General features: G+C 50.8%; 1 protein-coding gene across 1 annotated transcript; it reads left to right on the forward strand.

The window, feature by feature from the left end:
• Positions 1-30,930: 30,930 nt before the first annotated feature.
• Positions 30,931-45,409, forward strand: hspa13 (heat shock protein 70 family, member 13). Its single transcript, XM_070893247.1, has 5 exons — positions 30,931-31,033; positions 37,536-37,876; positions 40,729-40,942; positions 41,563-41,730; positions 43,929-45,409. Exons 1-5 carry the CDS (start codon positions 31,009-31,011, stop codon positions 44,516-44,518), a joined length of 1,338 nt encoding a protein of 445 aa, XP_070749348.1. The 5' UTR covers positions 30,931-31,008; the 3' UTR covers positions 44,519-45,409.
• Positions 45,410-72,089: the final 26,680 nt, after the last annotated feature.

Genomic DNA, 72,089 nt, shown 5'->3' on the forward strand with positions numbered 1-72,089 from the left:
ACCAGTTCCCACTGTCACAGGACAGGTGAGTGGAGAGCTCCAGTTCCCACTGTCGCAGGACAGAGAGTGGAGAGCACAAGTTCAAACTGTCACAGGAGAGAGAGTGGAGAGCACCAGATCCAACTGTCACAGGAAGGGAGAGTGGAGAGCATCAGTTCCCACTGTCACAGGACAGAGAGAGGAGAGCACCAGTTCCCACTGTCACAGGACAGAGATTGGAGAGCACCAGTTCCCACTGTCACAGGACAGAGAATGGAGAGCACCAGTTCCCACTGTCACAGGACAGAGAGTGAAGAGCACCAGTTCCAAGTGTCACAGGACAGAGAGTGGAGAACACCAGTTCCCACTGTCACAGGACAGGGAGTGGAGAGCACCAATTCCAACTGTCACAGGACAGAGAGTGGAGAGCACCAGTTCCCACTGTCACAGCACAGAGAGTGGAGAGCACCAGTTCCCACTGTCACAGGACGGGAGAGTGGAGAGCACCAGTTCCCACTGTCACAGGACAGAGAGTGGATAGCACCAGTTCCCACTGTCACAGGACGGGAGAGTGGAGAGCACCAGTTCCCACTGTCACAGGACAGAGAGTGGAGAGCACCAGTACCAACTGTCACAAGACGGGAGAGTGGATAACACCAGTTCCCACTGTCACAGGACAGAGAGTGGAGAGCACCAGTTCCCACTGTCACAGGACAGAGAGTGGAGAGCACCAATTCCAACTGTCACAGGACAGAGAGTGGAGAGCACCAGTTCCCACTGTCACAGGACAGAGAGTGGAGAGCACCAGTTCCCACTGTCACAGGACAGAGATGGGAGAGCACCAGTTCCCACTGTCACAGGACGGGACAGTGGAGAGCACCAGTTCCCACTGTCATAGGACGGGAGAGTGGAGAGCACCAGTTCCCACTGTCACAGGACAGAGAGTGGAGAGCACCAGTTCCCACTGTCACAGGACGGGAGAGTGGAGAGCACCAGTTCCCACTGTCACAGGACAGAGAGTGGAGAGCACCAGGTCCAACTGTCACAGTACGGGAGAGTGGAGAGCACCAGTTCCCACTGTCAGAGGACAGAGAGTGGAGAGCACCAGTTCCCACTGTCACAGGACAGAGAGTGGAGAGCACCAGTTCCCACTGTCACAGGACAGAGAGCGGAGGGCACCAGTTCCAACTGTCACAGCACAGAGAGTGGAGAGCAGCAGTTCCCACTGTCACAGGATGGGAGAGTGGAGAGCACCAGTTCCTACTGTCACAGGACAGAGAGTGGAGAGCACCAGGTCCAACTGTCACAGTACGGGAGAGTGGAGAGCACCAGTTCCCACTGTCAGAGGACAGAGAGTGGAGAGCACCAGTTCCCACTGTCACAGGACAGAGAGTGGAGAGCACCAGTTCCCACTGTCACAGGACAGAGAGCGGAGGGCACCAGTTCCAACTGTCACAGCACAGAGAGTGGAGAGCAGCAGTTCCCACTGTCACAGGATGGGAGAGTGGAGAGCACCAGTTCCTACTGTCACAGGACAGAGAGTGGAGAGCACCAGTTCCCACTGTCAAAGGACGGGAGAGTGGTGAGCACCAGTTCAAACTGTCACAGGAGAGAGAGTGGAGAACACCAGTTCAAACTGTCACAGGACAGAGAGTGGAGAGCACCAGTTTCCACTGTCACAGGATGGGAGATTGGAGAGCACCAGTTCCCACTGTCACAGGACGGGAGAGTGGAGAGCACCAGTTCCCACTCTCACAGGACAGAGAGTGGAGAGCACCAGTTCTAACTGTCACAGGAGAGAGACTGGAGAGCACCAGTTCAAACTGTCACAGGACAGAGAGTGGAGAGCACCAGTTCCCACTGTCACAGGATGGGAGAGTGGAGAGCACCAGTTCCCACTGTCACAGGACAGAGACTGGAGAGCGCCAGTTCCCACTGTCACAGGACAGAGAGTGGAGAGCACCAGTTCCCACTGTTACAGGACAGAGTGTGGAGAGCACCAGTTCCCACTGTCACAGGACAGAGAGTGGAGAGCACCAGTTCCCACTGTCACAGGACAGAAGAGTTGAGAGCACCAGTTCCAACTGTCACAGGACGGGAGAGTGGAGAGCACCAGTTCCCATTCTCACAGGACAGAGAGTGGAGAGCACCAGTTCCAACTGTCACAGGACAGAGAGTGGAGAGCACCAGTTCCCACTGTCACGGGATGGGAGAGTGGAGAGCACCAGTTCCCACTGTCACAGGACGGGAGAGTGGAGAGCACCAGTTCCCATTCTCACAGGACAGAGAGTGGAGAGCACCAGTTCCCACTGTCACAGGACCAAGAGTCGAGAGCACCAGTTCCCACTGTCACAGGACAGAGAGTGGAGAGCACCAATTCCAACTGTCACAGGACAGAGAGTGGAGAGCACCAGTTCCCACTGTCACAGCACAGAGAGTGGAGAGCACCAGTTCCCACTGTCACAGGACGGGAGAGTGGGGAGCACCAGTTCCCACTGTCACAGGACAGAGAGTGGATAGCACCAGTTCAAACTGTCACAGGACGGGAGAGGGAGAGCAGCAGTTCCCACTGTCACAGGAGAGAGAGTGGAGAGCACCAGTTCAAACTGTCACAGGACAGAGAGGGGAGAGCACCAGTTCCCACTGTCACAGGACAGAGAGTGAAGAGCACCAGTTCCAAGTGTCACAGGACAGAGAGTGGAGAACACCAGTTCCCACTGTCACAGGACAGGGAGTGGAGAGCACCAATTCCAACTGTCACAGGACAGAGAGTGGAGAGCACCAGTTCCCACTGTCACAGCACAGAGAGTGGAGAGCACCAGTTCCCACTGTCACAGGACGGGAGAGTGGAGAGCACCAGTTCCCACTGTCACAGGACAGAGAGTGGATAGCACCAGTTCCCACTGTCACAGGACGGGAGAGTGGAGAGCACCAGTTCCCACTGTCACAGGACAGAGAGTGGAGAGCACCAGTACCAACTGTCACAGGACGGGAGAGTGGATAACACCAGTTCCCACTGTCACAGGACAGAGAGTGGAGAGCACCAGTTCCCACTGTCACAGGACAGAGAGTGGAGAGCACCAATTCCAACTGTCACAGGACAGAGAGTGGAGAGCACCAGTTCCCACTGTCACAGGACAGAGAGTGGAGAGCACCAGTTCCCACTGTCACAGGACAGAGATGGGAGAGCACCAGTTCCCACTGTCACAGGACGGGACAGTGGAGAGCACCAGTTCCCACTGTCATAGGACGGGAGAGTGGAGAGCACCAGTTCCCACTGTCACAGGACAGAGAGTGGAGAGCACCAGTTCCCACTGTCACAGGACGGGAGAGTGGAGAGCACCAGTTCCCACTGTCACAGGACAGAGAGTGGAGAGCACCAGGTCCAACTGTCACAGTACGGGAGAGTGGAGAGCACCAGTTCCCACTGTCAGAGGACAGAGAGTGGAGAGCACCAGTTCCCACTGTCACAGGACAGAGAGTGGAGAGCACCAGTTCCCACTGTCACAGGACAGAGAGCGGAGGGCACCAGTTCCAACTGTCACAGCACAGAGAGTGGAGAGCAGCAGTTCCCACTGTCACAGGATGGGAGAGTGGAGAGCACCAGTTCCTACTGTCACAGGACAGAGAGTGGAGAGCACCAGGTCCAACTGTCACAGTACGGGAGAGTGGAGAGCACCAGTTCCCACTGTCAGAGGACAGAGAGTGGAGAGCACCAGTTCCCACTGTCACAGGACAGAGAGTGGAGAGCACCAGTTCCCACTGTCACAGGACAGAGAGCGGAGGGCACCAGTTCCAACTGTCACAGCACAGAGAGTGGAGAGCAGCAGTTCCCACTGTCACAGGATGGGAGAGTGGAGAGCACCAGTTCCTACTGTCACAGGACAGAGAGTGGAGAGCACCAGTTCCCACTGTCACAGGACCGAGAGTGGAGAGCACCGGTTCCCACTGTCACAGGATGGGAGAATGGAGAGCACCAGTTCCCACTGTCACAGGACTGGAGAGTGGAGAGCACCAGTTCCCACTGTCACAGGACAGAGAGTGGAGAACACCATTTCCCACTCTCACAGGACAGAGAGTGGAGAGCACCAGTTCCTACTTTCACAGGACAGAGAGTGGAGAGCACCAGTTCAAACTGTCACAGGACAGAGAGTGGAGAGCACCAGTTCCCACTGTCAAAGGACGGGAGAGTGGTGAGCACCAGTTCAAACTGTCACAGGAGAGAGAGTGGAGAACACCAGTTCAAACTGTCACAGGACAGAGAGTGGAGAGCACCAGTTTCCACTGTCACAGGATGGGAGATTGGAGAGCACCAGTTCCCACTGTCACAGGACGGGAGAGTGGAGAGCACCAGTTCCCACTCTCACAGGACAGAGAGTGGAGAGCACCAGTTCTAACTGTCACAGGAGAGAGACTGGAGAGCACCAGTTCAAACTGTCACAGGACAGAGAGTGGAGAGCACCAGTTCCCACTGTCACAGGACGGGAGAGTGGAGAGCACCAGTTCCCACTGTCACAGGACAGAGACTGGAGAGCGCCAGTTCCCACTGTCACAGGACAGAGAGTGGAGAGCACCAGTTCCCACTGTTACAGGACAGAGTGTGGAGAGCACCAGTTCCCACTGTCACAGGACAGAGAGTGGAGAGCACCAGTTCCCACTGTCACAGGACAGAAGAGTTGAGAGCACCAGTTCCAACTGTCACAGGACGGGAGAGTGGAGAGCACCAGTTCCCATTCTCACAGGACAGAGAGTGGAGAGCACCAGTTCCAACTGTCACAGGACAGAGAGTGGAGAGCACCAGTTCCCACTGTCACGGGATGGGAGAGTGGAGAGCACCAGTTCCCACTGTCACAGGACGGGAGAGTGGAGAGCAACAGTTCCCATTCTCACAGGACAGAGAGTGGAGAGCACCAGTTCCCACTGTCACAGGACCAAGAGTCGAGAGCACCAGTTCCCACTGTCACAGGACAGAGAGTGGAGAACACCAGTTCCCACAGTCACAGGACAGAGAGTGGAGAGCACCAGTTCCCACTGTCACAGGACGGGAGAGTGGAGAGCACCAGTTCCCACTGTCACAGGACGGGAGAGTGGAGATCACCAGTTCCCACTGTCAGAGGACGGGAGAGTGGAGAGCACCAGTTCCCTCTGTCACAGGACGGGAGAGTGGAGAGCACCAGTTCTCACTGTCACAGGACGGGAGAGTGGAGAGCACCAGTTCCCACTGTCACAGGACGGGAGAGTGGAGAGCACCAGTTCCCACTGTCACAGGAGGGGAGAGTGGAGAGCACCAGTTCCCACTGTCAGAGGACAGAGAGTAGCGAGCACCACTTCCCACTGTCACAGGACAGAGAGTGAAGAGCACCAGTTCAAACTGTCACAGGACAGAATGGAGAGCATCAGTTCAAACTGTCACAGGACAGAGAGTGGAGGGCACCAGTTCCCACTGTCACAGGATGGGAGAGTGCAGAGCACCAGTCCCACTGTCACAGGACAGAGAGTGGAGAGCACCAGTTCCCACTGTCACAGGACAGAGAGTGAAGAGCACCAGTTCCCACTGTCACAGGACAGAGAGTGGAGAGCATCAGTTCTCACTGTTACAGGACAGAGAGTGGAGAGCACCAGTTCCCACTGTCACAGAACGGGAGAGTGGAGAGCACCAGTTCCCACTGTCACAGGATGGGAGAGTGGAGAGCACCAATTCCCACTGTCACAGGACGGGAGAGTGGAGAGCACCAGTTTCCACTGTCACAGGACAGGAGAATGGAGAGCACCAGTTCCTACTGTCACAGGACAGAGAGTGGAGAGCACCTGTTCCCACTGTCACAGGACAGAGAGTGGAGAGCACCAGTTCAAACGGTCACAGGACGGAAGAGTGGAGAGCACCAGTTCAAACTGTCACAGGACACAGAGTGGAGAACACTAGTTCCCACTGTCACAGGACAGAGAGTGGAGAGCACCAGTTCCCACTGTCACAGGACGGGAGAGGGAGAGCACCAGTTCAAACTGTCACAGGAGAGTGAGTAGAGAGCACCAGTTCCCACTGTCAGAGGACAGAGACAGGAGAGCACCAGTTCCAACTGTCACAGGATGGGAGTGTGGAGAACACCAGTTCCCTCTGTCACAGGACAGAGAGTGGAGAGCACCAGTTCCCACTGTCACAGGACAGTGAGTGGAGATCACCAGTTCCAACTGTCACAGGACAGAGAGTGGAGAGCACCAGTTCCCACTGTCACAGGACAGAGAGTGGAGAGCACCAGTTCCCACTGTCACAGGACGGGAGAGTGGAGAGCACCAGTTCACACTGTCGCAGGAGAGAGAGTGGAGAGCACCAGTTCAAACTGTCACAGGAGAGAGAGTGGAGAGCACCAATTCCCACTGTCACAGGACGGGAGATTGGAGAGCACCAGTTTCCACTATCACAGGACGGGAGTGTGGAGAGCACCAGTTCCCACTGTCACAGGACAGAGAGTGGAGAGCACCAGTTCCCACTGTCACAGGACGGGAGAGTGGAGAGCACCAGTTCCCACTGTCACAGGACAGTGAGTGGAGAGCACCAGTTCCCACTGTCACAGGACAGAGAGTAGAGAGCACCAGTTCCCACTGTCACAGGACAGAGAGTGGAGAGCACCAGTTCCCACTGTCACAGGACAGGAGAGTGGAGAGCACCAGTTCCAATTGTCACAGGACAGAGAGTGGAGAGCACCAGTTCCCACTGTCACAGGACAGAGAGTGGAGAGCACCAGTTGCCACTGTCACAGGACAGAGAGTGGAGAGCACCAGTTCCCACTGTCACAGGACGGGAGAGTGGAGAGCACCAGTTCCCACTGTCACAGGACGGGAGAGTGGAGATCACCAGTTCCCACTGTCAGAGGACGGGAGAGTGGAGAGCACCAGTTCCCTCTGTCACAGGACGGGAGAGTGGAGAGCACCAGTTCTCACTGTCACAGGACGGGAGAGTGGAGAGCACCAGTTCCCACTGTCACAGGACGGGAGAGTGGAGAGCACCAGTTCCCACTGTCACAGGAGGGGAGAGTGGAGAGCACCAGTTCCCACTGTCAGAGGACAGAGAGTAGCGAGCACCACTTCCCACTGTCACAGGACAGAGAGTGAAGAGCACCAGTTCAAACTGTCACAGGACAGAATGGAGAGCATCAGTTCAAACTGTCACAGGACAGAGAGTGGAGGGCACCAGTTCCCACTGTCACAGGATGGGAGAGTGCAGAGCACCAGTCCCACTGTCACAGGACAGAGAGTGAAGAGCACCAGTTCCCACTGTCACAGGACAGAGAGTGGAGAGCATCAGTTCTCACTGTTACAGGACAGAGAGTGGAGAGCACCAGTTCCCACTGTCACAGGACGGGAGAGTGGAGAGCACCAGTTCACACTGTCGCAGGAGAGAGAGTGGAGAGCACCAGTTCAAACTGTCACAGGAGAGAGAGTGGAGAGCACCAATTCCCACTGTCACAGGACGGGAGATTGGAGAGCACCAGTTCCCACTATCACAGGACGGGAGTGTGGAGAGCACCAGTTCCCACTGTCACAGGACAGAGAGTGGAGAGCACCAGTTCCCACTGTCACAGGACGGGAGAGTGGAGAGCACCAGTTCCCACTGTCACAGGACAGTGAGTGGAGAGCACCAGTTCCCACTGTCACAGGACAGAGAGTAGAGAGCACCAGTTCCCACTGTCACAGGACAGAGAGTGGAGAGCACCAGTTCCCACTGTCACAGGACAGGAGAGTGGAGAGCACCAGTTCCAATTGTCACAGGACAGAGAGTGGAGAGCACCAGTTCCCACTGTCACAGGACAGAGAGTGGAGAGCACCAGTTGCCACTGTCACAGGACAGAGAGTGGAGAGCACCAGTTCCCACTGTCACAGGACGGGAGAGTGGAGAGCACCAGTTCCCACTGTCACAGGACGGGAGAGTGGAGAGCACCAGTTCCCACTGTCACAGGAGGGGAGAGTGGAGAGCACCAGTTCCCACTGTCAGAGGACAGAGAGTAGCGAGCACCACTTCCCACTGTCACAGGACAGAGAGTGAAGAGCACCAGTTCAAACTGTCACAGGACAGAATGGAGAGCATCAGTTCAAACTGTCACAGGACAGAGAGTGGAGGGCACCAGTTCCCACTGTCACAGGATGGGAGAGTGCAGAGCACCAGTCCCACTGTCACAGGACAGAGAGTGAAGAGCACCAGTTCCCACTGTCACAGGACAGAGAGTGGAGAGCATCAGTTCTCACTGTTACAGGACAGAGAGTGGAGAGCACCAGTTCCCACTGTCACAGAACGGGAGAGTGGAGAGCACCAGTTCCCACTGTCACAGGATGGGAGAGTGGAGAGCACCAATTCCCACTGTCACAGGACGGGAGAGTGGAGAGCACCAGTTTCCACTGTCACAGGACAGGAGAATGGGGAGCACTAGTTCCTACTGTCACAGGACAGAGAGTGGAGAGCACCTGTTCCCACTGTCACAGGACAGAGAGTGGAGAGCACCAGTTCAAACGGTCACAGGACGGAAGAGTGGAGAGCACCAGTTCAAACTGTCACAGGACACAGAGTGGAGAACACTAGTTCCCACTGTCACAGGACAGAGAGTGGAGAGCACCAGTTCCCACTGTCACAGGACGGGAGAGGGAGAGCACCAGTTCAAACTGTCACAGGAGAGTGAGTAGAGAGCACCAGTTCCCACTGTCAGAGGACAGAGACAGGAGAGCACCAGTTCCAACTGTCACGGGATGGGAGTGTGGAGAACACCAGTTCCCTCTGTCACAGGACAGAGAGTGGAGAGCACCAGTTCCCACTGTCACAGGACAGAGATTGGAGAGCAGCAGTTCCCACTGTCACTGGACGGGAGAGTGGAGAGCACCAGTTCCCACTGTTGCAGGAGAGAGAGTGGAGAGCACCAGTTCCCACTGTCACAGGACCGAGAGTGGAGAGCAGCGGTTCCCACTGTCACAGGATGGGAGAATGGAGAGCACCAGTTCCCACTGTCACAGGACTGGAGAGTGGAGAGCACCAGTTCCCACTGTCACAGGACAGAGAGTGGAGAACACCATTTCCCACTCTCACAGGACAGAGAGTGGAGAGCACCAGTTCCTACTTTCACAGGACAGAGAGTGGAGAGCACCAGTTCAAACTGTCACAGGACAGAGAGTGGAGAGCACCAGTTCCCACTGTCAAAGGACGGGAGAGTGGTGAGCACCAGTTCAAACTGTCACAGGAGAGAGAGTGGAGAACACCAGTTCAAACTGTCACAGGACAGAGAGTGGAGAGCACCAGTTTCCACTGTCACAGGATGGGAGATTGGAGAGCACCAGTTCCCACTGTCACAGGACGGGAGAGTGGAGAGCACCAGTTCCCACTCTTACAGGACAGAGAGTGGAGAGCACCAGTTCTAACTGTCACAGGAGAGAGACTGGAGAGCACCAGTTCAAACTGTCACAGGACAGAGAGTGGAGAGCACCAGTTCCCACTGTCACAGGACGGGAGAGTGGAGAGCACCAGTTCCCACTGCCACAGGACAGAGACTGGAGAGCGCCAGTTCCCACTGTCACAGGACAGAGAGTGGAGAGCACCAGTTCCCACTGTTACAGGACAGAGTGTGGAGAGCACCAGTTCCCACTGTCACAGGACAGAGAGTGGAGAGCACCAGTTCCCACTGTCACAGGACAGAAGAGTTGAGAGCACCAGTTCCAACTGTCACAGGACGGGAGAGTGGAGAGCACCAGTTCCCATTCTCACAGGACAGAGAGTGGAGAGCACCAGTTCCAACTGTCACAGGACAGAGAGTGGAGAGCACCAGTTCCCACTGTCACGGGATGGGAGAGTGGAGAGCACCAGTTCCCACTGTCACAGGACGGGAGAGTGGAGAGCACCAGTTCCCATTCTCACAGGACAGAGAGTGGAGAGCACCAGTTCCCACTGTCACAGGACCAAGAGTCGAGAGCACCAGTTCCCACTGTCACAGGACAGAGAGTGGAGAACACCAGTTCCCACAGTCACAGGACAGAGAGTGGAGAGCACCAGTTCCCACTGTCACAGGACGGGAGAGTGGAGAGCACCAGTTCCCACTGTCACAGGACGGGAGAGTGGAGATCACCAGTTCCCACTGTCAGAGGACGGGAGAGTGGAGAGCACCAGTTCCCTCTGTCACAGGACGGGAGAGTGGAGAGCACCAGTTCTCACTGTCACAGGACGGGAGAGTGGAGAGCACCAGTTCCCACTGTCACAGGACGGGAGAGTGGAGAGCACCAGTTCCCACTGTCACAGGAGGGGAGAGTGGAGAGCAGCAGTTCCCACTGTCAGAGGACAGAGAGTAGCGAGCACCACTTCCCACTGTCAGAGGACAGAGAGTGAAGAGCACCAGTTCAAACTGTCACAGGACAGAATGGAGAGCATCAGTTCAAACTGTCACAGGACAGAGAGTGGAGGGCACCAGTTCCCACTGTCACAGGATGGGAGAGTGCAGAGCACCAGTCCCACTGTCACAGGACAGAGAGTGGAGAGCACCAGTTCCCACTGTCACAGGACAGAGAGTGAAGAGCACCAGTTCCCACTGTCACAGGACAGAGAGTGGAGAGCATCAGTTCTCACTGTTACAGGCAGAGAGTGGAGAGCACCAGTTCCCACTGTCACAGAACGGGAGAGTGGAGAGCACCAGTTCCCACTGTCACAGGATGGGAGAGTGGAGAGCACCAATTCCCACTGTCACAGGACGGGAGAGTGGAGAGCACCAGTTTCCACTGTCACAGGACAGGAGAATGGAGAGCACCAGTTCCTACTGTCACAGGACAGAGAGTGGAGAGCACCTGTTCCCACTGTCACAGGACAGAGAGTGGAGAGCACCAGTTCAAACGGTCACAGGACGGAAGAGTGGAGAGCACCAGTTCAAACTGTCACAGGACACAGAGTGGAGAACACTAGTTCCCACTGTCACAGGACAGAGAGTGGAGAGCACCAGTTCCCACTGTCACAGGACGGGAGAGGGAGAGCACCAGTTCAAACTGTCACAGGAGAGTGAGTAGAGAGCACCAGTTCCCACTGTCAGAGGACAGAGACAGGAGAGCACCAGTTCCAACTGTCACAGGATGGGAGTGTGGAGAACACCAGTTCCCTCTGTCACAGGACAGAGAGTGGAGAGCACCAGTTCCCACTGTCACAGGACAGTGAGTGGAGATCACCAGTTCCAACTGTCACAGGACAGAGAGTGGAGAGCACCAGTTCCCACTGTCACAGGACAGAGAGTGGAGAGCACCAGTTCCCACTGTCACAGGACGGGACAGTGGAGAGCACCAGTTCACACTGTCGCAGGAGAGAGAGTGGAGAGCACCAGTTCAAACTGTCACAGGAGAGAGAGTGGAGAGCACCAATTCCCACTGTCACAGGACGGGAGATTGGAGAGCACCAGTTCCCACTATCACAGGACGGGAGTGTGGAGAGCACCAGTTCCCACTGTCACAGGACAGAGAGTGGAGAGCACCAGTTCCCACTGTCACAGGACGGGAGAGTGGAGAGCACCAGTTCCCACTGTCACAGGACAGTGAGTGGAGAGCACCAGTTCCCACTGTCACAGGACAGAGAGTAGAGAGCACCAGTTCCCACTGTCACAGGACAGAGAGTGGAGAGCACCAGTTCCCACTGTCACAGGACAGGAGAGTGGAGAGCACCAGTTCCAATTGTCACAGGACAGAGAGTGGAGAGCACCAGTCCCCACTGTCACAGGACAGAGAGTGGAGAGCACCAGTTGCCACTGTCACAGGACAGGAGAGTGGAGAGCACCAGTTCTCACTGTCACAGGACGGGAGAGTGGAGAGCACCAGTTCCCACTGTCACAGGACGGGAGAGTGGAGAGCACCAGTTCCCACTGTCACAGGAGGGGAGAGTGGAGAGCACCAGTTCCCACTGTCAGAGGACAGAGAGTAGCGAGCACCACTTCCCACTGTCACAGGACAGAGAGTGAAGAGCACCAGTTCAAACTGTCACAGGACAGAATGGAGAGCATCAGTTCAAACTGTCACAGGACAGAGAGTGGAGGGCACCAGTTCCCACTGTCACAGGATGGGAGAGTGCAGAGCACCAGTCCCACTGTCACAGGACAGAGAGTGGAGAGCACCAGTTCCCACTGTCACAGGACAGAGAGTGAAGAGCACCAGTTCCCACTGTCACAGGACAGAGAGTGGAGAGCATCAGTTCTCACTGTTACAGGACAGAGAGTGGAGAGCACCAGTTCCCACTGTCACAGAACGGGAGAGTGGAGAGCACCAGTTCCCACTGTCACAGGATGGGAGAGTGGAGAGCACCAATTCCCACTGTCACAGGACGGGAGAGTGGAGAGCACCAGTTTCCACTGTCACAGGACAGGAGAATGGGGAGCACTAGTTCCTACTGTCACAGGACAGAGAGTGGAGAGCACCTGTTCCCACTGTCACAGGACAGAGAGTGGAGAGCACCAGTTCAAACGGTCACAGGACGGAAGAGTGGAGAGCACCAGTTCAAACTGTCACAGGACACAGAGTGGAGAACACTAGTTCCCACTGTCACAGGACAGAGAGTGGAGAGCACCAGTTCCCACTGTCACAGGACGGGAGAGGGAGAGCACCAGTTCAAACTGTCACAGGAGAGTGAGTAGAGAGCACCAGTTCCCACTGTCAGAGGACAGAGACAGGAGAGCACCAGTTCCAACTGTCACGGGATGGGAGTGTGGAGAACACCAGTTCCCTCTGTCACAGGACAGAGAGTGGAGAGCACCAGTTCCCACTGTCACAGGACAGAGATTGGAGAGCAGCAGTTCCCACTGTCACTGGACGGGAGAGTGGAGAGCACCAGTTCCCACTGTTGCAGGAGAGAGAGTGGAGAGCACCAGTTCCCACTGTCACAGGACCGAGAGTGGAGAGCAGCGGTTCCCACTGTCACAGGATGGGAGAATGGAGAGCACCAGTTCCCACTGTCACAGGACTGGAGAGTGGAGAGCACCAGTTCCCACTGTCACAGGACAGAGAGTGGAGAACACCATTTCCCACTCTCACAGGACAGAGAGTGGAGAGCACCAGTTCCTACTTTCACAGGACAGAGAGTGGAGAGCACCAGTTCAAACTGTCACAGGACAGAGAGTGGAGAGCACCAGTTCCCACTGTCAAAGGACGGGAGAGTGGTGAGCACCAGTTCAAACTGTCACAGGAGAGAGAGTGGAGAACACCAGTTCAAACTGTCACAGGACAGAGAGTGGAGAGCACCAGTTTCCACTGTCACAGGATGGGAGATTGGAGAGCACCAGTTCCCACTGTCACAGGACGGGAGAGTGGAGAGCACCAGTTCCCACTCTCACAGGACAGAGAGTGGAGAGCACCAGTTCTAACTGTCACAGGAGAGAGACTGGAGAGCACCAGTTCAAACTGTCACAGGACAGAGAGTGGAGAGCACCAGTTCCCACTGTCACAGGACGGGAGAGTGGAGAGCACCAGTTCCCACTGTCACAGGACAGAGACTGGAGAGCGCCAGTTCCCACTGTCACAGGACAGAGAGTGGAGAGCACCAGTTCCCACTGTTACAGGACAGAGTGTGGAGAGCACCAGTTCCCACTGTCACAGGACAGAGAGTGGAGAGCACCAGTTCCCACTGTCACAGGACAGAAGAGTTGAGAGCACCAGTTCCAACTGTCACAGGACGGGAGAGTGGAGAGCACCAGTTCCCATTCTCACAGGACAGAGAGTGGAGAGCACCAGTTCCAACTGTCACAGGACAGAGAGTGGAGAGCACCAGTTCCCACTGTCACGGGATGGGAGAGTGGAGAGCACCAGTTCCCACTGTCACAGGACGGGAGAGTGGAGAGCACCAGTTCCCATTCTCACAGGACAGAGAGTGGAGAGCACCAGTTCCCACTGTCACAGGACCAAGAGTCGAGAGCACCAGTTCCCACTGTCACAGGACAGAGAGTGGAGAACACCAGTTCCCACAGTCACAGGACAGAGAGTGGAGAGCACCAGTTCCCACTGTCACAGGACGGGAGAGTGGAGAGCACCAGTTCCCACTGTCACAGGACGGGAGAGTGGAGATCACCAGTTCCCACTGTCAGAGGACGGGAGAGTGGAGAGCACCAGTTCCCTCTGTCACAGGACGGGAGAGTGGAGAGCACCAGTTCTCACTGTCACAGGACGGGAGAGTGGAGAGCACCAGTTCCCACTGTCACAGGACGGGAGAGTGGAGAGCACCAGTTCCCACTGTCACAGGAGGGGAGAGTGGAGAGCAGCAGTTCCCACTGTCAGAGGACAGAGAGTAGCGAGCACCACTTCCCACTGTCAGAGGACAGAGAGTGAAGAGCACCAGTTCAAACTGTCACAGGACAGAATGGAGAGCATCAGTTCAAACTGTCACAGGACAGAGAGTGGAGGGCACCAGTTCCCACTGTCACAGGATGGGAGAGTGCAGAGCACCAGTCCCACTGTCACAGGACAGAGAGTGGAGAGCACCAGTTCCCACTGTCACAGGACAGAGAGTGAAGAGCACCAGTTCCCACTGTCACAGGACAGAGAGTGGAGAGCATCAGTTCTCACTGTTACAGGCAGAGAGTGGAGAGCACCAGTTCCCACTGTCACAGAACGGGAGAGTGGAGAGCACCAGTTCCCACTGTCACAGGATGGGAGAGTGGAGAGCACCAATTCCCACTGTCACAGGACGGGAGAGTGGAGAGCACCAGTTTCCACTGTCACAGGACAGGAGAATGGAGAGCACCAGTTCCTACTGTCACAGGACAGAGAGTGGAGAGCACCTGTTCCCACTGTCACAGGACAGAGAGTGGAGAGCACCAGTTCAAACGGTCACAGGACGGAAGAGTGGAGAGCACCAGTTCAAACTGTCACAGGACACAGAGTGGAGAACACTAGTTCCCACTGTCACAGGACAGAGAGTGGAGAGCACCAGTTCCCACTGTCACAGGACGGGAGAGGGAGAGCACCAGTTCAAACTGTCACAGGAGAGTGAGTAGAGAGCACCAGTTCCCACTGTCAGAGGACAGAGACAGGAGAGCACCAGTTCCAACTGTCACAGGATGGGAGTGTGGAGAACACCAGTTCCCTCTGTCACAGGACAGAGAGTGGAGAGCACCAGTTCCCACTGTCACAGGACAGTGAGTGGAGATCACCAGTTCCAACTGTCACAGGACAGAGAGTGGAGAGCACCAGTTCCCACTGTCACAGGACAGAGAGTGGAGAGCACCAGTTCCCACTGTCACAGGACGGGACAGTGGAGAGCACCAGTTCACACTGTCGCAGGAGAGAGAGTGGAGAGCACCAGTTCAAACTGTCACAGGAGAGAGAGTGGAGAGCACCAATTCCCACTGTCACAGGACGGGAGATTGGAGAGCACCAGTTCCCACTATCACAGGACGGGAGTGTGGAGAGCACCAGTTCCCACTGTCACAGGACAGAGAGTGGAGAGCACCAGTTCCCACTGTCACAGGACGGGAGAGTGGAGAGCACCAGTTCCCACTGTCACAGGACAGTGAGTGGAGAGCACCAGTTCCCACTGTCACAGGACAGAGAGTAGAGAGCACCAGTTCCCACTGTCACAGGACAGAGAGTGGAGAGCACCAGTTCCCACTGTCACAGGACAGGAGAGTGGAGAGCACCAGTTCCAATTGTCACAGGACAGAGAGTGGAGAGCACCAGTTCCCACTGTCACAGGACAGAGAGTGGAGAGCACCAGTTGCCACTGTCACAGGACGGGAGAGTGGAGAGCACCAGTTCTCACTGTCACAGGACGGGAGAGTGGAGAGCACCAGTTCCCACTGTCACAGGACGGGAGAGTGGAGAGCACCAGTTCCCACTGTCACAGGAGGGGAGAGTGGAGAGCACCAGTTCCCACTGTCAGAGGACAGAGAGTAGCGAGCACCACTTTCCACTGTCACAGGACAGAGAGTGAAGAGCACCAGTTCAAACTGTCACAGGACAGAATGGAGAGCATCAGTTCAAACTGTCACAGGACAGAGAGTGGAGGGCACCAGTTCCCACTGTCACAGGATGGGAGAGTGCAGAGCACCAGTCCCACTGTCACAGGACAGAGAGTGGAGAGCACCAGTTCCCACTGTCACAGGACAGAGAGTGAAGAGCACCAGTTCCCACTGTCACAGGACAGAGAGTGGAGAGCATCAGTTCTCACTGTTACAGGACAGAGAGTGGAGAGCACCAGTTCCCACTGTCACAGAACGGGAGAGTGGAGAGCACCAGTTCCCACTGTCACAGGATGGGAGAGTGGAGAGCACCAATTCCCACTGTCACAGGACGGGAGAGTGGAGAGCACCAGTTTCCACTGTCACAGGACAGGAGAATGGAGAGCACCAGTTCCTACTGTCACAGGACAGAGAGTGGAGAGCACCTGTTCCCACCGTCACAGGACAGAGAGTGGAGAGCACCAGTTCAAACGGTCACAGGACGGAAGAGTGGAGAGCACCAGTTCAAACTGTCACAGGACACAGAGTGGAGAACACTAGTTCCCACTGTCACAGGACAGAGAGTGGAGAGCACCAGTTCCCACTGTCACAGGACGGGAGAGGGAGAGCACCAGTTCAAACTGTCACAGGAGAGTGAGTAGAGAGCACCAGTTCCCACTGTCAGAGGACAGAGACAGGAGAGCACCAGTTCCAACTGTCACAGGATGGGAGTGTGGAGAACACCAGTTCCCTCTGTCACAGGACAGAGAGTGGAGAGCACCAGTTCCCACTGTCACAGGACAGAGAGTGGAGAGCACCAGTTCCCACTGTCACTGGACGGGAGAGTGGAGAGCACCAGTTCCCACTGTTGCAGGAGAGAGAGTGGAGAGCACCAGTTCAAACTTTCACAGGACGGGAGAGGGAGAGCACCAGTTCAAACTGTCACAGGAGAGAGAGTGGAGAGCACCAGTTCCCACTGTCACAGGACAGAGAGTGGAGAGCACCAGTTCCCACTGTCACAGGACAGAGAGTGGAGAGCAGCAGTTCCCACTGTCACAGGACAGAGAGTGGAGAGCACCAGTTCCCACTATCACAGGACAGAGAGTGGAGAGCACCAGTTCCCACTGTCACAGGACAGAGAGTGGAGGGCACCAGTTCCAACTGTCACAGGGCAGAGAGTGGAGAGCACCAGTTCCCACTGTCACAGGATGGGAGAGTGGAGAGCACCAGTTCCCACTGTCACAGGACAGGAGAGTGGAGAGCACCAGTTCCAACTGTCACAGGACGGGACAGTGGAGAGCACCAATTCCCACTGTCACAGGACGGGAGAGTGGAGAGCACCAGTTCCCACTGTCTCAGGACAGAGAGTGGAGAGCACCAGTTCCCACTGTCACAGGACGGGAGAGTGGAGAGCACCAGTTCCCACTGTCACAGGACGGGAGAGGTAGAGCACCAGTTCCAGCTGTCACAGGACAAAGAGTGGAGAGCACCAGTTCCCATTGTCACAGGACGGGAGAGTGGAGAGCACCAGTTCCCACTGTCACAGGACGGGAGAGTGGAGAGCACTAGTTCCCACTGTCACAGGACGGGAGATTGGAGAGCACCAGTTCCCACTGTCACAGGACAGGGAGTGGAGAGCACCAGTTCCAGCTGTCACAGGACGGGACAGTGGAGAGCACCAGTTCCCACTGTCACAGGACAGAGAGTGGAGAGCACCAGTTCCCCCTGTCACAGGATAGAGAGTGGAGAGCACCAGTTCCAGCTGTCACAGGACCGGAGAGTGGAGAGCACCAGTTCCCACTGTCACAGGACGGAGAGTGGAGAGCACCAGTTCCCACTGTCACAGGACAGAGAGTGGAGAGCACCAGTTCCCACTGTCACAGGACCGAGAGTGGAGAGCACCAGTTCCCACTGTCACAGGATGGGAGAGTGGAGAGCACCAGTTCCCACTGTCACAGGACCGAGAGTGGAGAGCACCAGTTCCCACTGTCACAGGACGGGAGAGTGGAGAGCACCAGTTCCCAGTCACAGGACGGTAGAGTGGAGAGCACCAGTTCCCACTGTCACAGGACGGGAGAGTGGAGAAACCCAGGGCGGGGGACAGGAGTGTCCACATTGCAGCGATGGTCTGGGGGGGCGAAGTGTGTTGGAGGGGCGGGCCTGGGGGCTCTGTGCCTCGGTGCGGGGAGTGTTCGGAGTGGGGTGGGGGGGTTGACTGCGCGGATGGCGGTTGGTGGACGTGGTGTGGTTGGTGTCGCGGGGGCGTGGCTCCGGGGTGGCCGGGGCTGGGGGCTCGACATCCGGGCGTGTTCGGCATTTGGGAAGTATTCTGACGGGACGGGACGGGTTGGGTGCGGTGGGAGTGTTCCCGGTGTTGGGTGGGTCCGGAGCTGGGGGGTGGCACGGTCTTGGGATGGGGGGTGGGCTGTTTGGGGTTGGGATTGGGAGAGACTTCTTTACTCGGGGAGCTGTTGGCCTGTGGGCATCCCTGCCGCGGAGAGTTGTTGATGGCAGTTCATTGGATGTTTTCGGGAGGGAGTTGGATGTGGTCCTTGCAGCTGGGGGGGTGGGTGATCAGCCATGATCTTGTTGAATGGTGGTGCAGGCTCGAAGGGCTGAATGGCCTACTCCGGCACCTATTTTCTATGTTTCTATGTTTCTAAATGGAAATGGCAGATAAAGCTGCCATCTGAAAAAACAAAGGCAGAGATTATCATCTGAAATTGTTGAACTTGATGTTGGGTCTGAAAGGATGAAAAGTCCCTATTTTTCTACATTACAACAGTGACTACACTACAAAAGTAATTCATTGGCTGTAAAGCACTTTGAGATGTCCGGTGATCGTGAAAGGGGCTCTATAAATGCAAGTCTTTCTTTAATTGAAAGATGAGGTGCTGTTCCTTGAGCTTACTTTGAGCTTCTATGGAATAGTGTAAGAGGCTGAGGACGGAGAGATCAGAGTGGGAGTGGAGCGGAGCATTAAAGCTACAGGCAGAAATATGTCAACACTGGCATATACCTCATAACATTATCATAGGCAGTCCCTCGAAATTGAGGAAGACTTGCTTCCACTCTAAAAGTGAGTCCTTACGTGGCTGAACAGTCCAATACGGGAATTACATTCTCTGTTTCAGGTGGGACAAATAGTCATTGAAGGAAAGGGTGGGTGGGATGGTTTGCCGCACGCTCCTTCCGCTGCCTGCACTTGATTTCTGCATGCTCTCGGCGACGAGACTCGAGGTGCTCAGTGCCCTCTCAGATGCTCTTTCTCCACTTAGGACGGTCTTTGGCCAGGGACTCCCAGGTGTCGGTGGGGATGTTACACTTTATCAAGGAAGCTTTAAGGGTGTCCTTAAAACATTTCCTCTGCCCACCTGGGGCTGGCTTGCCATGTAGGAGTCTCGAGTAGAATGCTTGCTTTGGCAGTCTTGTGTCAGGCATGCGAACAATGTGGCCCGCCCAATGGAGCTGGTCGAGTGTGGTCAGTGCTTCGATGCTGGGGATGTTGGCCTGATCAAGGACACTGACGTTGGTGCATCTGTCCTCCCAGGGGATTTGCGGGATCTTGCGGAGATAATGCTGCTGGTATTTCTCCAGCGATTTGAGCTGTCTACTGTTGTGTATCTGTAAAGCATGCACTCCCATAATCCACCACCAGGGAGCGCATCCCGTGATGTCCCAAGGGATCCCAGCATCCCTTGGGACCACTGTCTATAAGCCGGCCCCTAAGGCCTGTTCCTCATTCTGGAGTGTCTTAATAAAGACTGAGATCACTGTTACTTTAACCTCCCTGTGTGCAGTCTGATCTGTGTTAGGAACACTATAACTGGTGACGAGAATACGATTCCAACGCAAAGATGCAGCAAACTGTGGGCATCCTGGAGAAGTTCTCGGAGGGTGAGGACTGGGAAGCCTATGTCGAACGACGAGACCAGTACTTTGTAGCCAACGAGCTGGACGGAGAAGGAAGCGCTGCAAAAAGGAGAGCGGTCCTCCTCACGGTCTGCGGGGCACCGACCTACAGCCTCATGAAGAATCTTCTGGCTCCGGTGAAACCCACAGATAAGTCGTATGAGGAGCTGTGTACACTGGTTCGGGAGCATCTTAACCCGAGGGAGAGCGTGCTGATGGCGAGGTATCGGTTTTACACGTGCCAGCGATCTGAAGGTCAGGAAGTGGCGAGCTACATCATCAAGCTAAGGTGACTTGCAGGACAATGTGAGTTTGATGGCTACCTGGAGCAGATGCTCAGAGACTTTTTTGTACTGGGCATTGGCCACGAGACCATCCTACGAAAACTTTTGACTGTAGAGATACCGACCTTCAGTAAGGGCATTGCGATAGCACAGATGTTTATGTCCACCAGTGATAAATTCAAACAAATCTCTCAGCATACAACTGCTAGCAATGTTCATAAAATAACTGGAACTGTGTTTGTGAGCAGAAATGTACAGGGCAGAAACCACGAGTCTGCAACTGCCAGCAGGCCTCAGGTGACCCAGATGACTCAGATTCCGCAAAAAAGGATGAATGCAAGGCAATTCACACCTTGTTGGCGTTGTGGAGGCTTCCATTCAGCCTATTCATGCCGCTTCAAAGGGTTTGTTTGAAAGAGCTGTGAAACAATGGGGTACCTCCAATGAGCTTGTAGACGAGCTGCAAGCTCCGCAAAACCTGCTAACCACCACGTGGCAGAGGAAGATCGGTCCATGGTGGATCAAAGCAATTTTGAACCTCAGAGAGAGGAAGTACACGGGGTGCACACATTTTCGACAAAATGTCCACCTATAATGCTAAATGTAAAATTGAATGGCTTACCCGTAGTCATGGAACTGGACACTGGCGCTAGCCAATCCATCATGAGTAAAAAGATGTTTGAGAGACTGTGGTGCAACAAGGCACTCAGACCAGGCCCGGGCCTCATCCACATGAAACTGAGAATGTATAGCAAAGAGCTCATCACTGTTCTGGGCAGTGCCATAGTCAAGGTCATCTATGAGGGCACGGTGCATGAACTGCCACTCTGGATTGTCCTGGGCGATGGCCCCACACTGCTTGAAAGGAGCTGGCTGGGCAAAATCCCCTGGAACTGGGATGACATCCAAGCGCTATCACACGTCGATGAGGCCTCATGTACCCAGGTTCTTAACAAATTTCCTTCCCTTTTTGAGCCAGGCATTGGAAACTTTTCCGGGGTGAAGGCGCGGATCCACTTGGTCCAGAGGCACGACCCATTCACCACAAGGCGCGAGCGGTACCTCACATGATGAAGGAGAGAGTGGAAATCGAGCTGGACAGGCTGCAACGTGAGGGCATCATCTCCCCAGTGAAATTCAGCGAGTGGGCCAGCCCGATTGTTCCAGTACTCAAAAGTGATGGCACGGTCAGGATTTGCGGCGATTATAAAGTAACTATTAATCGTTTCTCGTTACAGGACCAATACCCGCTACCTAAGGCAGACGAGCTATTTGCGACGCTGACAGGAGGCAAGACGTTCACCAAGCTCGACCTGACTTCGGCCTACATGACACAGGAGCTGGAGGAGTTTTCGAAGGGCCTCACCTGCATCAACACGCACAAGAGACTGTTCATCTACAACAGATGCCCATTTGGAATTCGGTCGGCTGCAGCGATCTTTCAGAGAAACATGGAGAGCCTACTCAAGTCGGTACCATGCACGGTGGTTTTTCAGGACGACATATTGGTCACGGGTCAGGACACCGCCGAGCACCTACAAAACCTGGAGGAGGTCCTCCAGCGACTGGATCGTGTAGGGCTGCGGCTGAAGAGGTCGAAATGCGTCTTTATGGCAACAGAAGTGGAGTTTTTGGGGAGAAAGATCATGGCGGACGGCATTCGGCCTACAGACGCCAAGACAGAGGCTATCAGGAACGCGCCCAGGCCACAGAACGTCACGGAGCTGCGGTCATTCCTGGGACTCCTCAACTATTTTGGTAACTCCTACCGGGGTTAAGCACCCTCTTAGAGCCCCTACATGTGTTATTGCGTAAAGATGAGAATTGGGTATGGGGAAAAAAACAAGTAATTGCTTTTGAGAAAGCCAGAAACATTTTATGCTCCAACAAGCTGCTTATATTGTACAATCCGTGTAAAAGACTTGTGCTAGCATGTGATGCGTTGTCGTATGGAGTCGGGTGTGTATTACAACAAGCTAACGTTGTGGGGAAGTTTCAACCTGTCACCTATGCCTCCCGGAGCTTGTCTAAGGCCGAGAGGGCCGACAGCATGATTGAGAAAGAGGCATTAGCGTGTGTGTTCGGGGTAAAGAAAATGCATCAGTACCTGTTTGGCCTCAAATTTGAGCTGGAAACCGATCACAAGCCCCTCATATCCCTGTTCGCTGAAAACAAAGGGATAAATACTAATGCCTCAGCCTGCATACAAAGGTGGACTCTTGCGCTATCAGCGTATAAGTATACCATCCGCCACAGGCCAGGCACCGAGAACTGTGCGGATGCTCTCAGTCAGCTACCATTGCCCACCACGGGGGTGGAAATGGCGCAGCCTGCAAACTTGTTGATGGTGGCGCAGCACACAGATTTGTTGATGGTCATGGAATCGTTTGAAAATGATCAATCACCTGTCATAGCCCGCCAGATTAGGACTTGGACCAGCCAAGATCCTCTGCTGTCCCTAGTAAAAAACTGTGTACTGCATGGGAGCTGGGCCAGCATCCCCGTTGAAATGCAAGAGTCAATCAATCCGTTCATTCAGGAAGACTGCCTGTTGTGGGGTAACCACATAGTGCTACCCAAAAAGGGCAGGGAGACGTTCATCTCGGATGTCCACAGCACACACCCGGGTATAGGAATGATGAAAGTGATTGCCAGATCCCACGTGTGGTGGGCCGGTATCGACTCTGACTTAGAGTCCTGTGTACGGCAATGCAGCATATGTGCTCAGTTAAGCAATGCACCCAGAGAGGCACCACTAAGTTTGTGGTCCTAGCCCTCCAGACCATGGTCGAGGATCCATGTCGACTATGTGGGCCCGTTTCTCAGTAAAATGTTCCTGGTGGTGGTGGATGCATTTTCAAAATGGATTGAATGTGAAATAATGTCGGGAAGCACCGCCACCGCCACCATTGAAAGCCTGAGGGCCATGTTTGCCACCCACGGCCTGCCTGACATACTGGTCAGTGACAACGGGCCATGTTTCACCAGTGTCGAATTTAAAGAGTTCATGACCAGCAATGGGATCAAACATGTCACCTCGGCCCCGCTTAAACCAGCCTCCAATGGGCAGGCAGAGCGGGCAGTACAAACCATCAAACGAGCCACAGAAGGCTCACTCTAAACCCATCTGTCCCGAGTACTGCTCAGCTACCGCATGAGACCCCACTTGCTCACAGGGTTGCTCCCGGCTGAGCTACTCATGAAAAGGTCACTTAAAACCAGACTCTCGCTGGTCCACCCCAACCTGCATGATCAGGTAGAGAGCAGGCGGCAGCAACAAAATGTAAACGATGGTCGCGCCACTGTGTCACGGGAAAGTGATCTGAATGACCCTGTGTCTGTGCTAAACTATGGACATGGTCCCAAGTGGATCGCGGGCACAGTGATAGCTAAAGAAGGGAATAGGGTGTTTGTAGTCAAATTAGACAATGGACAAATTTGCAGAAAGTACCTGGACCAAACGAGGCTGCGGTTCACAGACTGCCCTGAACAACCCACAGCAGATACCACCTTTATCGAGCCCACAACACACACCCAAAGGATCAACGACACCACGTCGGACCAGGAAATCGAACCCATCACACCCAACAGCCCAGCAAGGCCAGGCTCACCCAGCAGCCCTGCAGGGCCAACAACACGCCAGCCCAGCGAGGACACAGTCAACACGCCAGAACAGACATTTGTACCGAGGCGGTCCACCAGGGAAAGAAAGGATCCTGACCGCCTCACCTTGTAAATAGTTTTCACTTTGACTTTGGGTGGGGGAGTAATGTTGTGTATCTGTTGTTGTGTCCTTACATGCTACTGTAAATCAACACAAGGCATATTCTGCAGACAAGGTCACTCTGTGAGCCTACACTTTTATTCACAGAACCAAGGAATGATGACCCTGCGTGGGACCTCCCTTTATATACCTGGATGACCAGGTGAGGAGTGTCTCCCACAAGTTCACCCGCTGCAGTCAAGGTGTGCATTTCTTAGGTGTATACAGTATGCAGTGTTGTTACATGGAGGTTACAGTTACAAGAAGATTACATACATGACATCACCTCCCCCCCAACATCTTTGGGTCAAAGATTGAGTCTTTCAGGCGGTCGACGCTCTCTCGTGGAGCGCCGCATTTGGGGCTCTGGTTGTTGAGCCTTGGCATGCGTCTTTGTCCCCTGTGGTGATTCCGGCTTGTCCAGGCTGGCCGCAGGGACTGTGCATGCTGCTGAATGTTCTTGTTGCTCATTCACTGGCGGTGGTGTGGGCACCATCTCATGCTCTTCCTCAGGTTCCTCAGTGTCCACGCTGAACCTTTTTTTGACTTGGTCCAGATGCTTGCGGCATATCTGTCCATTGTTAAGTCTGATCACTATGATCCTATTGCCCTCTTTACCAATTACAGTATCCTCGAGCCACTTGGGCCCCAAAGCGTGATTAAGGACAAATACAGGGTCATCGATTTCTATACATCTCCCCTTTGAGTTACGGTCATGGCACTCATTTTGGGACTGGCGCTTGCCCTCAACAATGTCTGACAGGACTGGATGAATGAGGGACAGCCGAGTTTTTAGTGTACGTTTCATGAGTAGTTCCGTTGGCGGGACTCCCGTGAGCGAATGCGGTCGGGACCTGTAGGCCAGCAGGAGGCGCGATAGGTGGCATTGAAGGGAGGGTCCTTGAATCCGGAGCATGCCTTGTTTTATGATTTGGACTGCACGTTCCGCCTGGCCATTGGAAGCCGGCTTGAACGGTGCTGTCCTGACATGTTTGATGCCATTACCCGACATGAACTCCCGAAATTCATAACTATTGAAGCACAGGTCGTTGTCGCTAACCAGGATGTCTGGCAAGCCGTGGGTCGCAAAGACCGCAAGCAGACTCTCCACAGTGGTGGATGTCGGGCATGAATTCAATATGATGCACTCGATCCATTTCGAGTACGCATCAACAACAATGAGGAACATTTTCCCCATGAACAGGCCCGCGTAGTCTACGTGAATACGTGACCATGGCTTGGTGGGTCAGGGCCACGGGCTGAGAGGGGCCTCCTGGGGGTATTGCCCAGCTGGGCACACGTCGTGCACCTGCGAACACAATGTTCCAGGTCTGAGTCAATTCTCGGCCATCATACATGTGATCTTCATTAACACAATGCCTGGGTGCTCGCTGTGGAGTTCATTGATGAATGCTTCCCTTCCCTTCTGGGGCATGACTATCCGGCTGCCCCATAGTAGGCAGTCGGCTTGGATGGAGAGTTCATCTATCCGTCTGTGAAACGGTCTGACCTCTTCAGGGCATGCTCCGTGTGCGGGCGCCCAATCCCCAGTCAGGACACATTTCTTAATCGAGGATAGGAGGGGATCTCTGTTGGTCCAGGTTTTGATCTGGTGGGCTGTGATGGGGGAGACTGCACTGTCAAAGGCATCAACAGACATGACCATCTCAGTGCTTTGCTCCACTGCCACCTCAGTGGTGGCCAGTGGAAGCCTGCTGAGCGTGTCAGCACAATTTTTGGTGCCTGACCGGTGCCGTATGGTGTCGTCATACGCAGCCAGCATGAGAGCCCATCGCTGTATGCGAGCTGACGCATTGGAATTGACAGCTTTGCTGTCGGACAACAGGGATGTTAACGGCTTGTGGTCCGTTTCTAACTCGAACCTTCTGCCAAAAAGGTACTGGGGCATCTTTTTCACCCCGTAGACACAAGTGAGTGCTTCCTTTTCAACCATCCCATATCCCCGTTCTGCTTGGGAGAGCGACCTGGAGGCATAAGCCACAGTTTGGAGTTGGCCCTCATCATTATTCTGCTACAACATACACCCAACCCCATAGGATGATGCATCACATGTCAAAACCAATTTCGTACAGGGGTTGTACAGGGTCAACAGCTTGTTAGAACAAAGCAGGTTCCGCGACCGATTGAAAGCCCGTTCCTGACAGTCCCCCCAAAACCAATTGCAACCCTTATGCAGGAGCACGTGTAGCGGCTCCAACAACGTGCTTACGTTTAGCAGAAAGTTCCCGAAATAGTCCCAGAAATGAACGCAACTCCGATGTGTTGCCAGGCCTGGGCACGCGACGGATCGCCTACGTTTTGGATTCGGTGGGCCGGATCCCGTCTGCGGCAACCCTCCTGCCCAAAAACTCGACCTCTGGGGCCAAAAACACACACTTGGACTTCTTTAGTCCCAGGCCTACCCGGTCCAGTCGGCGTAGCACCTCCTCCAGGTTGTGGAGGCGTTCCTTGGTGTCTCGACCCGTGATAAGGATGTCGTTCTGAAGTACGATTGTTCCAGGGATGGATTTGAGCAGGCTATCCATGTTCCTTTGAAAGCTAGCGGCTGCTGAACGAATGCCAAACGGACACCTGTTGTAGACAAATAGCCCCTTGTGCGTGGTGATGGTGGTCAGTAGCTTGGATTCTTCAGCCAGTTCTTGGGTCACGTAGGCCGAAGTGAGATCCAACTTGGTGAACAGCTTGCCGCCTGCCAGCGTGGCAAAACAATCCTCTGCTCTCGGAAGCGGGTATTGGTCCTGAAGGGACACTCGGTTGATGGTGGCCTTGTAGTCGCCACAGATCCTGACCGAGCCATCCGTTTTTAGAACAGGGACGATGGGGCTTGCCCAGTCGCTGAATTCAATGGGCGAAATTATGCCCTCTCTTAGCAACCTGTCCAACTCACTCTCAATTTTCTCCCGCATCACATACGGCACAGCTCTGGCTTTATGGTGCACTGGTGTGGCGTCCGGGGTGATGCGTATCCTTACTTTGGTGCCTCTGAAAGTCCCGACACCAGGTTGAAATAGTGACTCAAATTTTTGTCGGACCTGTGAGCATGAACTTTGCTCCACAGATGAAATGGCGTGCACATCCCCCATTTCCAGTTCATCTTGGCTAGCCAGTTCCTCTGCAAAAGCGCGGAACCATTTCCTGGGACAATCCAGAGTGGCAGCCGGTTCTCTGATCCATTATGTGTGACCACCAACATTGCATTGCCTAGCACTGGGATGATCTCTTTGGTGTACGTCCATAATTACGTGTCAATGATTTATAGTTTGGGTCTGCTAGCTCTGAGTGGCCATAGTTTCTCGAATTGTTGGACACTCATAAGTGACTGGCTGGCTCCTGTGTCCTGCTCCATGCGTACCGGGATACCGTTTAACAGTACTCTCATCATCATAGGTGGCGTTTTTGTGTATGAGCTGTAAATGTTTGCCACCTGAACCCGCTGAACTTCAGCGTCCATTGCTGTGTCCCAACCATAACCCTGCCTTGCAGACCCCTCTTGTGGTTCATCCACTTCGTAAACCAGCCTCACTGCGGGCTTCCTGCACATCCTGGCTAAATGTCCACTCAAGTTACAATTTCTGCAGATAAATTGTTGAAACCGGCAGCATGTCTGCCCCCACACCTCCAGCATGAGCTGAGATTGTTGTGAACAAAAGAGCTGTTACCAGGCATTCCTCTCTGATTGTCTCTTTGATTACTCTTGAGCACTCTGTTATTGGGTGTCAATGGCCCCATCCCGGGACGTATTGTCCCTTGTGATGGTGTAAATGTCCGTTCAACCTGCCATTGTCTCTGTTGAGGACCCACCCTAGAGTCTGTTACTTCCTGATTGGTGTCGAATTGCCCTTGCCTGCCTGCGGGGTTCTGAGTCGCGTTTACCATGTTAACTCCCTGCTCCATCGCCACGTTGGGAGCAGGGCGGCTCGCGTATATGATCTTGGTTTCCCCCTCCCCCGCCATGAAGGTTTGAGCCATCAACGCCGCTGCTTCCAAGGTCAAGTCCTTGGTCTCAATTAGCTTCCTGAAAATCCCGGCATGACCAATGCCCTCAATGAAGAAATCTCGTAACATCTACCTCCTGCAGGCGTCTGTGAACTTACAGAGGTTGTCCAAGCGCCGAAGGTCCGCAACAAAGTCCGGTATGCTCTGCCCTTCCCAACGTCGGTGCGTAGAGAATCGTTGTCGGGCCATGTGCATACTGCTCGCCGGTTTGAGGTGCTCACTGATCAGTTTGCTGAGCTCCTCAAAGGTCTTGTCTGCTGGCTTCTTGGGTGTAAGCAGGTCTTTCATCAGCACATACGTCTTAGGTCCACAACTGGTCAGTAGATGCGCCCTTTGCTTGTCAGCCGCTGCCGCTCCCAGCCAGTCCTTCGTGACAAAGCTCTGCTGGAATCGTCCCAGTCCTCACCAACACAGTACTGTTCCTCTGTGCTACTGGTGGCCATTCTCGTGAGTCGTTGATTCCCGTTTCTCATCGCCAAATGTTGTGTCCTTACACGCTACTGTAAATCAACACGAGGCATATTCTGCAGACAAGGTCACTCTGTGACCCTACACTTTTATTCACAGGACCAAGAAGTGATGACCCTGCGTGGGACCTCTCTTTATATACCTGGATGACCAGGTGAGGAGTGTCTCCCACAAGTTCACCCCCCGTGGTCAAGGTTTGCATTTCTTAGGTGTATACAGTGTACAGTGGTGTTACATGAAGGTTACATACATGACATCTGTAAAGCATGCACTCCTATGTTCCGCCACCAGGGAGCGCATCCCCTGACATCCCAAGGGATCCCAGCATCCCTTGGGAGCACTGTATATAAGCCGGCCCCTGTTCCTCACTCTGGAGTGTCTTAACAAAGACTGAGGTCACTGTTACTTTAACCACCCTGTGTGCAGTCTCATCTGTGTTAGGAACATTATATCTACTGTATATGGTCCACATCTCTGAGCCATACAGGAGACTTGGTAACACTACAGCCCTGTAGACCATAAGCTCGGTGCTAGATTTGTGGGCCTGATCTTCAAACACTCTGTCCCTCAGGCGGCCAAAGGTTGCGCTGGCACACTGGAGGCGGTGTTGAACCTCATCATCGATGTCTGCCCTAGCTGATAATAGGCTCCCGAGGTATGGAAAGGGGTCCATATTGTCCAGGGCTGTGCCGTGGATCTTGATGACTGGGGGAGCAGTGCTGTGTGGCGGGGTCAGGTTGGCGGAGGACCTTTGTCTTACCCGAAAGGCCCATGCTTTCATACACCTCGGTGAAGATGTTGACTATGACGTGGAGTTCAGCCTCTGAATGTGTGCAGACGCAAGCATTGTCCGCGTACTTTAGTTCAACGACAGAGGATGGAACGGTCTTGGATCTGGCCTGGTGACGGCGCAGGTTGAACAGCTTCCCATTGGTTCTGAGGTTTAGTTCCACTCCAGTGGGGAGCTTGTTGACTGTGAGGTGGAACGTTGCAGTGAGGAAGATTGAGAAGAGGGTTGGAGCGATGACGCAGCCCTGCTTGACCCCGGCCTGGACATGGATTGGGTCTGTGGTGGATCCATTGGTCAGGATCACAGCTTGCATGTCGTCATGGAGCAGGCGGAGCATGGCGACAAACTTTTGAGGACAGCCTAAACGGAGGCGGACGCTCCATAGTCCTTCGCAGTTGACAGTGTCAAAGGCGTATACAAGGTCAAAGAAGGCCACGTACAAGGGTTGGTGCTGTTCCCTGCATTTTTCTTGCAGTTTTCACACTATAAAGATCACGTCCGTTGTACCCCGTAGTGGACAGAATCCGCACTGTGACTCCGGGAGGAGCTCCTCAGCCACAGGGAGAAGTCGGTTGAGGAGGACTCTCGCGACGACTTTCCCAGTGGCTGATAGCAGGGAGATTCCTCTGTAGTTGCCGCAGTCGGACTTGTCCCCTTTTTAAAGATGGTCATGATTACTGCATCTCTGAGATCTCCTGGCATGCTCTCCTCCTTCCAGATGAGAGAGATGAGGTCATGCATTCGTGCCAATAGTGCCTCTCCGCCATACTTTCGTGCCTCAGCGGGGATTCCATCCGCTCCCGATGCCCTGTTGGTTCTTGAGCTGACGGATGGCCTTTTCTACCTTGTGCAGGGCTGGGGTTTTGCTGAGATGGTGGCGGGTAACATGCTGCGGGATGGAGTCGAGAACACTCGTGTCAAAGACAGAGTCTCAGTTAAGGAGATCTTCAAAGTGCTCCTTCCAGCGGGTCCTGACTGCCTTGGTGTCCTTGATGAGTATCTCCCCGTTCTTGGCCAGCAGTGGGGTGGGGCCTTGGGTGCATGGGCCGTAGATGGACTTGACTGCGGTGAAGAATCCTCACACATCATGGCTGTCGGCCAGCTGCTGAATCTCCTGAGCTTTCTCCACCCACCATCTATTCTTTAGGTTGCGAGTTTTTTGTTGGACCTCGGCCATAAGCCGTCTGTAAAGCTGCTTTGCTGCTCCCGAGTTGGATTGTTGTTTTAGGTTCAGAAATGCCCTGCGATTTATCAGCTCTTGGATCTCCTGGTCATTGCTGTGTGTGGGAGCTTGCTGTGTGCAAATTGACTGCTGAGTTTCCTACATTACAACAGTACTTCATTGGCTGTAACTCATTTTGAGACTAGAAGGGTCGTGGACCTGAAAAGTTAACGCTGTTTCTCTCTCCACGGATGCTGCCTGACCTGTTGAGTATTTCCAGAATTTTCTGTTTTAATTTGAGATGTCTGAGGCCGTGAAAGGTATATTTTAATACCTTTTAATAACAGTGTCCTACATTTCAAGGCAACACTTGTTGGGGATTTGGGTGAGGTTGCTCTGTTCCTCCGCCGACCTGCGGGGGTCGCTGTCGCCACTCAGCCTGTGGGCGAGGAGGCGGGCTGCTCTTGCCTTTACCCCAACCTCGGGGAGTGGGGTGGGGAAGGACCGCGCGGGGCAGGCCGGGAGCTGTAGTCCGCGGCGGCGGCTGGCGTCAGGACCGTGGGCGGAGCCGGGCCGGCCAAGGAACTACAGATCCCGCGAGCCCCCGCGGCGGCCGCTTGGGAACCGTCAGCGCTGTGAGGAGAGGGAGGCAGTGCGTGCGGTGCGGGGGGATTGCCGGCTCGGCGCTCAAAGCAAGCGGAGGTAGCACCATGGCCGGGGCTATGGCGATCTTGGGTGAGTGTCTCCCTCTCACTCTCCCCGCGGCCGAGTAGCGTCAGCCGCTGACTGAGCTGATATAAAAGAAAGAGCTGCATTTCTATAGCGCCTTTCACGGCCTCAGGACGTCCCAAAGCGCTTCACAGCCAATTAAGTAGTTTTGGAGAGTGGTCACTGTTGGAATGTAGGGAACGCGGCAGTCACTTTGCGCACAGCAAGATCCCACACACAGCAGTGTGACCATGACTCAGATAATCTGTTGTTGTTGTGTTGGTTGAGGGTTAAATATTGTCCCCAGGACACCTGGGGGAACTCCCCTGACTATGACCATGTATCTAATATAACATGTATATCTATAGTAACCATGCTTATAGAGCAATAACTCTCTGTCTCTAATGTCATCATCATCATAGGCAGTCCCTCGAAATCTAAAAGTGAGTTCTCAGGTGATTGAACAGTCCAATACGGGACTTACAGTCTCTGTCACAGTTATATCTAATATGACATGCAATGTATATTTCTAGTAACTCTGCTTATAGAGCACCATCTGTTATATTTAATGTCATATATCTATAATATATAGTTTATAGACCAGTAACATTTTTTTTATAGATATGACCTGTAATGTATATCTGTAGTAACTCTGCTTATAGAGCAATAACTCATATATAATGTCATATAACTATAATATATAGCTTAAAGAGCAATAACTCTTTCTAATATAATATGTAATGTATATCTATAGTAATGCTGCTTATTGAGCAACACCTCATTATATATAATATAACTATAACAATAGAGCAATAACTATCGATAATATAATATGTAATAGTAACATGGCTTATAGAGCAAGATCTGTTATTGTGTCTCACCAGTACATATAATATATCCCTGTAGAAACACTGTTTAGAGAGCAACATCATTATATATTCTATACTGTACTTTTGAGCAATACCTCAATATATAATATATCCCTCATCACTATAGCAACTGTGCTTATAGAGCAAACACTCAATCTAATATATGTAATATATATCTATAGTAACTCTGCTTATTGAGCAACACCTCATTATATATAATGTCATCTACAATATATACCTCATCCTGATCGTAACTCTGCTTGTAGAACAACATCTGTTGTTATATGTATATCCAGTACAGGTGCAGCGTCCAAAATCTGGAGTTCTGGAATCCGGGCCCGCCGACCTTGGGCCACTGCCCTCACCCCCCCGCCGCTCGCCTCGCCCTGCTTGCTGCTGCCGCCCATACCTCGAGGTCTCCTCATCAGCCTGCCCCAACACCACCTCCTCCATGCTGGGGCCCGCCCGAACACCACCTCCATGCTGGGGCCTGCCCGAACACCACCTCCATGCTGGGACCCGCCCGAACAGCTCCACCTCGATGGGGCCAGTGGCCCGAATACCACCTCAGCGGCGATCCCCCTTTTTGATGTTCCGAAATCAGGAAATACCTGAACTTGGGCTCGGGTGTTTTCAGATTCATGGTGTCAGAAAGATGATCCAAAGTCTGGAAAAACGCAGAATCCGGAAGGGCATTGGTCCCAAGTATTCCGGATTCTGGATGCTGCACCTGTATATACAATATATCCCTGTAGAAACGCTGCTTATAGAGCAACAGCAGTATATGTATTTTATATTGTGCTTGTAGAGCAACACCTCAATATATAATATATATCTCATTGCTATAGCAACTCTGCTTATAGAGCAACATCTGTTATATCTATCATATATAATCATAGTAACACTGCTTATAGAGAAACATCTCATCTAATATATATCTCTCTAGAAACATCATCATCATAGGCAGTCCCTCGAAACGAGAATGACTTGCTTCCACGCCAAAAAAAAAGAATGAGTTCACAGGTGTTTCGAATGAAGAACCCAAACTATATCCTGAAGGGTGGAAGATGCCTGTGCTTGGATTTTGTTAACATTTGGTGACTGTTGCACACCAGCCACCACACGGGCTTGACAGAGCTAGGTCTTGTCCAGTGGCAAGGATTACCCTGGAGACCTGCTCTGCTGCATGGACCTAGTGCACACACACATCGCAGTGTGGGCTGGCCCGTGCTGCCCCGGGCCCGAACTCGCGTCTCCCCTGGGCCCCGATCACATCCCTCCACAGTCTCTCGCCCAGAAACACTGCTTATAGAGCAACATCTGTCATTATATATACATCATAGTAACACTGCTTCTCGAACAATACCTCTTTATCTATATCTAATACATATCCCTATCGTAACTCTGCCTATAGAGCAACATCTGTTATCATCTAATATATATCATCCCTATAGTAACACTGCTAATTGAGCAATACAGTATCTGTTATAGATCTTCATCTCATAAATCTACACTATATACTATCCTTGTAGTAACACAGTGCTTATGGAGCAATATCTAAAATAGATCTCATATATCCCTATAGTAACACTATTTATTAAGCAATATTTGTCCTTTCCCATTAATATATCATCTATCCCCATAGTAATACAACTTGTAGAGCAGTATAATGCTTTACTGTTATACAAGAACATAAATAGATGCAGGTATAGGTCGTTAAGCTTGTATATCTATATATATAATATATATATAAATATGTGTCCTAAATGTATGATATAAATATATCTATATAACATCTCTCCATGCATGAAATAGATGTGTATATGATATCTCTTCCTATATGCTCTGTTTTTTATTTATATATATCCTGCGTGTGTTTGTGGGCGAGTGCAGGATCTGACTCGGCTGTGATGCCCCCTTCATGGTCAGATAGCCTGCTGACCCTCATCGTGTCGGCTTACATGAGACCAGTGGCCACTTTGGTGAGTGCTGAAGGGCCGCTGTGGGGAGGGGGAAGAGCTCCCCAGACTCAGTCAGCACCTTCAGGAGAAATGGGGGGGGGGGGGAGTTTCTATCAAGCGGGCATCATTTACTTAAAGTACATTTGAAGATCGTTAAGCCCACAATGACGTGTGGTTTAGATACTGGACACTGTGTTGTGTGGTTCCTGGTAACAAACCAATCACTAACTATATCTTTGTTCAGATAAAATCCAATGTGTTTGGTACAAGAGGTATTTTTGGAGGGCTGGTGATTGTTGATTTAAAGAGGTGACATTTGTGTTGGCAATGAGTAAACACATTTGTGTTTTCTTCTGCAAAAATAAAACTGTTTGAAGTTGAACGGGAGAGTGTTGTACCAGGCACTGAATATACCCACCTCTTGCTGTACCGCACAATATATATTCAAGGGGGTATGGCAGTGTAGTGGTGATGTCACTGGACTAGTAAGCTAGAGGGTTCAAATCTCTGAACTTTGAATTTAAATTCAGTTTAAAATCAAATCTGGAAATAAAACGCTGGTATCAGTAAAAGTGACCATGAAGCTGTCGGATTGTCGTAAAAACCCAACTGGGTCACTGACGTCCTTCAGGGAAGGAAACCTGCCGTCCTTACCCGGTCTGGACCTATATGTGACTCCAGTCCCAACACCAGCATGGTTGACTCGTAACTGCCCCCTCAAGTGGTCACTCAGTTGTATCAAAACAGGGTAATTGGGGATGGGCAATAAATGCTGGCTTTTCCACCGATGCCCACGTCCTGAGAATGAATTTAAAAAAATGTTACTGTACCAAGCATTGAATATGCCCACGGGTTCGTGTTCCAGGCATTAAGTATACCCGCATCAATGTACTGATTCAATGCTGTGACTGCTCAGCAGCTGCAAGTGGGCAAATTGAGGGTTATATTTTGGGGGGTATGGGGGGAGGGTGGTAATTTCCCGTCCAGTTTGCCCCTTTTCGTTGATTGAGGAAAGAATGTTAGCCAGGACCCTGGAAGAACTCCCTTCTCTTTTGATTAGTGCCACGGGATCTTTACTGTCCACCGTAACTGGGGGCGACAGTGTCCTCCTGGGCCAGAGATGGGATACAACGAGCCAGGAGGAGTCCTGCTTGTGTTCATTGTCCAGTTGACCCTCTGCTTGCGACGTGTGGATTTCGAGTGGTGGAAGGGTCACTCCAGACACTCGCTGTCCAGGGGTCACACATGAAGAATGGCTCTTGAATAAGGTACAGTTAGGCTGTGGAACTATACCTCCACAAGAGTCAAATTCTTTAGAGTAGAGTGCTGGGGAATCATTTGCATGTTTTGTGGGGAGACTTCAATCTGGTGAAAGAAAGAAAGACTTCCATTTGTACAGCACCTTTCATAACCTCAGGATATCCCAAAGTGCTTTACAGCCAATAAAGAACGTTTTGAAGTGTACTTGTTGCAGGAAACACGGCAGCCAATTTGTACACAGCAATGTGACCATGACCAGATAATCTGTTTTTTGTGATGTTGATTGAGGGATAAATATTGGCCCAGGACACCAGGGAGAACTTACCTGCTCTACTTCGAAGTAGTGGCCGTTGGGTCTTTTACATCCACCTCAGAGAGCAGACGGCTTCTCCTTTGACATCTCCTCCAAAAGACATCACCTCCGACAGTGCAGCACTCCCCCAGTACCTCACTGGGAGCGCCAGCCTAGATTTTAGTGCTCGAGTCTCTGGAGTGGGACTTGGACCCACAACCTTCTGACTCCGAGACGAGCGAGTGCTACCCACTGAGGCACAGCTGACACACACAAACAAACCACACACTAAGCACGCTTTTTTCCTCCTTCCCTTATGTCATTTTAGTAAACAGTTTGATGCTCTTATCAGATGAAAAAAGACTGTTGAAAATCTCTCCAGCAATTAAATGCATAACACCCATTGTCAAACTTGTTTCTCCTCGGTAGATGAAGTGATTAAAATTAACTTGGTGTGTGGAGTGCTCGCTGAAACTGATACAAATTTGGAATCTTCCCTTTCCTGTTGCCTTGTTTTTCCACTTCTCTCTCTTTCCTCGGAGAGCCCCTTTAGTCTTAGAATCATAAAAATTTACAGCACGGAAGGAGGTCATTTCGGCCCATCGTGTCGGGCTGACAAAGAGCTGTCCGGCCTAATCCCACTTACCAGCTCTTGGTCCGTAGCCCTGTTGGTTACAACACTTCAAATGCATAACCAAGTACTTTTTAAATGTGGTGAAGGTTTCTGCCTCTCCCACCCTTTCAGGCAGTGAGTTCCAGACCCCCACCACCCTCTGGGTGAAAAGATTTCCCCTCTAAACCTCCTACCAATTACTTTAAATCTATGCCCCCTGGTTGTTGACCCCTCTGCTAAGGGAAACAGGTGCTTCCTATCCACTCTATCTAGGCCCCTCATAATTTTATACACCTCAATAAGTCTCCACTCAGCCTCCTCTGTTCCAAAGAAAACAGACCCAGCCTATCCAATCTTTTCTCATAGCTAAAATTATCCAGTCCAGGCAATATCCTTGTAAATCTCCTCTGTACTCTCTCTACTGCAATCACATCGTTCCTGTAATGTGACGAGAACTGTACACAGTACTCTAGCTGCGGCCGAACCAGTGTTTTATATAGTTCAAGCATAACCTCCTTGCTCTTGTATTCTATGCTTCGGCTAATAAAGGCAAGTATTCCATATGCCGCCTTAACCACCTTATCTACTTGGCCTGCTACCTTCAGGGATCTGTGGACATGCAGTCCAAGGTCCCTTTGTTCCTCGACACTTCTCAGTATCGTACCATTTAATGTGAATTCCCTTGCCTTGTTAGCCCTCCCCAAATGCATTACATCTTCCTTGCACTCTTGACAGCACTGACTCCGGGGGTTGGGTGCACTTCCATGGGTGCCATGAACCTTCTGGTACCTCGCGCAAGTGCCCACCTTTCATGTGCGAGCCTACACTGTGAGCTGTTCAACTAGTAAAGGATCACCTCTGAACCTTTTGGTGCTGGCACCAGGAGTGTCAGCCTGAATGATGTGCTCAAGACTCAGGAGTGGATCTTGAACCCACAGCCTTCTGACTCGAGGCAAGAGTGCCTAGGCCGACATCAATGGATCACAGCCAAGCCGATCCATTCCTTGGCTGGAGTTCCTTGGTGTACCTTTGCCCAGTGTACTAGTTCCTCAGTAGTGAAGCTCTGGCCAATTCCCACTTACAGCAATCAGATAATGACCAGATAGTCTTTATTTTTAGTGAAGTTAGTTGAAGGATAAATATTGGCCAGGACACCGGGGAGATTGCCCCTACTTTTGTTCTAAAATGCCATGGGATCTTTTACGTCCACCTGAGAGAGCAGACACGGAGCCTCAGTTTACGTCTCATCTGAAAGTCGGCACCTCCGACAGTGCAGCACACCCTCAGCACTGCACTGGAGTGTTGGCCTGGGTTTTGTGCTCCAGTCTCTGGAGCGGGAATCAATCCCACCTCCTGACACGAAGGTTGAGTGTTACCAACTGAGCCACGGCTGACGACCACAGTTGGGTTTCTGCCGAGCTTCCGGGCGCGTGCGCGGAAGTAACTCCCAAGGGAAAGTCTTGCCCGCTGGAGCGTCCCTCGGTTGGCCGTCAGTTGGAAGCGGTCTTTCACTCCAGGTCCTTGTGTTCTGCAGGCTCCTCTGTCCTCGCCCTACTTCTGGCCGGCTACTTGGCGCAGCAGTACCTGCCCCCGCCCAAGCCGAAGGTGATCGGCCTGGACCTCGGCACCACCTACTGCTCCGTCGGTGTGTTCCAGCCCGGCACCGGCAACGTGGAGGTGATTGCGGACAAGGCTGGGCGGAAGAGCTTGCCCAGCGTGGTGTCGTTCACCGACTGGGAGATATTGGTGGGCTACGAAGCGCTGGAACTGGCCGACGCTAATCCGCTCAACACCGTGTACGACGCCAAACGCTTCATTGGGAAGAGCTTCACGCCGGAGGAGCTGAGCGCGGAAAGCAGCCGCTACCAGTTTAAGGTACCAGCCAGAACATTTTGTTTATCAATTCCAGCTCTGGGCGCGCCACACTTTAGGAAGGATGTCAAGGTCGTGGAGAGGGTGCGGAGGCGAATAATCAGAGGGATGAGGGTCTTTGGTTATGTAGAGAAGCTGGGATTGTTCTCGGAGCAGTGATAGTTAATCATTGACATTTACAGCACAGGAAGAGGTCATTTCGGCCCATCGTGTCTGCGCCGACCGACCAAGAGCTATCGGGCCTAATCCCACTTTCCAGCTCTAGGTCCGTAGCCCTGTAGGTTACGGTACTTCAAGTGGATATCCAAGTACTTTTAAATATGGTGAGGGTGACAGACCTGTACCCACCAGTACTGTACCCATGTTAAACAGTGACAGACCTGTACCCACCAGTATTGTACCCCAGCGTTATACAGTGACAGACCTGTACCCACCAGTATTGTACCCCAGCGTTATACAGTGACAGACCTGTGCTTACCAGTACTGTAACCCAGTGTTATACAGTGACAGACCTGTGCTTACCAGTACTGTACCCCAGTGTTATACAGTGACAGACCTGTGCTTGTCACTACTATACCCCAGTGTTGTACAGTGACAGACCTGTGCTTGTCACTACTATACCCCAGTGTTATACAGTGACAGACCTGTACCCACCAGTATTGTACCCCAGCGTTATACAGTGACAGACCTGTGCTTACCAGTACTGTACCCCAGTGTTATACAGCAACAGACCTGTACCCACAAGTACTGTACCGTAGCGTTATACAGTGACAGACCTGTGCTTACCAGTACTGTACCCCAGCGTTATACAGTGACAGACCTGTACCCACCAGGCAGAATTCCAAACCCCCATCACCCTCTAGGTAAATAAATTTTCCCTCAAATCCCCTCTAAACCTACCAATTACTTTAAATGTATGCTCCCTGGTTGTTGACCCCTCTGCCAAGGGAAACGGGTCCTTCCTGTCCACTCTATCCAGGATACTCATAATTTTATATATCTCAATCAGGTCTCCCCTCAGCCTCTGTTCCAAAGAAAACACACCCAACATCTCCAGTCTTTCCTCATAGCCAAAATTCTCCAGTCCAGGCAACATTCTTGTAAATCTCCTCTGCACCCTTTCCAGTGCAATCACATCTTTCACTGGAAACTTATTAAGGGGAAACTTCAGCAGGGCATAGGTTGGTGAAATGAGCAGACGCGTGGTAGATGTAAATTAACGCATTGAAGTGTGAGGTGATTAATTTGGAAGCAAGAATGAGGAGAGGCAAAATAATTTAAATGGTACAATTAAAAAGTGGTATTGGAACAGAGAGCCCTACAGGCTCGCATACACAAACCTAAAGGTGGCAGCAAAAGTTGATGAAGCAAGCACATGGGATCGTGGGATTTTTAGAGGCATAGAGTACAAAAACAAGGAACATTTATAAATCACTGGTTAAGCCCCAGTGAGTACTGGAGTATTGTGTCCAATTCTGGGCTCCACACTTCAGGAAGGATATCCAGGCCTTGTAGAGGGTGCTCGGCAGATTTATGAGAATAGTGCCAGGAATGAGGGACTTCAGTTTTGTGGAGAGACTGGAGAAATTGGGCTTGTTCTGCTCAGAGCAGAGAAGAATTCAGGCGAGATTTAATAGAGGTTTTCAAATTCATGGATGGTTTTGGTGGCATACATAAGAAATAGGAGTAGGCCATGCGGCCCCTCGAGCCTGCTCCGCCATGGCTGATCCGATCATGGACTCGGCTCCACTTCCCTGCCCGTTGCCCATAACCCCTTATTCCCTTATCGGTTAAGAAACTGTCTATCTCTGCCTTAAATTTATTCAATGACCCAGCTTCCACAGCTCTCTAAGACAGCGAATTCCACAGATTTACAACCCTCTGAGAAGAAATTCGTCCTCATCTCAGTTTTAAATGGGCGTCCCTTTATTCTAAGATCATGCCCCCTAGTTCTAGTCTCCCCTATCAGTGGAAACATCCTCTCTGTGTCCACCTTGTCGAGCCCCCTCATAATCTTATACGTTTTGATAAGATCACTTCTTATTCTTCTGAGTTCCACTGAGTAGAGGCCCAACCTAGTGAACCTTCTCTGAATTGCCTCCAAAGCAAGTATATCCTTTCTCAAATATGGAAACCAGGAGTAAATAAGGAGAACCAATTTCCAGTGGCAGAAGGGTGGGAAACTTTGTAACCGCCTTGACTTAAACATTCCATTAACCTTTCTGATTACTTTTAGTACTGCTGGGTACAGGTCTGTCACTGTATAATATTGGGGTACAGTACTAGTGGGTACAGGTCTGTCACTGTATAACACTAGGGTATAGTACTGGTGGATACGGGTCTGTCAGTGTATAACACTGGGGTACAGTACTGGTGGGTACAGGTCTGTCACTGTATAACACTGGGGTACAGTACTGGTGGGTACAGGTCTGTGACTATAACACTCGGGTACAGTACTGGTGGGTACGGGTCTGTCAGTATATAACACTGGGGTACAGTACTGGTGGGTACAGGTCTGTCACTGTATAACACTGGGGTACAGTACTGGTGGGTACAGGTCTGTCACTGTATAACACTGGGGTACAGTACTGGTGGGTACAGGTCTGTCACTGTATAACACTGGGATACAGTACTGGTGGGTACAGGTCTGTCACTGTATAACACTCGGGTACAGTACTGGTGGGTGCGGGTCTGTCAGTATATAACACTGGGGTACAGTACTGGTGTGTACAGGTCTGGTTACAGGGTCGGAGCACATTGAGGTTGAATTAAGAGTGCCCCATGAATGCTGTGGTGTATGTTTGTTTTGTTTTATCTAAAGAGTATTGAGCACACTATATATTCCCCTCCGACAGGTTGTGAACAACAAGGGTGATGCGGAGTTCTCCGTTTCTGCTAACGAATCATTGCGCGTCACGCCCGAGTACATCGGCTCGCGGCTGCTGTTGGAGTTGAAGAAGATGGCGGAGGAGTATCTGGGGATGCCCGTGAGCAAGGCCGTTATCTCGGTACCGGCAGAGTTCGACGAGAGGCAGAGGAACCACACGGTGAAAGCAGCACAGCTGGCAGGTAAGCGGGGCGATGGCTGAACTCGTGTGGCACCATGTCATGTCCCCTTAATCTCGCCGGTCGTCGTCTTCCATAGTTTGGCTGGTTTTGGTCAGAGTCTGTATTGGAGCAAGGTTAGCTTGAGTTTGTTTCGCAGTGTCCATTCGCCATTCCCAGGGCAGCACAGTCTAGCACTAACTCTCTGCACATTACACTCGTCAACGTAAGGAGCTCCCTCTACACAGTTATTGAAACATGTAAGATTCTGAGGGGGTGACAGGATAGATGGAGAGAGAATGTTTTCCCTCACTGGGGAATCTAGAACTAGGGGGCATAGTTTCAGAATAAGGGGGTCACCCATTTAAGACAAAGTTGAGGAGGAATTTCTTCTGAGAGTCGTAAATCTTTGGAATTCTCTACCCCAGATAGCTTGTGGAGGCTGAGTCATTGAAGATATTCAAGGTGGAGATAGACAGATTTTTGCTCTATAAGGGAGTCCAGGGTTGTGGGGAGCGGGCAGGGAAGTGGAGTTGAAGCCAAGATCAGATCAGCCATGATCTTACCGAATGGCAGAGCAGGCTCGAGGGGCCAAGTAGCCTACTCCTGCTCCTATTTCTGATGATCTTATGTTTGTCTTGCAGGATTGGACATCCTGCGGGTGATCAATGAGCCGACCGCAGCTGCCATGGCCTACGGGCTCCACAAGGTGGATGTTTTCAACGTGTTGGTGGTGGACCTGGGGGGCGGCACCTTGGACGTATCTCTGCTGAACAAACAGGGAGGGATGTTCCTGACCAGAGCCATGGCAGGTAAAGGAATCACTGTGTCCAGTTCTGGACCCGGTCAGTGTTCTCTTTAGAAAGGATATACTGGCCTTGGAAGGAGTGTAGCGCAGATTCAGCAGAATGTTACCAGGGCTCCAAGGGTTAGATTATGAGGCGAGATTAAATAAACTAGGCTTACATTCCTTGGAATATAGAAGCTTAAGGGGTGATCTGATTGAAGTTTTTAGGATTTTGAAAGAATTGTTAGAAAGAGAGAAACTTTCTTCCACTGGTGGGGCGAGTCGAGGACAAGGGGACATAACCTTAAAATCAGGGCCTGGCCATTGAGGAGTTTCACGCACAGGGTAGTAGGTATGGAACGATTTCCCATGAAAAACAGCAGATGCCAGCTCAATTAATCATTTTAAATTTGGGATCGATAGATTTTTTGTTAGCAAGGTTATTGAAGGACATGGAGCCAAAGTGGGGGGTGGGTGGGGGGGCAAGGGGGTGGGTGGGGGGGGAGGGAGGGAGGGTGGGGAGGGAGGGAGGGTGGGGTGGGGGGGGGTGGGGTGGGGTGGGTGGGGGGAGGGGGGGAGGGGAGGGGGGGGTGGAGAGGGGGGGGTGGGTGGGGCGGGGGGAGGGGTGGGGGAGTGTTGGGGGGAGGGGCAGGGGGAGGGTGGGGGGTGCGGGGCAGGGGGAGGGTGGTTGGGGGGGGCAGAGGGGAGGGTTGGGGGGGGCATGGGGAGGGTTGGGGGGAGGGTGGGTGGGGGGGCGGGCAGGGGGGAGGGTTGTGGGGAGGGGGAGGGTTGTGGGGAGGGGGAGGATGGGGGGGCAGGGGGGAGGGTTGGTGGGGGGTGGGGGGGAGGGTTGGTGGGGGGCAGGGGGGTGGGGGGGGAGGGTTGGTGGGGGGCAGGGGGGAGGGTGGGGGTGAGGGAGTGCAGCGTAGGTTTACCAGAATGATATCCGGAGATTACATAAACTAGGGTCGTATTCCCTAGAATTTAGAAGGTTAAGTGGTCATTTAATCGAAGTTTTCAAGATATTAAGGTGAACAGATAAGGTGGATAGTGAAATTGTTTCCACTAGTTGGGGAGTCTAGGACTAGGGAGCATAGCTTAGAAATTAGAGCCAGACCTTTCAGGAGTGAAATTAGGAAACACTTCTACGCACAATGGGTGGTAGAAGATTGGAACTCTCTTCCGCAAATGGCAATTGATGCTGGGTCAATTGTTAATTTTAAATCTGAGATTGATAGGTTTTTATTAACTAAAGGTAGCCTCTTGTCCCTATGTAAAGTGTGGTCATTGTTGTAATGTAGATCTTAGTATTCCGATTTAGAATTTATCCAACAATGAGACAACAACCCTTTCCAAATCACCAAAGTTTTAAAACTGGTCAAGTCAGCAAATATGAAAATAGAATAATGTGAGCTCGGCTTCGAGGAGGAATGGGAGGCTGGGTATCGGGGTTGATGTGACTCATGGTCTGAGATTGGATTCCTGCAAGAAGAAACACCGATGCTGAGTAAAGCTCCCTCTACACTGTTCTATCAAACACTCCCAGGGCAGGTACAGCACGGGTTAGATACAGAGTAAAGCTCCCTCTACACTGTCCCATCAAACACTCCCAGGGCAGGTACAGCACGGGTTAGATACAGAGTAAAGCTCCCTCTACACTGTCCCATCAAACACTCCCAGGGCAGGTACAGCACGGGGTTAGATACAGAGTAAAGCTCCCTCTACACTGTCCCATCAAACACTCCCAGGGCAGGTGCAGGGGATTAGATACAGAGTAAAGCTCCCTCTACACTGTCCCATCAAACACTCCCAGGGCAGGTACAGCACGGGTTAGATACAGAGTAAAGCTCCCTCTACACTGTCCCATCAAACACCCCCAGGGCAGGTACAGCACGGGTTAGATACAGAGTAAAGCTCCCTCTACACTGTCCCATCAAACACTCCCAGAGCAGGTACAGCACGGGGTTAGATACAGAGTAAAGCTCCCTCTACACTGTCCCATCAAACACTCCCAGGGCAGGTACAGCATGGGTTAGATACAGAGTAAAATTAGTTTAAATTTGTAGGGCAGTGAAGAAGAACAAGGGGGGGGGGGGAGTGGGACTAATTGGATTGCTCTTTCAAAGAGCCGGCACAGGGATGGTGGCCCGATTGGCCTCCCCCTCTGCTGTAAGATTCTAATCCATCCAAGTTCTGACCGTCTGACTTCATTTATTTGTGCAGGAAATAACCAGCTGGGCGGCCAGGACTTTAACCAGCGGTTGCTGCAGTTCCTGCTTGACCAGATTCAGCGACGGTACGGAGCCTCGCCGTCCCGCAAGCAGGACGTGCACCACCTGCGCCAAGCGGTGGAAGCGGCCAAGCTGAACCTGACCCTCTCCGACTCGGCGCTGATCCAGGTGCCGCTGTGGCTGCCTGACCCCGGGCGGCCCCGAGGAGCCGGCAACGACGGCGGCGGCAGCCACACCAAAGTTTTGTTCGAGGAAACGGTGACCAGGGAGCTCTTTGAGGAGCTGAACCGCGACCTCTTTGAGAAGATCCTGGAGCCGGTGGAGGAGGTGCTGTCCCGCGGGCACCTGGGCCGCCGCGAGGTGGACGAGATCGTGCTGGTCGGCGGCTCCACCCGCATCCCGCGGATACGCCGGGTCATCCGCCAATTCTTCGACAAGGACCCCAACACCTCGGTGGATCCCGACCTGGCAGTGGTGATTGGCGTTACCATACAGGCGGGGATCATGGGCGGCTCGTGGCCGCTGCAGGTCAGCGCCCTGGAGGTTCCCAACCGGCATTTACGGAAAACGAACTTCAACTAACGGATTCTTCTTCCTGCCCCCACGGCCCGCACTGAACTTGCTCGCAAAGAATTGGAAGGTGATTAGTATTTGCAGCGGTGTGGATCGGGGGGGTGGGTGAACATGCACTTGGTCTTAATGCAATTACAATCTTCACATTCACCTCCCAATCTTCCGTCAAATCATTCTGCAAGGTCAGTCATTGTTAATTTTGGGAGCTTTGCTTTTTTAACATTCTGGTATTCCACATTCCTCTTTTTTTTTTTAAATACATAAAAGCTGTTTAGCGAATAGAGTCGTTCGGATTAACACTGGGACTGCATTGCCCATTATGTTGAACTGGTCACCAGACATCGCTGCTCTCGGCAATCTCTTACAAAATCTGCAATTTGGCGATTGCACCGTTTTATTTTCCCCTCTCGCTTCGCTGATTCCCCGTGCTAACGCAGCGCTTGGCGTTCTGCACAGCCAAGCAGCTCCACACAGTTTCTGCTCTTGTCTGGGCTCGAGTGTCACAGGGGACACAGGACTTGGACGCGAGTGTCACAGGGGACAGGTGGCAGGTAAAGTCAGGCCGAGATCCCACCCCTCCTGCGCTGGGCATTGGACGTCGGGTGAAGACAAGATGGGCCTTACACCTGGCAGCCCCTCGCTTGTCTTAAGCTGGCACTGGAAGAATGAGCGACCTCGGGAGAGTGGTGCAAGGGGGCGGGCAACGAGACCTGGGTGTCATGGTACATCAGTCATTGAAGGTTGGCATGCAGGTACAGCAGGCGGTTAAGAAAGCAAATGGCATGTTGGCCTTCATAGCGAGGGGATTTGAATACAGGGGCAGGGAGGTGTTGCTACAGTTGTACAGGGCCTTGGTGAGGCCACACCTGGAGTATTGTGTACAGTTTTGGTCTCCTAACTTGAGGAAGGACATTCTTGCTATTGAGGGAGTGCAGCGAAGGTTCACCAGACTGATTCCCGGGATGGCGGGACTGACCTATCAAGAAAGATTGGATCAATTGGGCTTGTATTCACTGGAGTTCAGAAGAATGAGAGGGGACCTCATAGAAACGTTTAAAATTCTGACGGGTTTAGACAGGTTAGATGCAGAAAGAATGTTCCCAATGTTGGGGAAGTCCAGAACCAGGGGTCACAGTCTGAGGATAAGGGGTAAGCCATTTAGGACCGAGATGAGGAGAAACTTCTTCACCCAGAGAGTGGTGAACCTGTGGAATTCTCTACCACAGAATGTAGTTGAGGCCAATTCACTAAATATATTCAAAAGGGAGTTAGATGAAGTCCTTACTACTCGGGGGATCAAGGGTTATGGCGAGAAAGCAGGAAGGGGGTACTGAAGTTTCATGTTCAGCCATGAACTCATTGAATGGCGGTGCAGGCTAGAAGGGCTGAATGGCCTGCTCCTGCACCTATTTTCTATGTTTCTATGTTTCTATGTTGCCATCGCTGTGCCACAGTCAGCCTTCAGGAGAGGCGAAGATTGCCGCACAGAGACCGTGGAATTAGGATAAGGTCCTGTACTTGTCCTGTGGACAATGAAGGAACTGATTTTGCGATGGAGGTTCTGAGGGGATCAAGCAGATCTTCGGAATTTTCAGCCAAACAAGAGGATGAGGGAGAAAAAATATCTGTGCTTCTCTCTCTGAGGGAAGGTTTGTTTATTTAAAGTGATATTTATACTTTTGATGTTTATTTAAACAGTGCCATAAGCCAAAATGTGAAGGTAGTATAAATTTATTAAATATATATTGATATATATATATTTTTAAAATGTTATACATAAAGCAAATTGTCTTTATGAATCCAAACTGGTTTGAAGACCATTTTTATCCTTGGTGCAGATATGCATCAGCAAATCATGGGAATGCGTAAATACTTAATAAAATCTCCCCTGTGATCCCCTGTGATAAATGCAAGGCCGGCATTTATTGCCCATCCCTAATTGCCCCTTGAGAAGATGGTGGTGAGCCGCCTTCTTGAACCGCTGCAGTCCGTGTGGTGAAGGTGCTCCCACAGTGCTGTTAGGGGGGGAGTCCCAGGATTTTGACCCAGTGACGATGAAGGAACGGCCGACTATCTGTCCAAATTGGGATGGGTGTGTGACTTGGATGGGAACGGAAGTGGTGGTGTTATCACCCTGTCGAGTTGCTGCAGTGCATCTTGTAGATGGCGCACACTGCAGCCACGGTGCGCCGGTGGTGGAGGGGGTGAATGTTGAAGGTGGTGGATGAGGTGCCAATCAAGCGGGCTGCTTTGTCCTGGATGGTGTCGAGCTTCTTGAGTGTTGGAGCTGCACTCATCCAGGCAAGTGGGGAATATTCCATCACACTCCTTTGTCTGACTTGTTCTCGTTGCCTAATCTAAAGTTGCAACCATGCTGTGCCACGCAGGAGCACTCTCTGCATGTGAGGTCACAACAGCAGCTCAATGGGGAGGGTGGGACACCAGACTCGAGGATCTTCCGGGCAAGGGGAGTGGGGAAGTAATATTGCTGAAGTTGTAATAATCTGGTTTATACCAAAAGTGAGAACATTGCAATAAGTAAAGTAGTATGCTCTTTTTAAAAAGTGAAGGAGTATTTTGAACATGACGTTCCTTCCCAGTTAAATAATTTTAAATAGTGAAGAATAACTGAGAATGTGTGCGTGTGCATGCTTCACCAAATTCTGATCCATTCCTGCAGCCAGCGATGTGGGACCAGTTGTGTTGCCGTTGCTGATTGCCGCCCGACATTTGTGTCGAGAAGCATCTTGCATCAGGTGCACCCTGGCCCTCCGCATGATGTTTCACTCCGCCGATCTTCACTGTGCTCTGTCCGTGGCTCTCGGTGCTTGCAGCTGTGTGAAGCAGCGCCACTGATCTGTAGGACGCTGGAGCCAAGGACTGGGAGAAGGCCGCACAGCCTCATTGGGTCTTCGAGAGGGGCGTGCCATCGCTGCAGGTCACCGAACCTGCCTCCCTGCCAGCTGAACCCCTGGTCTGAGCGTCGCATCTTGCTGTGTGACTTGAAGCCACACAACATAATGAGGGCGGTCACAGGTATGAACTGTGACTTTAAAAACACAACACACAATTGATGGGGGAATCTTCAAAAAATCTAAATGAAGATATAGGTGAGAGACATATTTTCACAGCTCAGGGTTTGTATAGCTGCTTCACTTTAATGGTCTAATGTAATTAAAAATGTGCAATTTTGTAGCCTGCTTTTGAATGAGAAACAACTCCCATCATCTTTGCGTTTGTTTAATGTTTCGGCCCCAGCCTTCACAGGGAAAACCCCACTCAACCCGATGATGTCTGTTGCTCTTAACACATCACCTCGAATGGTTCCGACCACTAGTGACTGACCTGCAATCATCTGCAGTGCAGAAAAAGGCCATTTGGCCTAATTGGTCTGTGCCAGTATTTCTGCTCCACACGAGCATTCTCTTGCTCTTTATTTCCTCCATCTCCCCCATCAGCGTACTATAGAAAATTACGACACACAAGGAGGCGATTCAGCCCATTGTGTCTGTATCGGTCGAAAAAGAGCTATCCAGCCTAATCCCACCTTCTAGCACTAGGTCCGTAGCCCTGTCGGTTACGGCTCTTTAAGGGCACATTCAAGTATTTTTAAATGGGGTGAGGGCTTCTGCCTCTACCACCCTTTCAGGCAGTGAGTTCCAGACCCCCACCACCCTCTGGGTGAAAAAACTTTTCCTCATCTCCCTCTAATCCTTCTCCCAATTACTTTAAATCTATGAACCCTGGTTGTTGACCCCTCTGCTAAGGGAAATAGATCCTTCCTCTCCACTTCTATCTAGGCCCCTCATAATTTTATACACCTCAATTAAGTCTCTCTGCGGCCCCCTCTGTTCCAAAGAAAACAATCCCAACCTATCCAATCTTTGCTCATAACTGAAATATTCCAGTCTTGGTAGCATCCTCGTCAATCTCCTCTGCACCCTCCTCTCTCGTACAATCACATCTTTCCTGTAGTGTGGTGACCAGAACTGTATGCAGTACTCTAGCTGTGGCCTAACTACTAGTGTTGTGTACAGTTCCCTGCTCTTGTATTCTATGCCTCGGCTAATAAAGGAAAGCATTCTGTATGCCTTTTTAACTACCTTATCGACCTGTCCTTTTAAGGATCTGTGGACATACACTCCAAAGCCCCATTGTTCCTCTACACGTCTCAGTATCCTTCTTTTCCCTGTCCCCTCATGTGTTTGTCCTGATTTCCTTATTGGATTTATTAGTGTTGAGGGGTCTGACACTTCATCCTTGAGTTAGAGGCCTTGAGAAAAGCCACAATCTGGAAGTGTTTCTGAACTTTTCATAGATTGACACAGCACAGAAGGAGGCCATTCAGCCCATCGTGCCTTATCCAGCTCTTTGAAAAAGCTATCCAATTAGCCCCACTCTTCCTCCCAAGTATTTATCAATTCATTTTTTGAAAGTTACTATTGAATCTGTTTCCACCGCCTTATCAGGTGGCACATTCTCGCTATGTAAAAAAACCTCACGTCTCCCCCTCCCCCCACCCCACTGAACTTCTTGCCAGTGACCTCTGGTTACTGACCCTCCTGCCAGTGAAAACTATTCTTCCTATTTACTCTATCAAAGCCCTTCATGATTTTCAACACCTCTTTTAAATCGCCCCCTTAACCTTCCCTGCTCCAAGGAGAACAATCCCAGCTTTCTCTATTCTCTCCATATAACTGAAGTCCCTCATCCCTTGTACCATTCTAGTTCACAGTTGAAGTTATGAGACAGGAGGAATTTAACACACCCTTTTATGGAAAAACTTGGCAGTGATTCCCTCTTTCTCTTCCGTTTTCCATTTCCCCTCCCACCCTCTCTTCCCCCTCCCCCAGCAGCGACAAAGGGACAGATCTATCTCTTCTGATCATGTCAGCTGACGTCAGCACAGCTCTGGATCTAGCGAGGTGCTGAGTGTTTTGTGAGTCTTTTTTATTCCCCCTCCTCCCAGAAGGCAGGCGATCCGTTCAGCTGGAAAGGACTGAATCTTCCCCCCCGGCGTACCAGGTCACATGGACACAGGGTTGGCAATGGAGAGTGGTGGACTTTACCAAGGGTATGTCTGGTGAACGGGATGGTCCAACGCACGGGCACACATTGCTGAGTTTGGACACACAGCTCGGGAATTTATCCTGACTTGGTTGCCGTACATTTGCGGGATCCTCCCACCCTCACCCCGGACAGACGGGATTTTCCGCTGATCGTCCGCCAAAGTTATGCCGGCCGATCAGAAGACACCCCCCACCACTCCCTGAGGAAATTCATGGAATTGAGGTTAGTCACAGGGAGCCAAACATCTAGTTACTGATTTGATTTCGGACTGAGGTTCCTCCAAACCCTGTGGAACATGTTATACAATATCTGTATGAGAAAATACTGTGACATCTACTTTGTTGTATTTTATATGAACCTGCCATTACTGCCCTTGTACCTCAGTGCAGCCTCTAGGCTAGAGAATAAATTAAAATGTGCCTCGATTGGAACTGACTCCTGATTTGTGTCTCAGTTTGTGGCAATTGTGTCCTGCCCTCGTGCCCAGGAAGTTGCCTCTTCAAAGGGTGGCTTGTCATTCTAAACACTCACCATACCCACAGAGATATTCTACATGACAAACGGCTTCTCCGAGAGTTCTGCAGAACTGAAAGTCAAAAGTTCTTGTGCACCCTGGTGTCACCCGAAGGTCGATGGAGAAGCAAGCCTCCTCAGCAATCTGACTGAGACTTCCTTGAGGTTATGAGCTGCTTGCTGCCCAAGACCTTCTGTGGCTTGCAGCAGAAAGACCCTCGGGAGAGGATTGGGGTCGGAGCATCGGTGTCCTGCTAAAGAACTGGTGCTCACTAAAAGACCCTCATCAAAATAAGAGATGGTAAGTTTCTGTGACATCTCCGATTAACTTACACCGTGACAAGGATCCACATGATGAGCTGATCCTATTGGGAAAAGGAGCAGGCCATTCGACCCCTCCAGCCTGTTCGGCGATTCAATTAGATCCTGTTGATCAGTACTTCAACTGTCAGCTGTGGCTCAGTGGGTAGCACTATTGCCTCCGAGTCAGAAGTGGGTTCAAGTTCCATTCCAGAGACTTGAGCACAAAAGTCTAGGCCGGCACTCCAGTGCCGTGCTGAGGGAGTACTGCACTGTGGGAGCACCGTCTTTTGGATGAGACATTAAACCGAGGCATCGTCTGCTCTGTCAGGTGGTTGTAAAAGATCCCAAGACCAGTATTTCGAAGAAGAGTAGGCGATTTATCCCTGGAGCCCTGGCCCATATTTATCCCTAAGCCAAAACAGGTTTATGGTCATTATCACATTGCTGTTTGCTGTGCGCAAATTGGCTGCCACGTTTCCAATATTACAACAGTGACTACACTTCGTCGGCTCAGAATTGTTGAGCTGGAGTACGAGCTGCAGACATTGCGATGCATCAGGGAGGAGGAGAGTTACCTGGACACTTTGCTCCAGGAGGCAGTCACACCCTTCAGGTTCAATATTACTTTAGAGTTAATCAGTGGTCAGGGACAGGAGGGTGTGACTGCAAGTCAGGAAGATATGGGGACCCAGGATGCAGTGATGGAGGAGCCTCAGCCCTTGACCCTGTCCAACCGGTACGAGGTACTTGCTCCCTGTATGGATGAGGAAAATGACTGCAGGGAGGATGGGCAAACTGACCACTGCACCGTGGTACAGGGGGCCATCCAAAAGGGGGGAGAAGGAAGGAATGTGGAAATGGTAGGGTACAGTATCGTTAGATACTGTTCTCTGCATCTGAGACACGGAGTTCTCGGTGACAGGGTTAAGGAGATCTCCTCGTGGCTGGAGAAGAACTTAGAGGAGGTGGGGGAGGATCCAGTTGTCATGGTCCATGTAGGAACCAATGACATAGGTAGAACTAAGAATGAGATTCTGCTGAGGGAGTTTGAGGAACTAGGGTCTAAATTAATAAGCAGAATCTCAAGGGTAATCTCTGGATTATTACCTAAGCCACACGCAAATTGGCATAGGGTCAAGCAGCTCAGAGAGTTAAATGCATGGCTCAAAGAATGGTGTGGGAATCATAGAAACATAGAAAATAGGTGCAGGAGTAGGCCATACGGCCCTTCGAGCCCTTCAATGAGTTCATGGCTGCACATGCAACTTCAGTACCCCATTCCTGCTTTCTCGCCAGACCCCTTGATACCCCTAGTAGTAAGGACTACATCTAACTCCTTTTTGAATATATTTAGTGAATTGGCCTCAACAACTTTCTGTGGTAGAGAATTCCACAGGTTCACCACTCTCCGGGTGAAGAAGTTTCTCCTCATCTCGGTCCTAAATGGCTTACCCCTTATCCTTAGACTGTGACCCCTGGTTCTGGACTTCCCCAACATTAATAAGAACATTAATAAAGGAGGCAGGGGTTTTGCTTCATGGGGCACTGGCACCAGTACTGGGGAAAGAGGGGGCTGTTCGGTCAGGATGGGCTCCACTTAAACCGGGCTGGGACCAGTGTCCTGGCGAGTCGAATAACTCTGGCTGTAGAAAGGGCTTTAAAGTTTAAAAAAAAGGGGGCGAAAGGGTCAGGTGAGGGAAAATTTAGATATCTAAAGAGAAAGGTCAATGCAATAGAGCAGTGTATGATTTGGGTAAAAATCATCATCATTATAGGTGGTCCATCGAACAAGGATGACTTGCTGCCACGAGTTCACAGGTGTTTCAATGAAGAACCCGATGTTCCAGTCCTGAACTCCAATTGAGGGGATGGAAGGTGCCTGTGCGTTAATTTTTTTAACGTGTGGTGACCATTACACACCAGCCACCACACGGGCTTGACAGAGCTAGGCCTTCATCCAGTGGCAAGGGTTAACCAGGACGACTGGAGACCGAGCGCACACAAATATCGCAGTGTGGGCTGGCCCGTGCTGCCCCTGGGTCCTCGGCTCTTCTAGGCCCCGTACCCTCATTTGTCTCACCTCCGCCACAATCTCTTGCTGCTCCTCCGCCACAAACATTCACCGCATCTCTGCCATGATCTCTCTCGCTCCTCCGCCAAACCTTCACCTCACCTCCGCCGCGATCCTACACCACACCTCCGCCACGATCTCACACCGCTCCTCCGCCACGATCTCTCACCGCTCCTCCGCCACGATCTCTCACCGCTCCTCCGCCACGATCTCACACCGCTCCTCCACCGCGATCTCACACTGTTCCTCCGCTGCGATCTCCCACCGCAATCTCTCACCGCTCCTCCACCGCGATCTCACACCGTTCCTCCACCACGATCTCTCACCGCTCCTCTGCCACGATCTCACACCGCTCCTCCGCCGCGATCTCTCACCTCTCCTCCGCCACGATCTCACGCCGCACCTACGCCACGATCTCTCACCGCTCCTCCACCGCGATCTCTCACCTCTCCTCCACCACGATCTCACGCCGCACCTCTGCCACGATCTCTCACCGCTCCTCTGCCACGATCTCACACCGCTCCTCCGCCGCGATCTCTCACCGCTCCTCCGCCGTGATCTCACGCCGCACCTACGCCACGATCTCTCACCGCGATCTCTCACCGTTCCTCCGCCGTGATCTCTCACCGCTCCTCCACCGCGATCTCACGCCGCACCGACGCCACGATCTCTCACCGCTCCTCTGCCACGATCTCACACCGCTCCTCCGCCGCGATCTCACACCGCACCTACGCCATAAACTCGCCGCTCATCCACCCCGACCTTCCCACTCCTCTACCTGGGCCCCGCCGATGTTTCTGCCCATGCTCCAAAATGGCGACCAGGGTTTTGATGACGTCACCCAGTCGCCCATCTCAAAATCGTCGCACACTTGGAGCAGCTCGCGCTGGAGGTTGAAGTGGTACGCTGCTCCAGCTGTTTTATAGCCTGACCTGCGGAGTTCTTCTCTCGCAGGCCGGGGGGCCACGATGCCCCAGGCCTGCTGCTCCAGCTGTTTTATAGCCCGACCTGCGGAGCTGTTCTCTTGCAGGTCGGGGGGCCACGATGCTGGGTAAAAAAATAAGCAGAGTGTGACAGGAAGGGACAGAGCGTTCAATGGTAGCAGTGCAGCAGAGATTAAGGTTAAAGCAGGGAATAATGGTAAAAAAATTAAATTAAAGGCTGTTTATCTGAATGCACAGAGCATTCGTAATAAGATAGATGAACTCGTGGCACCAATAGATATAAAGGGGTTTGATCTAATAGCCATTACAGAGATGTGGGTGCAAGGTGACCAAGGTTAGGAACGAAATGTTCCAGGTACTTGACGTTTTGAAAAGACAGGCAGAATGGTAAAGGTGGGGGGTGGTGGGGGGATAATAAAGGATGACAAGGACAGTAGAGAGAAAAGATCTTGACTCGGAAGATCAGGAAGTAGAATTAGTATGGGTAGAGATAGGGAATAACAAGGGGCAGAAAACACTGGCAGGAGTAATATATCTTAGGCAGTCCCTCGGAGTCGAGGATAACTTGCTTCCACACTAAAATGAGCTCTGAGGTGACTGGAGTCCAATGTGGCATCTACAGTCTCTGTCACAGGTAGGGCAGACGGTGGTTGAAGGGACAGGTGGGTGGGATGCTTGGATTGTCGTGCGTTCCTTCCGCTGTTTATGCTTGGCTTCCGCTTGCTCCCAGTGAAGAGTCTTGAGGTATTTGGCGCCTTCCCAGATGCTTCTCCACTTTGGTATACAGGCCACATAACAGTAGCTATACTGTTGGACAGAATATTAATTAAAAAATAGTAGGAGCTTGTAACAAAGGTAATGCAATAACCGTGGGGGACTTTAATCTTGATAAAGATTTGACAAATCAAATTGCCACTGCTGGTCTGGAGGACGAGTTCATGGAAAATACATCATAGAACCAACCAGGGAATAGGCTATAAAAACAGAAAATGGTGAAAATCTCAGTGGGTCAGGCAGCATCTGTGGAGAGAAAGCAGAGTTAACGTTTCGGATCGATGACTGGAGTGTTCAGAAAGAACACATTCTTAACAAATACTGAAAAGGGGTGGGGAAGAAAGAACAAAAGGGAACAGGCTATTTTAGATCTTATATTGTGTAATGAGATGGTGTTAATTAGCAATCTCAGATTAAAGGACTCTCTGAGTGATCATAATACGATAGAATTTCACGTTACGTTTGAGAGTGACTTGCCTAAGTCCGAAACTAGAGTCTTAAGCTTAACTAAAGTCAGTTACATAGGTATGAAGGGTGAGTTGTCTAAAGTATATTGGAAAAATAGATTAAAAGGTATGTCAGTAGATAAGCATTTAAATAAATATTTCATAATTCTCAATAAAAATACATTCCATTTGTGAAATAAAAACTCCACAAGAAAAATGATGCATCTGTGACTAACCAAAGAAGTTAAGGATAGCATTAGATTGAAAGAAGAAGCTTACAGTGTTGTGAAGAATAGTCATAAGCCTGATGATTGGATGAGTTTCAGAAACCAGCAAAGGATAACCAAAAATTTGATCAAAAAGGAAATATTAGACAGAGAAAACTAGCAAGAAATATAAGAGCAGATTGTAAGACCTTCTACAAGTATGTAAAAAGGACAAGTGGAGCAAAAGTAACCATTGGTCCATTGGAGGATGAGGCAGGAGAAATTTTGAAGAATAGGGAAATGGCAGGAACGTTAAACAAATATTTTGTATCTGTCTTCACAGTAGAAGATGCAAAAAGCATACCTAAAATAATGGGAAGCCAAGGGTCTAATGAGGATGAGGAGCTTAATGTAATTCATATAAGTAGAGAAAAAGTACAAGAGAAACTAATGGGACTAAAGCTGACAAATCACCTGGACCTGATGGCCTACATCCTAGGGTTCTAAAAGAAGTGGCTGCAGTGATAGTGGATGCATTGGTTTTGATCTTTCAAAATTCCTGAGATTCTAGAGTGGTCCCAGTGTATTGGAAGGTAGCAAAGATAACACCGCTATTCAAGAAAGGATGGAGAGAGAAAACCAGGAACTACAAGCCAGTCAGCCTGACATCAGTCATCGGGAAAATGCTGGAATCCATTGTTAAGGAAGTGGTATTAGGGCACTTAGAAAATCATAACATGATTAGGCAGTCAACATGGTTTTTATGAAAAGGAAATCATGTTTGAGAAATGTATTAAAGTTTTTTGAAGATGTAACTAGCAGGGTAGATAAAGGGAAACCAGTGGATGTAGTATATTTGGACTTCCAAAAGGCATAGAAACATAGAAAATAGGAGCAGTAGTCGGCCATTCGGCCCTTTGAGCCTGCACCGCCATTCAATATGATCGTGGCTGATCCTCTATCTCAATACCGTATTCCTGCTTTTTCCCCATATACCCCTTGATGCCTTTTGTGTCTAGAAATCTATCTATCTCCTTCTTAAATATATTCAGTGACTTGGCCTCCACAGCCTTCTGTGGTAGAGAATTCCACAGGTTCACCACCCTGAGTGAAAACATTTCTCCTCATCTCGGTCCTAAATTTCCTACCCTGTGTCCTGAGACTGTGACCCCTTGTTCTAGACTTCCCAGCCCGGGGAAACATCCTCCCCGCATCCAGTCTATCCAACCCCGTCAGAATTTTACATGTTTCAATGAGACCGTCTCTCATTCTTCTAAACTCTAGTGAATACAGGTCTAGTCGACCCAATCCCTCCTCATACAACAGTCCTGCCATCCCAGGAATCAGTCTGGTGAACCTTTGCTGCACTCTCCAGGGCAAGTATATCCCCTCTTGGGTAAGGAGACCAAAACTGCACACAATGCTCCAGGTGTGGTCTCACCAAGGCCCTGTATAACTGTAGTAAGACATCCTTGCTCCTGTACTCAAATCCTCTTGCAATGAAGGCCAACATAGCATTTGCCTTCCTAACTGCTTGCTACATACACCTGCATGTTTGCTTTCAATGACTGGTGTACAAGGTCACCCAGGTCCCTCTGTATATCCCAAGCCATCACCATTTAAATAATACTTTGTGTTTATGTTTTTCCTACCAAAGTGGATAATTTCACATTTATCCATGTTCTACTGTATCTGCCATGTTCTACTGTATCTGCCATCTATCTAAATCGTCTTGAAGCATCTTTGCACCCTCCTCACAACTCATAATCTCACCTAGTTTTGTGTCGTCAGCAAACTTGGAAATATTACATTTGGTTCCCTCATCCAAATCATTTATTTATATATATATATATATATATTATATATTGTGAATAGCTGGGACCCAAGCACTGACCTCTGTGGTACCCCACTAGTCACTGCCCGCCACTCCGAAAAAGACCTGTTTATTCCTACTCTCTGGTTCCTGTCAGTTAACCAATTTTCAATCCATGCCACTATATTACCCCAGTCCATTGTCCTTTAATTTTTCACACTAACCTCTTATGTGGGACTTTATCAAAAACCTTCTGAAAATCCAAATACACTACATCTGCTGGTTCTCCCTTATCTATTCTATCAGTTATATCCTCAAAAAACTCCAGTAGGTTTGTCAAACACGATTTTCCTTTCATAAATCCATGTTGACTTTGTCTAATCCTGTTGCTATTATCTAAGTGTCCCGTTATCACATCCTTTTATAACAGATTCTAGCATTTTCCCTACTACTGATGTTAGGCTAACCGGTCTGTAGTTCTCTGTTTTCTCTCTCCCTCCTTTTTTTAAAATAGTGGGGTTACATTTGCCACTCTCCAATCTGCAGGAACTGTTCCATAATCTATAGAATTTTGGAAGATGACAACCAATGCATCCACTATTTCCATGCCTACCTCTTTTAGTACTCTGGGATGCCGACTATCAGACCCAGGGGATTTATTGGCTTTCAGTTTGTAAGGTTCGAAAATCCACGGCTGCATTTTATTGGAACACCCTAAGGACAAGAAAACCAAGATGGGATCGTCCTATACATTTTAAATGAACATTTTTGGCCAAGTAAAATCCTCAGACCAGGCAGGCTGGGAAACGTGTGGGCGGATACAGACATTGTGGAGTCTGGCTCACAAGCGAGACAGAGGCACTGGCCAATGGGGGAAAAGTGCATTCTGGCAGGCCAATCAGGGGTCGAGTTGGGCCTGAAGCGGGGAAATCCTCAACCTATGGGGACTACCCGGCCCAGTTCAAAAATATGACTCACCCCTAATCAAATTATGAATGTGGACCATCATCTACCTAATTAATATGGACAGTGGACAATAGTCCTGAGATCACTGCGGTGATGGCCCATCAAAGGGGAGGCCCAAACCGATTGACTTCCAGGACTGTTACAATGGACCAGGAGACTTTGAGACACCAATGTGCACTGAAACAATACCCTGTCCTCACACCTACCTGTACCTGTGACATCTTCTGATTAAATATTCAAAGCTATCTCGCCGCCCAAACTAACACCATGGACCACCAACTGAGTTTGGGCGCGAAAAGGCCAGAACTAAATTGGATACAAATATAGGACCTACAGAACCACCGAGGAAGGAAAAGCAGCTGGAGCAGTAGGAGAAGGAGTCGAGGAGCAGTAGCAGTCACAGACAGACAGAAACCGAGAGAGAACGGAGATGGACTGTTACCGGCTGGGAGACATACCATCGAACGGGCCCTGGACTCGACTTGTGTGCAGAATATACAACCCAACTACCGAGAGGCCCAACATCATCTCAAGAAGCCGAGCCGCACACCGAACAACGCTCCGAGGCCAACCAGCTGAAGAACCGAAGACCGAAGTAACTGGGAGAGGCAACATTCACTCCAGCCACCCCGTAAACCAACCAACCTAAGGCTAAAAAACAATAACTGTCAAAAGGGATCGTAAGTATTATCCTGGGGTTTCTTTTCCCAACTGTCAGCCTAGGTCAGTCAGGTCAAAAGGGGGGTGGGGGTGATGTTGGAAATGTCTTGTAAAGATAAAATTGTGTAAGGTTTTCGTTGTGTCCATTTCTTCCCATAGATTTTCATAGTTTATAAGTGTGTTTCAGATATGTGTTTTGATGAAGTTTGACCTTGTTGGAAACTTACCGTGGTTAATAAATTGGACTTTCCTTTTTTTTTTGTTCCACGGACCACTTGTCTCTGAGTAATTTGTTTTCTCTTGTGGAAGCTCATAATCCACCAAAATTCTGAGGTTAGAACCAGACAGGGGTGCTAGGGCGCTTTGAAACCGCCAATTTAGTGGTCAGCGAGCCATAAGCTGCTGGACCGTCCCCTAGAAGAGAGGCCCAATACACCAACAGCCACCAGAGGCCCCCGTAATTGGGCAGAGCAAACACCCCCTACAAGTCCATTAGTTTCTCCAGCACTATTTTCTAACTAATAATCATTTCCTTTAATTCCTCTTGCTCATTAACCATGATTCCCTTGCATTTCTGGGACGTTATTTGTGTCCTCTTCCGTGAAGGCAGAACCAAAGTATGTATTTAATTGTCCTGCCATTTCCTTGTTACCCATTATAAATTCTCCCATTTCTGATTGTAAAGGACCTACAATTGTCTTACTAATCTTTTTCTCTTTACGTATTTGTAGAAACTTTTGCAGTCGGTTTTTATATTCCTTGCAAGTTTACTCTCATACTGTATTTTCCCCTCTTAATCAATCTCTTTGTCCTTTTTTGCTGAATTCTAAACTGCTCCCAATTCTCAGGCTTGCTACTTTTTCTGGCAACTTTTTATGACTCCTCTTTGGATCTAATACTATCCCTAATTTTTTTTGTTAGTCATGGTTGGGCCACTTTTTCTTGTGTTTTTACAACAGAAAGGAATGTATAACTGTTGCAATTCATGCATTCGTTCCTTAAATGTTAGCCATTGCTTATCCACCATCATGCCTTTTAATGAATCTTCCCAATCTATCATAGCCAATTCATTGCTCATATCTTCGTAGTTTCTTTTATTTAGATTTAGGATCCTAGTTTCAGATTGGACTACTTCACTTTTCATCTTAATAAAGAATTCAACATATTATGGTCACTCTTCCCTAAAGGACCCCTGCACAGCAAGACTGTTAATTAATTGCTTCTCATTGCACAAGACCCAATCTAGGATAGCCTGTTCCCTAGTTGGCTCCTCAACATACTGGTCTAAAAAACCATCATACACAACCCCAGGATATTCGATATCATCATCATCATTATCGACATAAAAGATTACTACACAAGATAAGGGCTCATGGGATTGGAGGCAATGCATTAGCATGAATAGAGGATTGGTGAATGGACAGAAAACAGAGAGTAGGGATAAACAAATCTTTTTCAGGTTGGCAGGCTGTAACTAGTGAAGTGCCGCAAGGATCAGTGCTGGAGACTCAGCTATTTACAATCCAAATTAATGACCTAGATGAAGGGACTGAGTGTAATGTATCCACGTTTGCTGGTGATACAAAGCTAGGTGGGACAGTAAGCTGTGAAGAGAACACAAAGCATCTGCAAAGAGATGTAGATAGACTAAGTGAGTGGGCAGTAAGCTGGCAGATGGAGTATAATGTAGGGAAATGTGAGGTTATTCACTTTGGTAGGAAGAATAGAAAAACAGAATAATTTTAAATGGTGTGAAAGTTTTAAATGTTGGTGTTCAGAGAGATTTGGGAGTCCTTGTGCAAAAAACAGAGAAAGCTAGCTGCAAGTACAGCAAGCAATAATGAAGGCAAATGGCATGTTGTCCTTTATTGCAAGGTGGTTGGAGTATAAGAGTAAGGAAGTCTTGCTACAATTGTACAGCACTTTGGTGAGACCATACCTAGAGTACTGCACAGTTTTGGTTTCCTTATATAGGAAGTCCAAAAACCATAGGGTGGTAATAGTAGGGGATTTCAACTATCCTAATATTGATTGGGACAAATATAGTGTCATCATCATCATCATCATCATAGGCAGTCCCTCGGAATCGAGGAAGACTTGCTTCCACTCCTAAAGTGAGTTGTCTGGTGGCTGAACAGTCCAATACGGGAGCCACAGACTCTGTCACAGGTGGAACAAACATTAGTTGGGGGAAGGGAGTGGTGGGACTGATTTACCACACGCTCCTTCCGCTGTCTGTGCCTGACCTCTTCACGCTCGTGGCTTTGAATACAGTGTGAAGGGTATAGAGGGTGCGGAATTCTTAAAATGCATTCTAGAGAACATTTTTAGTCAGTATGTAACAAGTCCAAACAGGAGGGGGCGGTTCTGGATTTAGTTTTGGGGAATGAAGCTGGGCAGGTGGAAGGGGTATCCGTGGGAGAGCACTTGAGTGCCAGTGACCATAATTCAGTAAGATTCAAGGTAGTTATGGATAAGGACAAGGATAGATCAGGAATAAAAGTCCCAAATTGGGGAAAAACTAACTTTGCTGAGTTGAAAAGTGATTTGGCCACAGTAGACTGGAAACAGCTACTTGAAGGTAAATCAATGTCAGAACAGTGGGAGGCATTCAAGGAGGAAATCCGGAGGGCTCAGGCCAAACATGTGCCCTTTAAGAAAAAGGGTGGGAATAACAATTCTAGAGCTCCCTGGATGTCGAGGGATTTACAGGGGTGGATAAAGAAAAAAAGGGAAGTTTATGTCATATACCGACAGCTAACTACTGTAGAATCTCTGGAGGAATATAGAAAGTTCAGAGGTAAAATTAAAAAGGATAATAGAAATGCTAAGAGAGAGCATGAAAAATTCTTGGGAAGTAAAATCAAGGAAAACCCAAAGATGTTCCATAAATATATTAAGAACAAGAGGATAACTAAAGAAAGGGTAGGGCCTATTAGAGACCGTGAGGGTAATCTTTGTGTAGAGGCGAAAGATGTTGGTATGGTTCTTAATGAATACTTTGAGTCTGTTTTCACAAAGGAAAGGGACAATGCAGATACTGCTATCAAGGAGGAGTGTAAAATTCTGGATGAAATAAACATAGCGAGAGAAGAGGTATTAAAGAGTTTAGCGGCTTTGAAAGCGGATAAATCCCCAGGCCCGGATGAAATGCATCCCAGGCTGCTGAGCGAAGCAAAAGAGGAAATAGCAGAGGCCTTGACCATCATTTTCCAGTCCTCTTTGGATTCAGACATGCTGCCAGAGGACTGGTGGATTGCTAATGTGGAACCCTTGTTTAAGAAGAGAGAAAGGGACAGGCCAAGTAATTGCAGGCCTGTCAGCCTAACCTCAGTGGTGGGAAAATTATTGGAAAAATTCCTGAAGGACAGTATAAATCTACATTTAGAAAGGCAAGGATTAATCAGGGACAGTCTGCATGGATTTGTTAAGGGAAGATCGTGTTTGACTAACCTGATTGAATTTCTCGAGGAGGTAACTAGGAGGGTCGATGAGGGTAGTGCGAATGATGTAGTGTATATGGACTTTAGCAAAGCTTTTGATAAGGTCCCACATGGCAGACTGGTCAAGAAGGTAAAAGCCAATGGTTTCCAGGGCAAAGTGGCAAGTTGGATCCAAAATTGGCTTAGAGGTAGGAAGCAAAGGGTAACGGTTGATGGATGTTTTTATGACTGGAAAGATGACTGGGGTTCCGCAGGCTCAGTACTGGGTCCCTTGCTTTTTGTGGTATATATCAATTGTCTAGATTTGAATATAGGGGATATGTAAATGACGCTAAAATTGGCTGTGTGGTTCACAATGAAGAGGAAAGTCATGGGCTGCAGGTGGATATCAATCTACTGGGAGAGAGAAAACAGGGAATTATAGACTGACATCGGTAGTGGGGAAAATGTTGGAATCAATTATTAAAGACATAATAGCAGCGCATTTGGAAAGCAGTGACAGGATCAGTCCAAGTTAGCATGGATTTATGAAAGGGAAATCATGCTTGACAAATCTTCTCGAATTTTTTGAGGCTGTAACTAGTTGAGTGGACAAGGGAGAACCAGTGGATGTGGTGTATTTGGACTTTCAAAAGATTTTTGACAAGGTCCCACACAAGAGATTAATGTGCAAAATTAAAGCACATGGTATTGATGTGGATAGAGAACTGGTTGGCAGACAGGAAGCAAAGAGTAGGAATAAATGGGTCCTTTTCAGAATAGCAGGCAGTGACTAGTGGGGTACCGCAAGGTTCAGTGCTGGGCCCCAGCTATTTACAAAATACATTAATGATTTGGACGAAGGAATTGAATATAATATCTCCAAGTTTGCAGATGACACCAAGCTGGGTGGCAGTGTGAGTTGCGAGGAGGATAGAAACATAGAAACACAGACAATAGGTGCAGGAGCAGGCCATTCAGCCCTTCTAGCCTGCACCGCCATTCAATGAGTTCATGGCTGAACATGAAACATCAGTACCCCCTTCCTGCTTTCTCGCCATACCCCTTGATCCCCCGAGTAGTAAGGACTTCATCTAACTCCCTTTTGAATATATTTAGTGAATTGGCCTCAACTACTTTCTGTGGTCGAGAATTCCACAGGTTCACCACTCTCTGGGTGAAGAGGTTTCTCTTCATCTCGGTCCTAAATGGCTTACCCCTTATCCTTAGACTGTGACCCCTGGTTCTGGACTTCCCCAACATTGGGAACATTCTACCTGCATCCAACCTGTCCAAACCCGTCAGAATTTTAAACGTTTCTATGAGGTCCCCTCTCACTCTTCTGAACTCTAGTGAATACAAGCCCAGTTGATGCAGTCTTTCTTGATAGGTCAGTCCCACCATCCCGGGAATCAGTCTGGTGAATCTTCGCTGCACTCCCTCAATAGCAAGAATGTCCTTCCTCAAGTTAGGAGACCAAAACTGTACACAATACTCCAGGTGTGGCCTCACCAAGGCCCTGTACAACTGTAGCAACACCTCCCTGCCCCTGTACTCAAATCCCCTCGCTATGAAGGCCAACATGCCATTTGCTTTCTTAACCGCCTGCTGTACCTGCATGCCAACCTTCAATGACTCATGTACCATGACACCCAGGTCTCGTTGCACCTCCCCTTTTCCTAATCTGTCACCATTCAGATAATAGTCTGTCTCTCTGTTTTTACCACCAAAGTGGATAACCTCACATTTATCCACATTATACTTCATCTGCCACGCATTTGCCCACTCACCTAACCTATCCAAGTCACTCTGCAACCTCATAGCATCCTCCTCGCAGCTCACACTGTCACCCAACTTAGTGTCATCCGCAAATTTGGAGATACTACATTTAATCCCCTCGTCTAAATCATTAATGTACAATGTAAACAGCTGGGGACCCAGCACAGAACCCTGCGGTACCCCACTCGTCACTGCCTGCCATTCTGAAAAGTACCCATTTACTCCTACTCTTTGCTTCCTGTCTGACAACCAGTTCTCAATCCACGTCAGCACACTACCCCCAATCCCATGTGCTCTAACTTTGCACATTAATCTCCTGTGTGGGACCTTGTCGAAAGCCTTCTGAAAGTCCAAATATACCACATCAACTGGTTCTCCTTTGTCCACTTTACTGGAAACATCCTCAAAAAATTCCAGAAGATTTGTCAAGCATGATTTCCCTTTCACAAATCCATGCTGACTTGGACCTATCATGTCACCATTTTCCAAATGCGCTGCTATGACATCCTTAATAATTGATTCCATCATTTTACCCACTACTGAGGTCAGGCTGAACTCTATAATTCCCTTCTTTCTCTCTCCCTCCTTTTTAAAAAAGTGGGGTTACATTGGCTACCCTCCACTCGATAGGAACTGATCCAGAGTCAATGGAATGTTGGAAAATGACTGTCAATGCATGCGCTATTTCCAAGGCCACCTCCTTAAGTACTCTGGGATGCAGTCCATCAGGCCCTGGGGATTTATCAGCCTTCAATCCCATCAATTTCCCCAACACAATTTCCTGACTAATAAAGATTTCCCTCAGTTCCTCCTCCTTACTATACCCTCTGATCCCTTTTATATCCGGAAGGTTGTTTGTGTCCTCCTTCGTGAATACCGAACCAAAGTACTTGTTCAATTGGTCTGCTATTTCTTTGTTCCCCGTTATGACTTCCCCTGATTCTGACTGCAGGGGACCTACGTTTGTCTTTACTAACCTTTTTCTCTTTACATACCTATAGAAACTTTTGCAATCCGCCTTAATGTTCCCTGCAAGCTTCTTCTCGTACTCCATTTTCCCTGCCCTAATCAAACCTTTTGTCCTCCTCTGCTGAGTTCTAAATTTCTCCCAGTCCCCAGGTTCGCTGCTATTTCTGGCCAATTTGTATGCCACTTCCTTGGCTTTAATACTATCCCTGATTTCCCTAGATAACCACGGTTGAGCCACCTTCCCTTTTTATTTTTACGCCAGACAGGAATGTACAATTGTTGTAATTCATCCATGCGGTCTCTAAATGTCTGCCATTGCCGATCCACAGTCAACCCCTTAAGTATCATTCGCCAATCTATCTTAGCCAATTCACGCCTCATACCTTCAAAGTTACCCTTCTTTAAGTTCTGGACCATGGTCTCTGAATTAACTGTTTCATTCTCCATCCTAATGCAGAATTCCACCATATTATGGTCACTCTTCCCCAAGGGGCCTCGCACAATGAGATTGCTAATTAATCCTCTCTCATTACACAACACCCAGTCTAAGATGGCCTCCCCCCTAGTTGGTTCCTCGACATATTGGTCTAGAAAACCATCCCTTATGCACTCCAGGAAATCCTCCTCCACCGTATTGCTTCCAGTTTGGCTAGCCCAATCTATGTGCATATTAAAGTCACCCATTATAACTGCTGCACCTTTATTGCATGCACTCCTAATTTCCTGTTTGATGCCCTCCCCAACATCACGACTACTGTTTGGAGGTCTATACACAACTCCCACTAACGTATTTTGCCCTTTAGTGTTCTGCAGCTCTACCCATATAGATTCCACATCATCCAAGCTGATGTCTTTCCTAACTATTGCATTAATCTCCTCTTTAACCAGCAATGCTACCCCACCTCCTTTTCCTTTTATTCTATCCTTCCTGAATGTTGAATACCCCTGGATGTTGAGTTCCCAGCCCTGATCATCCTGGAGCCACGTCTCCGTAATCCCAATCACATCATATTTGTTAACATCTATTTGCACAGTTAATTCAGCCACCTTATTGCGGATACTCCTTGCATTAAGACACAAAGCCTTCAGGTTTTTTTTTTAACACCCTTTGTCCTTTTAGAATTTTGCTGTACAGTGGCCCTTTTTGTTCTTTGCCTTGGGTTTCTCTGCCCTCCACTTTTCTTCATCTCCTTTCTGTCTTTTGCTTTTGCCTCCTTTTTGTCTCCCTCTGTCTCCCTGCATAGGTTCCCATCCCCCTGCCATATTAGTTTAACTCCTCCCCAACAGCACTAGCAAACACACCCCCTAGGACATTGGTTCCGGTCCTGCCCAGGTGCAGACCGTCCGGTTTGTACTGGTCCCACCTCCCCCAGAACCGGTTCCAATGCCCCGGGAATTTGAATCCCTCCCTGCTGCACCACTGCTCAAGCCACGTATTCATCTGCGCTATCCTGCGATTCCTACTCTGACTAGCACGTGGCACTGGTAGCAATCCCGAGATTACTACTTTTGAGGTCCTACTTTTTAATTTAGCTCCTAGCTCCTTAAATTCTTTTCGTAGGACCTCATCACTTTTTTTACCTATGTCGTTGGTAACAATGTGCACCACAACAACTGGCTGTTCTCCCTCCCATTTCAGAATGTCCTGCACCTGCTCCGAGACATCCTTGACCCTTGCAACAGGGAGGCAACATACCATCCTGGAGTCTCGGTTGCGGCCGCAGAAACGCCTATCTATTCCCCTCACCATCGAATCCCCTATCACTATCGCGCTCCCAATCTTTTTCCTGCCCTCCTGTGCAGCAGAGCCAGCCACGGTGCCATGAACTTGGCTGCTGCTGCCCTCCCCTGATGAGTCATCCCCCCCAACAGTATTCAAAGAGGTGTATCTGTTTTGCAGGGGGATGACCACAGGGGATCCCTGCACTATCTTTCTTGCACTGCTCTTCCTGCTGGTCTTCCATTCCCTATCTGGCTGTGGACCCTTCTCCTGCGGTAAGACCAACTCACTACACGTGATACTCACGTCATTCTCAGCATCGTGGATGCTCCAGAGTGAATCCACCCTCAGCTCCAATTCTGCAACGCGGACCGTCAAGAGCTCGAGGCGGATACACTTCCCACACACGTAGCCCCCAGGGACACTGGAAGTGTCTCCGAGTTCCCACATGGTACAGGAGGAGCATATCACGTGACCGAGCTCTCCTGCCATGCCTTAACCTTAGATACCCTTAAATTGGTAATAACAATGCTAAAGTTCACTTACTGATATAAAAAATAAAAGAAAAGCTACTCACCAATCACCAGCCAATCACTTACCCCATTGGCTGTGATGTCACTTTTTGATTCCTTTCTACTTCTATTTTGCTTTCTCTCCCGCTGTAGCTGCACCGGTACGCTGGCTCTCGATCTCCCGCTGGGCTTTTGATAGGATGCTAAGAGACTGCAGGGTGACTTGGTCAGGTTAGGTGTGTGGGCAAATGCATGGCAAATTCAGTTTAATGTGGATAAATGTGATTTTGCCACTTTGGTGGCAAAAGCAGGGAAGCAGAATATTATCTGAATGGTGAAAGATTAGGAAAAGGGGAGTTGTAACGAGACCTGGGTGTCATGGTATATCAGTCATTGAAAGTCGGCATGCAGGTACAGCAGGCGGTGAAGAAGGCAAATGGTATGTTGGCCTTCATAGCTAGAGGATTTGAGTATAGGGGCAGGGAGGTCTTATTGCAGTTGTGTAGGGCCTTGGTGAGGCCACAGCCTGAATATTATGTACAGTTTTGGTCTCCTAATCTGAGGAAGGACGTTCTTGCTATTGAGGGAGTGCAGCGAAGGTTCACCAGACTGATTCCCGGGATGACAGGACTGACATATGAAGAAAGACTGGATCGACTCGGCTTATATTCACTGGAATGTCGAAAGATGAGAGGGAATCTCATAGAAACATATAAAATTCTGACGGGATTGGACAGGTCAGATGCAGGAAGAATGTTCTCGATGTTGGGGAAGTCCAGAACCAGGGGTCACAGTCTAAAGATAAGGGGTAAGCCATTTAGGACCGAGATGAAGAGAAACTTCTTCACCCAGAGAGTGGTGAACCTGTGGAATTCTCTACCACAGAAAGTTGTTGAAGCCAGTTCATTAGATATTTTCAAAAGGGAATTCGATGTGGCCCTTATGGCTAAAGGGATCAAGGGGAATGGAGAGAAAGCAGGAATGGGGTATTGAAGTTACATGATCAGCCATGATCATATTGAATGCTGAGGCAGGCTCGAAGGGCCGAATGGCCTACTCCTGCACATATTTCTATGTTTCTATGTTTACTGGTCAGGTAGGCAGAGCAGTGGCAAATTGAATTTAATCCAGAGAAGTTTGAGGTAATGCACTTGGGGAGGGCTAATGAGGAAAGGGTATACACACTAAATCGTAGGCCACTTCGAAGTGCAGATGAACAAATGGATGGAGTGCTGGTCCACAGAACTCTTTTTGGGAGGAAAATAAAACATTAAATCGTGTCCCCTGGTCCGGGGGACACACAAAACATTTTCAAGGCCCTTTTTTTTCATTTTTTTTGTGTTTTTGTTTTTTTTTTCTAGTTTTTTTTTGGCCACTAAAATCATATTTTTTTCCTCCAAGTGCCCCCTATAAAAGGGGAGGGGGACACTAAAAAACACCGGCAATTAAAACAAATTAAACTTTAAAACATAAAATCAAATTAAAATTTGGTTGCCGGGCGTGTTGATGCACTCCAGTCCCTCCGGTGTCCACCTCTCGCGGAAGGCCTCGAGCGTATCGGTGGACACCGTGTGCTCCATCTCCAAGGACACCCTGGACCGGATGTACGCGCGGAAGAGAGGCAGGCAGTCAGGCTGAACGACCCCCTCGACCGCCCGCTGCCTGGACCGGCTGATGGCACCCTTGGCCGTGCCCGGGAGCAGTCCTACGAGGAGGCCCTCGGACCTACCCGCTCCCCTCCGCACAGGGTGCCCAAAGATCAGGAGTGTGCATTCGGTAAAAACATGGAACACGGACTCTTCCAGACCACAGAATTGCAGGCGGCCTGGGAGCCCGTGAACCGGCTTAAAAATTTATTGCACGGCACTGCTCCATGCACCACCCTCCAGGCCAAGTCCCCGATAAATAGTGGGAGGACTCCCGCGTAGAGTGCCCTCCATCGGGGACCCCCATCTCCTCCGGACGGCAAGATGGTACGCCATGGCGTGTCCAGACGGCAGGCGAGGATGGCAAAGTTGAGAGTGTGCAGGAGCAGCCCGTACAGGAAACCCCTCCGCGCGGAACTGAAAAGCACGGAGGGGATTTCCCCGAGGAGGCTCAAGTTGTGAGGCGCCTGCTCCCGAGGAAGGTTCCAGGGTTTGGCGCCGATGAGGAATTCCGTCCGGATGGGGGTCAGTTCGGACAGGATCTCCCCACGTGCTTGAGCCTCCTTGATGCACCTAACGGAGTCAGGGCCCAGAGCTGTTTTTAGCGACTCGATGGCATCGGCCGCGCGGCGGACGTCGGCCGAATTTAGGCGCCGCGCCAGCGTGTCCGGCGCCATCTAGCCCGCTCCTCTGCCATCGAGCAGGTCCCTGACCCTGGTCACCTCACCAGCCACAGCCCTCTCGTCCGACCGTCACCTAAAACCTCGGTCGTGGAGGTACGGATTCCCGAGCAGCGGCTCCTGCAGGACAGCCGCCACTCCAGCCGGTGGAGAGCAGCGCTTGGTGGAGACTTTGTTCCAGACCCTGATGAATTCCTTGTAAAAGACAGGCAACTCCTGGAAGGCGGTCCTGATGCCCCCCAAGCTCACAAACAGGAGCTGCGTGTCGTAGTTGAGGCCGTGCTGCTGGTGGAAGAAATACGTTGCCAGAGCACGCCACCTAGGAGGGGGCTCGACGTAAAGGTATCTCTGCAGGGTCTGAAGACGGAAAGTCGCGAGCTGGGTGCTGACGCACACCAACGACTGACCGCCTTCCCCAAGCTGGAGACTCAAGACCGCCGCAGAGACCTCCACGCCCGGCCCTTGTAGAGCCAGTTCCGTCAACCTCGTCCGCAGGAGGCACAGGAAAGGCTCCACGCAGATGGCATATAACTGGCCGGACATGGGGCATCCCTGGCGCACCCCTCTCCCGAAGCGAAGGGGCGCCATCAATGACCTGTTAACCTTTATCAGACACTCCGCAGCAGCGTACAAAAGTCGGATCCGGGCGACGAAATGCGTCCCGAACCCGAAAGCACGCAGAGGTCCACCCTGTCGAATGCCTTCTCTTGGTCGAGAGATAGGAAGGCGACCGACAGACCAGCCTCCTGGGAATGATGGATGAGGTCCCGGACCAGATGGATGTTATCGTGGATTGTCCGTCCTGGGACCGTGTAGGACTGGTCGGGGTGGATCATGTGGTCCGGCACGGCGCCAAGGCGAGCAGACATCGCCCTGGCAAAGATTTTGTAGTCCGTGCTGAGGAGGGAGACCGGGCGCCAGTTCTTAAGGAAGCGGAGATCACCCTTCTTAGGCAGCAGGATGATGACTGCCCTGCGCCAAGAGAGGGGCATCTCCTCGGTCGCCAGACTTTCCCCCAGGACCCGCGTGTAGTCGCCCCCCAGGACGTCCCAGAATGCTTTGTGGAACTACACGGTCAGCCCGTCCAGCCCCGGGGCTTTTCCCCTCGAGAGCCGGTCGAGGGCGCCGGTCAGCTCCGCCAGGCTTAGCGGAGCTTCCAGATTTTCGGCGTCTCCGGGCCGACCTTCAGCAGGTCCTCCCACAAAACTCTACGCGCTTCCTCGCTGGACGGATCCGGAGAGAACAGAGCCCCGTAATATTCACGGGCCCTGTTGTTGACGCCCTTCGGATCCGAGACGAGAGAGCCGTCGTCGGCCAGCAGCGTCAAGAGCTGCTTACGGACAGTCTGTCTTTTTTCCAGCGAGTAGAAGAAGGGGGAGCCGAGGTCCAGATCCCGCAGGAACCGGATCCGCGACCTCACGAACGCGCTTCGGGACCCGATGAGCTGCAGGTCCTTCAGCACGGCCTTCTTCGCTTCGTACACCATCCGCAGGGCCGGGTCTTCGACGACTTGACCGAGACGGGATTCCAGGTCGTGCACCTCTTTTTCTAGGCGCCCGACCCTGGCTGCCCGCCTCTTGGTCGACCCCCTCGCGTACTCTTGACAGAAGACGCGGACGTGAGCCTTGACCACGTCCCACCATAGCCTCAAGGAGGGGAAGCCCCCCTGCTTCCTTCTCCAGTCGGCCCAGAATCGACGGAACGAGTCCTGGAACCGCACGTCCTCCAGCAGCTGGTTGTTAAAATGCCAGTACGCGGACCCCGTCCTCGCGCGGAGCGAAGCGAGCTCCGCCCACACCAGGTGGTGGTCCGAACACGGCACCGGCCGCATGGAGGCCGCCGGGACGCAGGAAACGTACGCCCGAGACACGTAAAGGCGGTCGACTCTGGACCATCCTACTCCAGGCCTCACCCAAGTAAAGGCGCTGGAGTCGGGATGGAGATTTCGCCAGACGTCCACCAAGTCGAAGGACCCGACCAGGTCCCTCAACTTCTCCATCACCGTCATGCTCTGCGGGGCACCGGAGCGGTCCCTCGCCTCGAGGGTGCAGTTAAAATCCCCCCCGAGGACAATGCAGTCGCCAACGTCGACGGAGCCAAGAAGAGCGGACACTTCTTCGAAGAAGCACGTTTGCTGCGGGCCGGGCTGAGGGGCGTACACGTTCATGAGATGGAGCGGCACATCCCCCAGGCGAACCGTTACGTGCAGCAAGCGGCCTGGCACGGGCTCCTCAACCCCTAAGATCTCCGGCTGAAATTACGGGGCCAAAAAGATGGCCACCCCACAGGAAGTAGTAGTGAGGTCGCTCATGCGGACCTCTCCTTGCCATTGCAGGAGCCACGTGGCTTCATCTCCCGGAACGGTGTGGGTTTCTTGCAGGAAGCACACCGCATATTTCCCCTCCCGCAGGAGCAAAAAATTGTTAAATCTACGGTGTGCCTCTCTGCCGCCGTTGATGTTGAGGCTGGCTATGGTTATCTTCATGACAAGAGCATAGTGCAACCTCTACCTAACCTATTGTGGGGGGGGAGTGGAGTCGTTTGTTGACCTCCACTCCCTCAGCAGCCCAGCGAGGAACCTTTTGAGCCGGCGCAGATCAAGGCCTTGCGCCTTTGATAAGGGCCCGCCCGCGGCCATGGTTTTAGCGGCGGCGCGGACGGACGCGATGAGCAGCCCCGGCTCGGACCATCTTTCCAGGGCCAGATGGGCTCGGTTGCGGCGACCCTGGCTCTGGACCAAAAAATCCCGGAGTTCCTCTACGGGAATGAGGGGGGACTCAGCAGCGGGCACGAGGAGATCCACCGCCTCACTGGCGATGGACTCGAGATCTTCTCCCTCGTCCCCCACCGAGTCCCCGTCCCTCTCCGGGAGGTCGCCGCCAGCAGCCGGCCCGTCGACCGCACGAGGTACGGCAAACGGCCCGGCCGCTCCATCCGACCCTGGCTCCGCCCCGATCCCACCCCCAGGATCGTCGACAGAGGAGTCCCCACTGGGCTCTTTTAAAAGCGGTGCTGGGTCGGGGAGCGACAGCGGAAGGGGTTCCTCCTCCGCCCCAGGAGCCGGGGAACACGGAGAGACCCGGTCA

Source organism: Pristiophorus japonicus, chromosome 11 (assembly GCF_044704955.1).
Source record: "Pristiophorus japonicus isolate sPriJap1 chromosome 11, sPriJap1.hap1, whole genome shotgun sequence".
Taxonomy (NCBI): domain Eukaryota; kingdom Metazoa; phylum Chordata; class Chondrichthyes; family Pristiophoridae; genus Pristiophorus; species Pristiophorus japonicus.

Bases quoted from the DNA above. Each gene is read 5' to 3' on its own strand.
- hspa13 (XM_070893247.1), top strand. From the start codon at position 31,009: ATGGCCGGGGCTATGGCGATCTTGG. The intron at 31,034-37,535 runs GTGAGTGTCTCC...TGTGTTCTGCAG, and splicing joins CGGGGCTATGGCGATCTTGG to GCTCCTCTGTCCTCGCCCTA. The intron at 40,943-41,562 runs GTAAGCGGGGCG...TTTGTCTTGCAG, and splicing joins GAAAGCAGCACAGCTGGCAG to GATTGGACATCCTGCGGGTG.